The sequence below is a fragment of the Ictalurus furcatus genome, chromosome 21 (assembly GCF_023375685.1).
Source record: "Ictalurus furcatus strain D&B chromosome 21, Billie_1.0, whole genome shotgun sequence".
Taxonomy (NCBI): Eukaryota; Metazoa; Chordata; class Actinopteri; order Siluriformes; family Ictaluridae; genus Ictalurus; species Ictalurus furcatus.
In genome coordinates, this window is record NC_071275.1 from 2,091,704 (window position 1) to 2,163,792 (window position 72,089).

At 40.4% G+C, this 72,089-nt stretch overlaps 3 protein-coding genes across 3 annotated transcripts in view; all 3 read right to left on the reverse strand.

The window, feature by feature from the left end:
• Positions 1–2,474: 2,474 nt before the first annotated feature.
• On the reverse strand, positions 2,475–27,204 carry LOC128625015 (constitutive coactivator of PPAR-gamma-like protein 1 homolog). Its single transcript, XM_053653010.1, has 17 exons — positions 26,296–27,204; positions 22,924–23,170; positions 22,307–22,389; positions 20,987–21,115; positions 20,816–20,906; positions 18,801–18,898; positions 17,739–17,935; positions 15,948–16,029; positions 15,619–15,840; positions 15,264–15,435; positions 12,601–12,850; positions 11,224–11,338; positions 8,525–8,734; positions 7,506–7,695; positions 6,862–7,000; positions 6,141–6,237; positions 2,475–4,432 (listed from the first exon to the last, which is right to left on the reverse strand). The coding sequence occupies exons 1-17, from the start codon at positions 26,767–26,769 to the stop codon at positions 4,145–4,147; spliced, it is 3,084 nt and encodes a 1,027-aa protein (XP_053508985.1). The 5' UTR covers positions 26,770–27,204; the 3' UTR covers positions 2,475–4,144.
• A 6,517-nt stretch (positions 27,205–33,721) lies between these two features.
• Positions 33,722–47,713, reverse strand: cass4 (Cas scaffold protein family member 4). Its single transcript, XM_053652343.1, has 7 exons — positions 47,170–47,713; positions 38,275–38,619; positions 37,308–37,391; positions 37,060–37,146; positions 35,595–36,911; positions 35,367–35,453; positions 33,722–35,082 (listed from the first exon to the last, which is right to left on the reverse strand). Exons 1-7 carry the CDS (start codon positions 47,173–47,175, stop codon positions 34,672–34,674), a joined length of 2,337 nt encoding a protein of 778 aa, XP_053508318.1. The 5' UTR covers positions 47,176–47,713; the 3' UTR covers positions 33,722–34,671.
• Positions 47,714–66,387: 18,674 nt separating this feature from the next.
• cstf1 (cleavage stimulation factor, 3' pre-RNA, subunit 1) overlaps positions 66,388–72,089 on the reverse strand; it is an 8,522-nt gene continuing 2,820 nt past the window's right edge. Inside the window, exons 3-6 of the mRNA XM_053653482.1 lie at positions 71,837–72,089; positions 71,256–71,453; positions 70,425–70,815; positions 66,388–67,781 (exon numbers count right to left, since the gene is read on the reverse strand). The exon at positions 71,837–72,089 is cut by the window's right edge and continues 25 nt beyond it. Of these exons, the coding sequence (XP_053509457.1) occupies positions 67,522–67,781; positions 70,425–70,815; positions 71,256–71,453; positions 71,837–72,089 (1,102 nt within the window). The 3' untranslated portion in view covers positions 66,388–67,521. The remainder of the gene's footprint in view (positions 67,782–70,424; positions 70,816–71,255; positions 71,454–71,836) is intronic.

Here is a 72,089-nt window from a genome sequence, read left to right on the forward strand (position 1 = left end):
TCAAACGTCTGTGAAACGTGCCTCGGTTGTCGAATCTTTTTATGTTAAGAAATTTTCTGGAAATAATAGCAGTTGAATGTGAGAGGACGTTTCTTTTTTTGCTGAGTTTTATATATATATATATATATATATATATATATATATATATATATATATATATATATTAGTGCTGTGAAAAAGTATTCTGTTTCTTCTAATTTTGTGTATCTCATACTCAAATGTTTCATAAATTAAAAGAAAATCTAAGATAAAACAAAGGCAACCTGAGTAAACACAAAATGCAGTTTTTAAGTGATAATGTTATTTATTGACGTAAAAAATGTTATCCAATACCAGCTGGGCCTGTGTGAAAATGTATTTACCCCCGTAGTTACTAATTCCCCAAATCTATGAAACTGCATTCATAACGGGGTTCAGCTGGACTAGACACAACCAGACCTGATTACTGCAAACCCTGTTCAATCACATCAACACTTACATAGAACTTTTTCAACAGCATGAAGTTGGTTAAAAGGTCTTACCCAGTAACACACTATGGCAAAGCTGAAAGAAATTCCAGAAATGATGAGGAAGAAGGTGATTGAAATACATCAGTCTGGGAAGGGTTACAAAGATATTTCAAAAGCTCTGGGACTCCAAAGAACCACAGTGAGAGCCGTTATCTCCAAATGGAAAAACTCAGCACAGTAATGAACCTTCCCAGAAGTGGTACTTTTATATACACACCCCTGTTGAAAAAGCAGGCAAGTTTTTGTGTTGTAAAAAAAGAGAAAATTATGGAGGGGGAAAAAAGAAAAATAAGAAATGTACAATAACCTACTCGCATAAGTTTAAGTTTTACACACCCCTAAACTAATAGTTGAAGAACCTTTAGAGTTTATCATCACATTCAATCAGCTTGGCACATCTTGACTTAACAATACTTTGCCAATCTTCCTTGTAAAAGCATTCTTCCTTTGTCAGATTGGCATCTCCTGTGCATATCTGGTCACCACATAGAGTTTTGACTGGATTCAAATCTGGGCCGTTCAAAAACCTTAATCTTTTTTTTAGCGTCATTCCTTTCTTGATTTGTTGGTTTGCTTTGGGTCGTTATCATGCTGCAAAGGTGAAATTAGAAGGTAGAATTCCCATCGTAAGTGTTTTAACAGAAGCCTTAAGGTTTTGAAACAAAACTGACTGGTATATGGAGCTATTCCTTATTCCCTCCACCCTGATTAAAACCCTAGTCCCAGTTGAAGAAAAGCAGCCCCAGTGCATGATGCTGCCACCTGTATGCTTCTTTGGGTGATGTGCTGTTTTTAATTTTTACGCCAAACATATCTTTTAGTATTATGAAAAATTTAAGTTAAAATTTCGATCTCATCAGACAAGAACACATTATTCCACATGGTTTTGGGAGATTGGATGTATTTTTATTTTTTGCAAACTTGAGCCAGGCTTGGATTTTTGTCGTTGCTGTTAAAAAGGGTTCCGTCTTGCCAACCAACCCAGTACTCAGACATATGAAGAATTCAGGAGATTGTTGTCACATGTAGGGAGCAACCAGTACTTGCCAGAAATTGCTGCAATTCTTTTTAATGTTACTGGAGGCCTCTGGGCTGCCTCCCTGACCAAGAGGGATGTCCTGTTCTTAGTAATGTCACGGTTGTGCCACTTTTCTTTTCTTTTTTTCCCCATATAATCCAATGCCCTGGAATGTTTTTTTTAAACCCTCTCCTCATTGATATTTTGCAACAAGATCCAATACCTGCTTTGTAAGCTCTTTGCGGCCCATGGTTTTTCCAATTAGATGTTACCAAGATGATCCTAACAGGAACATCAACAGGAAAATCCTATAGGAACAGGTGTCCATCCATCCATCCATCTTCTACCGCTTACTCCTTCTTCAGGGTCACGGGGAACCTGGAGCCTATCCCAGGAAGCATCGGGCACAAGGCGGGGTACACCCTGGACAGGGTGCCAGTCCATCGCACGGCACAATCACATACACACTCACACACCCATTCATACACTACGGACACTTCAGACACGCCGATCAGCCTACCATGCATGTCTTTGGACTGGGGGAGGAATTGGAACAGGTGTGTTATTTGTTAATGCAGTCACTTTAACTGATGGCAGACGTACACTAATTAGTATTTAACAGGAGTTTGAACGTGATTGGTCGAGTCTGAACACTAACACATTCCCAATATGCAAGCTGTGTAATGCCCCCCCGCCTAACATTTCTGCTTGTTTGTGACTTGATTTTTATATGTTGCAATATCACAATAAAGGTGAAAAAGATTCTGACACGGTTTATTCCCAGGAAATGCTCCGACATCCAGAGCATATCCTGGGAATACCGAGTATGAGGCAACGATGTAATATGATATAACATTTTGACCGAAAAGTAGGATTTAACACAAATGGGTAAGCGTACGAAACGTTGACGTAAAAGGCGTGGGTGAAAAAATATCCACACACAAGAATTATCCTAAAAGAATAGACTTTTATTAAGCATTGTAAGTTGCATTCAATTTCCTTCAAATACATCACACCACAAGCCATCAACAATCACTCAAACCCAACAGTAGATCATTCTTTGACACCCCATGAGTAAGGAACAAACTCCGATCAACTTACATTAAGGTAGCCTATTTAGTCTTGCGGGCAGGGAAATACACCATATTTCTGATCACTAATGTGCAATGGAAAGCATCAGGAGGATTAGGTGGAAAACTTGAAGTAATGATTCTTATCCAGAAGTACAATAATCTCTGAAAACACTAAACAAAACACCAAAATGATTCAAAGATTAACTGCTTAGGCTAAACTCTCAAAATGGGAAGGTCATATAATTTCACTGCTTTGTTTTCCAGCTAAGAAAAAGGGAGGGAAAGGGAAGGGCTGGTCATTTGAAGACTGAAGCTTGTTTTCCCCCCAGAGATTTTTTTCTCTTTCTCCCCCTCCCTCCCCAGACATATGGTTGGCTAAATTGAATGCAGAAAACAGCAACAAAGTACAATAACAGATACAGAGATGGATGTGTATACCAGGGTTAACAATATTTAAAGTGGCTAGATAACATCTGATATTTTGGAGTAAATGCAACAGAGGGCAATAATCACAAAAATTTAAGGTTAGAGCAAATCAGTTACTGACTAACAATTAACACATTTTTAGGACTATTACGGTTTATTAGCCTTTTTAAGATTTTGCGAATGGGCACAGTACTTGTAGAGATGGAAGAAAAAGGACAACATGCATAATAACTACACACCATTTTTTTTTTTTTTTTAAAGTTGTGAACCATGCAAAAAGTTGCTGAAACCATCATACTAATGTTCTACAATTGATTCAAGAAACCACACTAATATCGATCATCGATGCATGGAAATTCCTGACAAAGAAAACACTGGCATGTCATTGGATCTTTTGCATCTGTTCTGCGATTTTTTATCTGTTTCTTGACACTTCTTACGATGCTAGTAGCATGACACTGAGATCATCAGAACTAAGCTGCAGTATTATTTTTTCTTTCCACTAGTTACTTAATTTCCAAAAAATTTCTCATTTTAGCTCAAGTAAACCCACAGCGATGACCCAGGTGAGAAATGTGTTCTTGCTTCTCTCTTTTTTTTTTCTCCTGTTGTTTCACTTCTTAAAAGAAAAAAAAAGAAAAAAAAAAAAAAAAAAGCATTTACTGTGACACAACACAAAATCTGTTACAATGGCAAATATATATGGTGCCTACTATTGGTAAAACGTCTCAACCTATGAGTATAAAAAGACCGCCAAAATGGTTTTTGGCTTCAGTAATTCAAGAGAATGTAAAATAAAGTCTGCGTAAGCAGTTTGAGACAGGTACGTAATTAGTGAGGAGGGAGTAGACCTAACTCCTTATATACTGGTAGTATTCTCTAAAAACTGGTATACTTTATATGTCTATGCTTTTCTTGAGAAACATTGCCTTTAACCTGTACTTGCTTGCTGACATCACAGAGGGAGTCCAAAAACATAAAAAATAAAATCATACAGTAAGTCCTCATTAATCGCTTTTCGGAGAGGAAAAAATGTACACCAACTGTAGGCTTTCCATCTTTCCAGATTTTCCTTAACCCTAAACCATCCATCCTTCACCCTCTCTATAAAAATAGGTTTACTCTTCTGTTTTTAAGACAGCAGCGCTCAGAGCGTCGTCTCTGTGGCACTCGCTGTCTGTATTTAGTGCATTTAAATGAGGATTCATATTGCACATTTTGGAGTCGTTGCTAAAGGCACTTTCTGGTTGGTTGGGAGCTACTTTGTTCCCATTAAGCTCCGCCTCTTTGCCCTCCACCCCGTTTTCAGCCACGTCGGAGCCTTCAGACGATGTTTTACACTCTGCCTTGGGCTTCTTCCGTTCTTTCCCTATGTCATTGGTGGAGTTAGCATACACAAGTTTACTCTGGGGAAAGGAAAAGAAAAGAAAAAAAAGGACCCCTTTATCACTTCATTTCAATAATTAAGAATGTCAATGACTATGTACACATCAAATAACTCACAACATGCCATGTTAATTAACTACAGACTTGACTGATGGGAGAAGTGAAGAAGAAATGAATTGTTATTCAGTTTATGATGCGACAATATGCCAGTATGATTATTATACCGTGATCAACAAATCTGAAATAGTCTTATTAACATCAAGTACGCTGGTATAAATAATGATGTCAAAATGCTATTTAATGTCATGTTCGCAGATAATTAGAACTGGTGGTGCGGGATAACGTAATACGATTCTCATAGTATTCCAGTCCTTAGACTAAAACGTGTGGTGCTCAGGGAAAACGCTTCACACAGTGAAATCTTGAGATTTTCTACTATGTATTGTTTTGAGAAGTACAGGTTTCCCTTTCGCGTGTATCTCAAGCACAATCAAAGTTCTTGCATTTTAAAGTCTGGTTAGCTCCAAAGTGAAATTAAAGCCTCCATTAAAGACCCCAATACACTGACTGTCTGAAAGCAACTGCTATTTATTCAAGTTTAATTAAAGATAAACTATAATAAATAAGATATACAAATGATAAATATGACGTTGCAGCCATGTACCCGTTTCATGCTTAACGTATTATATTTTATAAGGGATGCGCCGAAATGTTTGTACACTGTACTGCGCCGCGGGACGCAGCTCAAATCACTTAAATCATCGCGCGAGATAATATCACCACGACGCTACCAAGCGAAGAGTGATCACGTGAGCAGTGTGGAACTATTTAAAAGTTTCCGATAAGGACGTCAAAATAGCGATTTTCAGTGTTTGCTCAGCTGATGTTTCACGAAGGCGTACAATCGCCCAAGCACTTTTCTACAACAGGTCTGATACACCACCTGAAAGCACGACGTCCGATTCAATACGAGGAGCACACAGCAATAAAGGCAATAAAGGTTAACCGTATCCAAACTAGCACGCCGACACCATCTGTCACCAGAGGATTTGAAAAGGCAAAGATATTCAAAGAATTGTTTCATTGTTATTTTACTGCTGTTTATGACTTTTAATAAAAGTGCTGTTAATTTCATTGCCTTGCACTTTTTCAACTGATTTTCATTCAAACATAAGAAAACGATTAAAAAGCACAATATTTATACAATTATACTGAATGGCAGTTATTTTAAAATAAGGCTCTTTTGTTGTCGATGTCTATGTAATTTCCAGACAAAATGGTTCATTTCGGTGCGTCGCTATTTTTTATATAAAAACATGTTAACAGGTTAACATTATATTTCCATTATAAACTACTGCAAATATTAAATATATTGTAAGTTAGCTGAATTTCCCATATTTTAATTAGGTCATTCGAACATGTCAAAACTTTGTCCACGGCTATCTGTAAAGTGTGCATGTGCTTCTTTGTTTGATGATTATGTTAAGGCACAAATGCACCATGAACAACTGAAACGCCAATATGAACAAACCGAATAGATTAGGTGCACGTCCATTCCGCTATGGCATGTGACTACTCGATCACAGTGTGACATTTCCAGTGCAAAAGCCATTCTTGACGATTTGCCTGAATTCAGCTACAGCAATGTCAGACAGGCTTTCCAAGGCCAGCACAGGTTTGGTATGAAAAGCAAGGAACAGGAGAAAAATAATGATTAGTGTCACTAACCTGGTATGATCCCTGACTTTTGAAACCTCTGCCATGGTATCTGGCTCCCCGACCAAAGGTCCTTATAAGGGGGGTTGAAATCACACCTCTCGGTCGTCTACACAAAACACCGAAACAAGGTTTGAGTTCATGGAAACATTCTAGAGATATTCAAACATATTGTTGCTGTAAAGCAGGATGGCATGACCCCGGTCCTGCAGGGACAGAGTCCAGGATTTCCTTCTTGTAACACATATACTAGCACCGTAAAGGGATGGGATAACGGCTGGGGAAAAATATCGCCACTGAAACTGCTTTACCCGCAAACAATCTTGTGCACACAGGAGACATGATTAGTGTAGGACTGCAGAGTCAAAAACACACTTGAACAGCCAAAAGCACAGACATTGTTTATTAGACTGAAACAGGCAAGGAGTGAGAATGCAAGTGAAAAGCAGATACACATTTGTAGTCCAGCGCTTTGGAAAAAATAAGCTAACTCGGTCCCGAGTTTTGAGTACAATTTGCCAAAATATTGTTTATATTATTGCTAGGAAAACATGTGTGTGTAATATTGATATGCAGGAATTGTAGACATTTATCCATATCCCAAACACAGACTAAATAAAATAACTCATGTGTGAGATGAATCATGGAAATCAACAAATTTGGATATGAGCAATGGATATTTATCAATTTGTTTAAAATGAACCCATTTAAGTCAAACGTCACTGGGACTCACCCTCTGCCCGGTCCTCCAACTGACACCACCTGAAAAGGGAAGGAGCCCCGGCCCCTGCCACGCCGAGAGCCCGCCCACTGCCCCACCACCGTGCCAGCGATCTCAAGTTTGCCCCCTTGTGACGAGATGGTCTGGAGTCCTGATAATACACAAATGCAATCATTCAACAAACAGAAGCAGCAACAACAACAAACATGCAAGTTCAGACATCTCTCAAATACTCTCCATTTACACTGGTTCACTTAGCCTGTGAATTGTATTCTTGAACATTTAAAACTCAACAAACTTTCTCTAACTGCTCCGATCGAATTTTTATATCTATGTAATGCCACTGGTTTGAAGAGAAAGCCAACAACTCTTTGAAATAAATAAATAAATAAATAAAATTAATACATTAATGAATTTAGGTGAAATAAAAGCATTCTCGCGACATCTTTGCAGTGCTGCCTGTGCACACACACTTGGCACCTGGAGCACTCACAATCACGTCTAATTCCATAAATATTGCTAGTAACTAATTTGTAGACATAGTTTTCTGAATAAATTATACAATTGCATTAAAACACACACACACACGCACACAGTGGGCTTGAGTCAACAGGACAGCCATCATTAAGTAGTGAACAGGGTTAACATGCTCTTACCTGGCATGGCCCTGCTTCGCCCTGGTGGAGGGGGCAGAGGAGGCGGCGGATAGAAGGTGCTGTTGGGGGGGTAGAAGGGCATGGCGTGTGGCGGTGGAGGTGGGAATGGGAGGGGGTGAGGAGGCCGAGAGAAGTTCAGACCCTCCGTAATACTCTGCCGCATCTTCTCCAGTTTGGCAACCAGCTCAGCCTACACATAAGATGAGAAAATAAGCGGGCAGATTGAGCAGAATTTGTGTATGTGACCCCCCCCCACCCACCCCTTTACTTCAGGACAGTACACAATCACATGGCCCTGGATGTATTATGTAAGAATGTTACATATTTTCCTCCTATTTGATGTCAATTTTGAGATTCATTTATATATGGAAGTCATTTTATTTAATAATAATCACCACCACCATCATCATCATGATGAAATAAGGGATATTTAGTCAAACAGTGACATTAAATCGGGAATCATAATGGAAATACCTAATGTTTCATAATGGATGAAAACTTTTTTTTTTCTTTTTGGTTAAATATGTAACTACAGCAAGTAGGTTTTTTAAACCTCCCTTATGTTTGCTTTTTGGGATAACTCAAGTGAACTTCAGTTAAAAAATATTTTTTATAAATAAATAAATACATCATAATAAATAAAAAAAAAAGCTAATGGTCTTTTCTTACAATACTTTCATCTCTCTTCTATTTCTCTTCTTTACATCTGTGGCAGTGAGGGCGTGGTCAAGCGTCAGCTGTGGACAGAGAGGAGGCGGGGCCAACCAGCAGGTAACACGTGATGATTATCACCTGTGTCTTGTTACCACTAGCCTAATTATTTATGTCTCTCAATGCTTTCAGTGAGTCCCATTACGGCAAAAGAGAGAGAGAGAGAGAGAGAGAGAGAGAGGTACAACTGGTGGAGCTTGCGAGGTACTCCACATCCTTACACACCAGGTTCTACAACCTCCTTTCTAAAATATTTTTCAGAACACTACCAGGAATTTTAGGTAAGTGGTTGTGATTATTATTATTACCTGACCGTCACAGAGGTCGAGAAGTGGGACCTTTTCTCGCATGGCCCCGATCAGCTTGCTCTGCAGCAGCTTGCCATCAAAGTACATCCACGGGCAGCAGTGCTCCCAGGGAATTGGCTGACCGCACACGTCATTCGCCAGCAGAGCCATGTCTACGCCACACATGAAGAGCGCTGCCAGCTGTACACCTCGTGCATCCAAATTCTCAATCTGGAGACAAGAAATGGATTATTAGATCCGAGGAGAAAATGTCAAAAAAAAAAAAAAAAAAAAAAAAAAAAAAAAAAGGTGGTAAAAAATAGCCAGCTCCAAATCAAGCAGCAGCGAAGCACGAAGTGAGAGGCAAGAACCAAGCACGAGGGGGAAGGCACAGAGCCAGCACGGGCAGCCTACACAGCCAGCCAAGCGGCACAGAGCAAATACGGAGACATAAATTCAACACAGGCGCACGCACACACGCACGCACGCACGCACACACACGGCCTGTCATGATAACTACTTTTATTGGATGATATTTTGCCCCAGAAATAACTGCAATAAATGAAATCATTTAATGTCAATGATATAATGATAAATTAAACATTCGTTGCTATTTGAAAGGGTGAATTTGCATAATAATGCATAAACAATTTAATTAAGAATATCCAGACGTTAGAATTGGAATGTTTCTTTTAATTAAAATCGGTGCTAGTGCTTGCTCCACATCTTAAATTTGACTACACCGTTTTTGCATTCGAACGTGCGTTTTCCCCCTTAAATTCTATGAAGAATCAAAGTTTGAATTCAAATCCGAGCAGATGAGAGGACAGAAGTGGCATGAATGGCTAACATGTTGGTGACATTCATTCTTATAGAAACAAACACAATGGGCAATATCGAGGTCAGCAAAAATCATCGAGGCCATGTCCGTATAGCGTTTCGATAAGTCGATAATGTAATTATCATAACAAGCCTAACATATAAACATACACACACGCATATACACACACGCGCATATACACACACACGCATATACACACACACGCATATACACACACACTACCGGTCAACAGTTTGGAGACACTCGACTGAAATGTTTGTCTTTCTGATCTGAAGGTGTGTGATTAAATGTCTGAAATCGGTGTGGTAGACAAAAATATAATTGTGCCGACATATTCATTTCTTTCATTAGAAAACTAACATTTTATTTACACATAATATTTATTTTAAATGGATGACTTGGGAACGAGATATTCCGAAAAGCAGCCGATAAGAGTCCGGCGTAGGCAGGAACTTCTTTAATGCTGTTTAAAAAGCATCTCGGGGAAATTCCTCAAGAAATCGCTCGAGAAAATGCCAAGAGTACATTTCTGGAGATTCTAGGCGAAAAGGGTGTCTACTTTGAAGAGGCTAAAATATTAAATTATTTTGATTTATTTAGGCTTTTTTTATTACAACATAATTCCCATTGTTCCATTTGTGTTACTCCAGAGTTTTGATGACTTTATTATTATTCTAAAATGTGGGGAAAAAATAAAAATAAAGAATGAGTGTGTCTAAACCTTTGACTGGTAGTGCATATATACACATACATACATACACACACACACACACACACACATACATATATATATATATATACACACACACACACACACACACACACACGGGCTGGGAAATACGTAGAAAATAGGTATAACAACGTTCTTCTGTTTTCATTATTATAATAATAATCTAATTACATCGCCCCACGCTATATGTAAGTTACTTTGTAGCAGGGTTGTCGTGGTAACCTGCCATGTAACCTCTCATTGATCACATTGGTTTCCTACTCTCCCCCCCCTCCCCCCCCACAACTCCACAAGTTTCAAAAGCTACGCCTGAACAGAAAACATTACGTGCTTTTTCAGTCTAAACCTGGCAACCGAGACCGAGACCTAAACAACCCAGAAATGCAGTCAGATCACGTCATCCCCTGCTCATTAGGTTGCGACGATCGATGGTGATTAGTGTAAATACCCAGCTGAGAACAGAGACGACAACGAAGTAGAAGCGCATGAATAAGTTATTTTTATTTCACTGTATTTTCAGTTGAAATTACAGGACTTAAATATAAGAAAGTCTTTGTTCTGCTATTTGTTATAGCTAAATCCTTCAAAAACAAATGCTTATATAATAAAACCTCCTCCTTGTCTTGTTTTTTTTTCCTCATGCGTTTGTGATCATTTTAGGAGGAGTTTATCCATCATGCCTACTGAAGCTCCATTTGTATGTTACTCAATTTCCTAAGCTTTTTAACAGCAGGACTCTGTAGCTTTACTATCTGCTTTTATTCCCAAAACGAGCGATCATCATCCGCCAAGCGTTAGCCGATAACTATATTACTCTGACATATTGCCCAGCCCTTTTACACACGCTACAGATGAAAGAAACATACACAGACAAAAATTTCCCTATATACAAGGTCAATAAAAAAAAAAATGCAGCATCTTTTCCTACAAAGCCAGCTAATATATTAAAGCATGCTTTAACGTTGTGCACTTAGCACATTACTTTGGAATATGTGGAGCGTCCTGGGAAAGCTAACTTCTGCTCTGTGTTGGACGGGTAATTCCCTTTAAACCCAAAATAACCAGAGACTTTAAATGGCACTGAAAATAAGTCTCGGGTCAGCGTTTTTCCCCAGGACATTCCGCATACAACAGTCGCCACACAATCACCTTCAGTTCCTGCAGCTGGTCAGGCTCATAAAGTTTAGGAGAAAGTGCTTGGGCTAGGAAAGCGTCAAGTTCGTTACGACGTAAAATTCTTACTCCTGGCCATTGTAACATAAACCTGAAGCAAAACACAAAGGAGTGAAATACAACAACAAAATGTACAGGATCCAATTAGTTCTCCTGCTGCTACGGACTGGTTTTCTGGATGCAGAATTTTAAGTAATAAAATCGGCATAACTGTGCAGGTCATAAGAATATCTGAACCAGATGAGTAATCATAAATAATGACCCCAAACTTTCATTTAAAGCTGCAGAACTGAACTTTTGCCTATCGCCATCTCTGTCTGAAACATAAAACTGCAAGTTACATGCAGAGTTGATTTTAAGTTACATGGGTTGTGCTTCGGCACTGCTCCTCTCTGTGGATGAATCTGATGGTTTGAGGTATTCATATGTGGTGCGTATTAGCTACAATTCTTGACAATGGAGGTGGCGCGGATACAGTTTTCTTCGAGTAGAGGCGAGTTGCTCTCTCATAGCATGCAGAAAATAAGTGCAATTTACCACATTGACCATAGCAACAAAAACAAAAACATAGGAAACTCTATACGTAGCTGAATCAAGCGAGCAAGTGCGCTGATGTTAGCTAGCTCCCTATTGAGCCACTGAAATGTCTTACCTGTTCAGCAGGAAAAAGCCATCTCTGCTTCAGTCTTTAAACCCTTCAGTTCTCAGAGTTCACCTCTCAAAAGCCGTGCCCATAGTTTTTCTCATTTTAGCACGGGCTCTGTCGTGTTCCCTTTTTGAATGAAGGCTCTCCACAGTTCGAGACCTCTTGGTTTTGACAACAACCGATTCCCCAGATGTCAACGATGATTGCGTTTAGAACTATCCAGATTAAAGCAGCCATCTAGATGACCAAGTTTAAATGCTAAGCAACTGTTGTAAGAACAGGCTACAGACACTCCACCATCCTCGGCTCCAACACGCGATATAGACCTTCTTTCTACGCGAATGACGTTTCCCACGAAATCCGACTCGACAGCTCATATTATCAATCATTATTATAAGCTTACCATTGTGAATTGGGGTAATATAAGGAGAACACTGATATTTATTTATTTCTTTTTTTAACGTTCTTGCTCAATATTTCCTTTTTGTACATTTTTTACCAAAAAAAAAAAAAAAAAAGGTAGATACTGCAGCTTTAATATAAATAACACTGTAATTTTTGGGTGAAGTATTCATTTAATCTTCATCTAGAAAACCAGCCACTGAAAGTCTGTAAGTCTTGTGTGATTCTCAAAACATTCAAGTTGGGCTGGGATATAGGCCTGCAGCGGCGTGTGTTTGTGTATGTATGCGTGTGAATTCTCTCACCGCAGTACGCAGCAGAGCACCATGAGATGAGTGGGCACATTGGCGGGGTTCAGCATGGCTGGAGTATCAGACCTCATGCAGGCCAGGAAAGCCCTTATGCGCCGGTTCTTGTCCTCCACGGCCTTGCCCAACCACAGCTTCTTCAGGTTGGGGCAGGTCCACTCGCGGAAGGAAAGAGCCTCCACCAGCTCGGGGGTGTGTGGAGATTTACCCTTGTAGGCTGCCCACTCTTTTATAATAACAGGCTGATCTGTGATTAGATGGAACAGGCAACTAGAGACGGTTGGATTTCTGTGGCTGCTGGTGTATATTTACTGCAGTCATTTCTGCCTTGTGCAAGGTCGCTTTTATAAAATGGCTACAATCATGTTACACCTACAGAAGTAGAAAGGCACTAATGAATACAATTATAAATAGATTTATTTATAAAGCTTGTGCAAAACAAACCTGCACACTGATTTCTAGCCATCACAAACAATATCTTTTCAAATACTTTCAACACAATACCATTTGAACATAGCAGCACATTAAAAAAAAACTATAAGACAACCAGCTTTCCGTATTTAAGCATATGAAACTTGGGATGTTTAGTGGGATACATGAGGTCTTAGTGCAGTTTGTTTAATGTTTAATGAGGCTTTCTGCTAAGAGCAAGCAGGGCACCAGTGTCTCTTTGTTTATGTTGTTACAGTAGCCTAAAATACTGCCTTCTGAATGGCCAGAAGCACTCAAATGACATGGTTTCTGTCTTTTGTCAAATTAAATATTAAATGTATTTGCTGGTTTAAAAAAAGGGGGATTTGGTGTGGAATGCCTGCGCTTAGAGGACATGGTTAACAACTGTCATTGCTTTTTCCTTTACAGACAATCATTGTAATCCAGGAAAAGCCAGAGGAGGGCCAGCCTATGTTGAGGTCTGTGCTGTTTGACTATCATTATAAACGAGTACACGGGTACAATTCTTCCCAACCCTTATCCACCATTTCTGAGGTCACTACGATGGCACTGAGCTCTGTACAGTAACGGATTTCCCATCAGACTTACAAATGTATTTCTAAAACATTTTACTTAATATTATTAACGTTTATAACAATTTATAACAGACGCATAGTACAGCCAACCTACTCTGTGTAAAGATCTGTACATTTATTTACATTGTAGACAGCCACTTTAATAGGAACACCTGTATATCAGCTTTCATGCAGTTATCCAATCAGCCAATCATGTGGAAGCAGTGCGGTGCATAAAATCATGCAGATACAGGTTAGGAGCTTCAGATAAATGTTCACATCAAGCTTCAGAATGGGGGGGGGGAAAGTGTGATATGTGTGACGTTGATCGCTGCATGGTTGTTAGTACCAGAAGGGCCGGTTTGAGTATTTCAGAGACTGGTGATCTCCTGGGATTTTCACACACGACAGTCTCTAAAGTTCACACAGAATGGTGCGACAAACAAAAAAACATCCTGTGTGCCGAGGGTCTGCAGGCGGAAACTCCTTGATGATGAGAGAGATCAGAGGAGAATGACCAGACCGGTCTGAGCCGACAGGAATTCTGGGTCCGTCCAGGATTTTGTGATGGAAGAAATGAACGCAAAATCAAGCAAAACTCCACAATTTTTGGAGGCGGTTGCGATTTTTCAAAATGACTGCAGATTTTCTACAGATTTGGGCCAAGACGCGTCACGTGATGTCATCACAACGCGTGTTCAACCAAAGCCCTCTGAGTCACCTGCGTCAAACCTGAGCTAAATGGTCTCATTTACCAATAAACATCACTGTGGAAAAAACGTGCAATTCTATTACTTTTCCAAAAAAAAAAAAAAAAAAAAAAGCACAAAAAACCTCCACAAATTGCATTGCAAAATTCTGAAAAAACCTGCAGCTAAATCAAGCATTTTCGGCACCAACCATCACAAAACAAAACTCCTCAAAATCCTGTACAGACTGTATACACTAACTCAATCACTCTTAACAATGGTGGTCATTCGTAAAGCACCTCAGTATGCACATCAAACCGTGAGGTGGATGAGCTACAACGGCAGAAGACCACATCAGGTTCGACTCCTGTCGGCCAAGAACAACAATCTGAGGCCATCGTGGGCACAGACGCACTGAAACTGGACAGATGAAGAGCAGAAAAGTTGGTCCACCAGGTGATTACTTTTTTTTCTTTTCTTGCATGAATGAGCAGATGTATCCCAAGAGAGCAGCAGTTTCTGAAATACTCAAACCAGCCCAAACCCTTGACCTGTATGTATCTGTATATGCATTGCACTGCGGTCACATGACTGGCACACACACATATACATACACAGCTTAACATTCTCAATGAAAATGAGCAGTAGTAATTGGAGTATAGTTATGCAAATTGCTCTTAGCCTTCACTAGCTTTTCAGTGCAATGTAGAAGCAGCATTTTCTGTTTTTGTTTTTTTAATACTGTTAAAAAACTACAATTAACCTAACCATTTTCGTGCCATCATTCCTTCTATGCGTGTCTACAATACACCAAAATAAGTCTACAATATACCAGCACCGGTCTAAACCGGATCCGGGCAACGTCTGGGCTACATTAGAACATTGCTGACGAGAGCAAAGAAAGATGGGTAATTAATTCTATTTGCCTATGTTCACAATGTATGATTTTGTTCATGCTACTTACATTCAGGGAGGCGATTTCTCCTCATTGCAAGCCTCTCTGCTTTCTTCTTGGCCTCGGCCAGGCTGAAGAGCACACCATAAACATACTGGCGGACTGGCCGGTACAGCTGCACGGCGGATGGCAGCTCCTTATTAGCTTCATCTTCAATTGCAACTGACAACTTAATCTCTCCCTGCAGGTAGGGATGAAAAACCAAGCTGGCAATCACTTGTGAGAGAACTTGACAACAACCGTGTTTACAACTACATGAGGATTCATCAGTTTTTAATTCTCATAAAGCTCACAGCTATAAAATCTACACAAGCTACTGTATATATTTAAAGCTCATAGGTGATGTTACAGCCTGGAAACCAACCTTAGTGAGGATGTGGTAGATGTAAGGGTGCATGAGACCCTTCTTGTGTCTGTGTTCGGCTACTCGTAGCACCTCTGGTGCCACCGAAGGCAAAGGAGGCGTGGTGATATCCATGTGGTTTCTGGTTGGCATTGAGAGCAGTGACGGGATATGGGCATTGACTCCATGATGACCTCCGACCTCCGTGCTTTGACCCACAGGGGAAATCACAGAAGGGTCAGGCTGAATGGAGAGGATGAAAAGACCGTTATGTGAGAAGGAAATAACATTACCACATTATAAGCATCTCAACTATGGCGCATTTGCTACTGGGAGTGTACATCACCTACTTTATTTTGGTCCTCCAGGTCTCCTTCTGGCACGCTGTTCACCTCCCTTTTTTTATCCCATCCTTTATGGTCACTTACATGACTGAAAAAAAGATAAGAATCAAAACACTATCAAATCTGAAAAGAGTAGAAATAAAAATGTGGCGAGTTTTTTAAACTTCATAAATGGCCCCGTAGTCAGCAACGTAATCCACCTGGTGTGGTTTACAGTGTTGTGGAAAAAATTGGGGTTGGCACAAGAATAATGTTTATATCATGCCATGGGAAATCCCTCAGTTTTATTTGCAGGTGACAAAGAATTAGATTCAAACTAGTATAATAACAGGCAGGCAAATTACTCTCAAAAGGTCATCTAATATGTTTTGAACATTAGACATTTACAGACTTAATATTATTACTACTACTACTGTTATTCTATCTTTTCTTCTTCTTCTGGCTAGGGTGTCTATGGCAGCCCATAGAACTGTCTGGTAAAATGTTGTGAAATTTGGCACACTGATTGGAGAGGGTCTAAGGAACATTCTGACCAAATCTGGGTCAAGTACTGCCAACGCTCTAGCACCACCATCGGGTCAAATTTGGGCCTAATTTGAAAGCACGTTTATGGTCATAACTTTCGAACCGTGTCCAAAATTGAAAAGCCCTAGACTCCCTAGGTCGAGACGAGTCGACATCACTTTCCACCTAATTAGATTTTCCGCCATCTTGGAAAAAGTTTTTTCATTTCTCCTCCTACAAATTTTGTCCAATCACCACCAAATTTGGCACCCTTCATCTTCAGAGTAAGCTTCACAAAAGGTGCCAAAAGAATTTTGAATATTCCAAACGGTTTGGGCCAAAGAATCTGACTGCGCAGCCACCAAACAGGAAGTGAGGCCTATGGTTATGGCTCTCCTTTCCTGCGATTGCTTATGCAACAATTGTAGCATGCCTGTGAATGTGCGGCGCCCAGAATCTGGGTGCTTGGCCCCCGGAAAATGCTTCTTGCAGCTTTTATTATTATTATTTTCCTTCTGATAATATACTTGGTCCTTTCTGTAGATAAGTCATGAATGCAATACTGACACACTAGAGCTCTGGGATTTGTGTACTGGAGAGAAAAGTTAACTAAATGGTTTGTACCACAAGTGTGAATGCCTCTGCATTAACCATTAAAATCAGAAAATATGTTAATAAAAAAAATAAAAAAAAGTTAGGACAACAGCACTAATAGATGTATAAATGAGATTACTAGCCAAACAATGGCATTTATAGCATGTTTGATGATTTCAGATTGCATCATTTCATCACCCATTTATTTGTATGATGTTAAATGATCAAAGCAAGAGGAATACATTTGCCTTCTGATTTTGCTTTCCTCCCAGAAACATGCTATTTAAAGAGTACAAACAGTGACTGGATTGCCGGGCATTATGTTCGACCACGTTGTGCCAAAAAACACATTCGGCAGAAAAAGAGGGCTGGACTGTTTACTAAAGACTGAGAGCTTTTTCTTTCTGTGCAAAACATACTGTTTTAGGACGCCAAAAACAGTACTGTTCGATTTTAACAATGTACTGTTAGCAAATAGTATTTGATAAAAGCAGCAGGAGGTCAAGTAAACTAAAATAGATCTAGTATCGGTTTGAAGAACACTTCTGTTTTCACAGATGATCAAATTCTTACTGCTCCTTATCAGTTGGCACAATAATGAATTCCTATCTCTAAAGCAAAAGCACAAAATAACACCGTCTATGATATTCGCAGAAAGCTATTTGCAGTGGCGGGTTTCTCAGACATCTCACTACTCACTTGGCAGTGGGGCCCGTGTTCTCCTCGTTCTCGGACGACGAGGAAGTGGACGAGGCGTTGAAGAAGGCTGGCTCTGCATGGTTTGGAGAAGCCCTCTCGTACAGCGGCGTGTGCGGCTTGCCTTCGTGCGGAATGTTGCTGAAGCTATTCTGATCGGACGACCCTTTAGCCGCCAGCCCAGAGGAGTTCTGCTGGCTCTGAGAACGAAGAGGAGGGAAAAAAAAAAAAAAAAAAGACAGCAGCGTCATTCACTCTGGCAATTTGAAGGTTATTTTGAATAGCCCAAAGCTCTGTACTCGTTATAAATCGATGTTCAATGCTTCTCAATTAATAAAATCCTGTATCTTAGCTACAGCATGTGCAACAAGTGCAAGCCTGGGTTTACAACAACGGCAAATAGTCTCTCTGGACCTGGTAAAGACCCTGTCCTTTCTGAATTATGTGGAAGATTTGCTCCTTGCTTGTGGGTTCTCTGTTGAGCAGGAGCATGTCAAACGCATATTTAACGTGCACTTACTAAACTATTCCTTTGTCTCACCATCCAATAAGTTTAAACTTGGGACCAAAATACACTTGGTAATATTTTATCGTGGATTTTCTTTGAATCAATAACTCCCTAAGCTCCACTCCAAGAGAAAACTACTTTATTGACCATGTACTAGTAGGGAATCTCTCAATATCTGCATATGCCCTATTGTTTTTGCAATTCTAACCATTTACTGTGTTCCCAACACTCTTCATCATGAAAAGCAAGCCTGGCTTGTGTCCTGCCCCCAAAAGCCGCAAACATTAACTAACCAAGCATACCGTAGTCGTTACACAAAGTGCCATTTTTTGGAAAAGTGTCCAATTTCAAAAAGATAAGTGATGATTATGGTTTTATTATGGATGTTTGACACTGCCCTGTTGAGCAACTTTTGAGAAAAGAAGGAAAAAAAATTAGAACCATTAGTCTAACGATTGATTGTGCTGTCAAGAATGATGGCTGCTGTCTCCTGTGTGAACTCACACTCATCGCTTAGGATCAGATATATGTAGGTGGGGCATGAGCGTAGCACTCACCACAGGCTGCTGAGGGAGGGAGGGCTGCGGAATGTTGGGCATTGGTGGATGTGCATACGGTGGCACAGTTTCAGGGACTCCAAGCCACTTTGGTCTGGCTGCAGGAACACAGAAGAAAAATATGCAGTAGTATGTATTCAAATGCAAGACCTTATTCCCACTGCGAATTAGAGTGGTGCTTGAAAGTTTGTGAACCCTTTAGAAATTTTCTACATATTTGCATAAATATGACCTAAAACAACATCAGATTTTCACAGAAGACCTCGACGTGAACAAAGAGGACCCAATTAAACAAACGAGACAAAAAGGCTATACTAAAATGATCCAATATTACAACCGAGTGGCAAAAGTATGTGAACCTCTAGGATTAGCAGCTACTTTGAAGGTGAAATTAGCTTGAGTGAGTGAGTCAGGAATGAGTCAGGTGTTTTCAATCAATGGGACGACAATCAGGGGTGAGTGAGCGCCCTGTTTTCTTTAAAGAACGGGGATCTATCGAGGTCGGATCTTCACAACACGTTTGTGGAAGTGTATCATGGCACGCACAAAGGAGATTTCTGAGGACCTCAGAAAAAAAAAAAAAAAAAAAAGAGTTGTTGATGCTCATCTGGCTGGAAGCGGTTATAAAAAAAATTTAAAAAACTCTAAAGAGTTTGGACTCCACCAATCCAGTCAGACAGACTTTGTACAAATGGAGGAAATTCAAGACCATTGTTACCCTCCCCCAGGAGTCTGGACCAACAAAGATCACTCCAAGAGCAAGACGTGTAACAGACCACGAGGTCACAAAAGAACATTTTGGTTTAAATGAGAAGGGTTATGTTTGGACACAGGAAAACACCGCATTCCAGCATCCCATTTGTGAAACATGGTGGTGGTAGTCTCCTGGTTTGGGCTTGTTTTGATGCATCTGGGCCAGGACGGCTTGCCATCGTTGATGGAGCAGTGAATTCTGAATGATCAGGTTCTGAAACTGTATAATTCATCCTTTCAGAGCCAGGTCTACTTATTTAGAAAAAAGAATTCAGTTACCAATGTACCTCATAGTAAACACTAAAACTTGGCTCGTTCTATAGGTCATGTGCTGTTTACGATACGCCTGAGAGAGCAGTTACTTTACAGCATATAACTGATGCACGGGCACTGCCGCTTGAACAGACAGTCACTGTAAGAACAAACCAGGTGACAGCATCTAAAAGACAAAGCCTTTTCGAGACGTTTTGCCCTTGCATCTGGTACACAGTAACTGCGTGAGTCACAGATAAAGTTACTTTATTCTAATAACACTTTGGGATGCAGCCTCAATGTTTATTACTTGGCAAGAAAAGCCATGAGATTAATGTGTGCGGCACAGGACAGTGCAAAACAACACGTTATGAAATTCTACTACGAGCAGTACATTTTTTCATCAGAATTACAAAATGTTACACCCAACAGCTTTAAACAAAGATTTAGATTTGAGAATTATTAAGCATGTTATAAAATTTTTTTTTTTTTTAAAAATCAACACATACTAATATAATACATAAACATTGCAAAATTAAAAACCCAAATACATGCGAGATTTAAACAGTGCTGAGAACTTATCAGGGTCGTTCTACAACTTGCAACAGATTGCAATTTGGAAACCAAGATCAAATTAATATTATTTAATACATTCTTTAATGTCCCTTTATGAAGAAACTGCTCAAATTGTTTGTGTTCTCCGCTGCATATTTTTTCCTCCACACTAGCAACTTTGTTGCAAGAAGCCATTCTGAAGAGGCCTATTTGTATGCATGGGGCATAGCAGCCATTCCAAAGTGCACACAAGGTCTGGGGGCTAGTGGGAAAATTTCAAGCATTACTGAGAGGTCTGAGGCTGGAAGGCTGCTTAGAAAGACAGAGCCTGTCTGTCCAACCTGGACTCGAGCAAGCCACAAAAAAAAAAAAAAAAAAAAAACAACAAAAAACAAGACTGGAACAAGCACTGTGAGGAAAGAAATGGTCGGAAATTATAGTAAACACAAGCTTACCTATATAAGAGGAGGACTGCGGGGGCTTACTGGCAGCTGAGTAATACTCCACTGCCTTCTTGAAGCGTATAAGTTTGTCATCAGTCCTGGACTGGAAACAGCAAAGAAAAAAAGTTGATCAAAATGTTTAAAATTCCCAAAAAGAGATGCTAGATAAACAGGTGAGCTTACCTGGGAGTGCTTGAATATGTCTTTAGCGATGCCTTCCAGGTCATTGACATCCTGCAAGTTGCGCACATACTCTGCCACAGCCCTTATCACGACATCACAGGGAGGAAGTACCAGCTGATGGGCTCGGACCTAAGGCGAAACCAACCACCTGTCAGATCTCCAGACCGTTGTCTTGCCATGACGGCGACAGGGCAAAACATTCGAGTCTTGAATCATTCATCACTAGTCCTCATTCTCACTGAACCAGTAAAAGCATCAGCCAGGAGAGAGAACATTGAAGAAAACCACAGAAAAACATGACCAAAGGTTTAACTACTGCACATACACCGAATCCCTTACGCAATGGCTCACATACATATTCACCTCCGCTGACCTATATGTAGTATTATATCCAGGAACTGAAATGTACTTAATAGGGATTACAGCTCATCTGCCAAACCTTTGATTGATGAAAAAAAATCAACAGTTTGCAAAATTATTTAGGAATTTTTTTTTTAGAAAATAAAATCAATAAAACCTAAGTAGGAGTTGTGACTGCTTATGTTACCTCATTATAGTGAAACCCCTAAATGAGGGAATAATAAAGCCCCTAAATAATGCAATCAGTTAACATCAGAAGTCACATAATGCGTGTCGTACGATTTCGATAGAGATACACCAGTTCCTGGAAGAACCCTCAATCAGAACTGAGAAAACCAAGAAGCAATCAAAACAAAGTTCAGGAAAACTATCAGTTAGGGTTTGGCTATAAATAAACATCCCAAAGAATATGGCACGGCCATGAATCTGCTTAAAGGAGACTGTCCACCAAAAGTCAGGGACTGGGCAAGGAGAAGCAAATGAGACGCAAACAAGAGGCCATTTCAATCCTCTGGGCTATTTTGTGTTGATTCATGATACTTAATCTCAAGAAGTTCACTTCAGTTCCAGGTTGAAGCAATACAAAATGTAGAAAGGTTCAAGGGGGCAAATAGTTATGCAAGGCACTTAAAGACATTGTTTTTAAGATTAAAAGAGACACTAGGGTTTAGGGCTAAACAAGCAGATAAGGTTAAAGTGATTTCACACAGTCCTAAATTACTCGCCAGACCTCATTTCAACCTGGTTGCCAAGGAACCTGAGCTCGCTGCCGCAGGAATCTCAAGCAAGTACGAGTCTTACTTTCAAACACTTTTAAACTCTTACGGAAGCTCACTTGGCCTTTGATTGCATGCAGGGACCGTGCACGCAAAAATCGTTTATATTCACAGAATAAAACAGGAAACAAAAACAAGACCGTGAACAGACATACCCTTGTTTTTGAGCGGATGATTACAGTACCTTCAGGGATGCTAAAGGGTGCTCTGGGCCGAGTAAACTCCAATGAAAGGCAGCAAGATCCTCATCAGGCAAAATGTGATTCCCTGCAAACAAACAACACACGGGCACATTTTAAACGAGGGGCAGATGCCGAACGCTTTGTTCACAGAAATCACTCACGTCAAGTTTTCTTGTGCTCATGTAGTGACTTGCTATTGTCACTCGTGCGAGTACGTGGTCCAGGGGTTTAGCAATTCTAAGTTCCATATTTGTGCATCAAAAACTAACTACAGGTAGGAACTAAAGTTGGTTTTGCCAGGGGAACTGAAAAAAAAAAAAAATCGGACTAGATGTGCCAAGCAATCTGTCCAAGGAATCATTTGGATTTGTATACCTCATTTGCATAGAAAATTGAAGCCAAATATCACTTGTAACACTGGTGTCAATTTGTTGTTTACCGCGGTCACTGAAATCGTGGTGCCGTGTCACTCACGTATATAGAAAATAAACGGTCGCTTTGTCGCTGACTAGTGTGAACGTAGCGTAACATGAATAAACTGTTAGCCTCAGATCCCACTACAGCGAAAAAAAGTCAAACTCATTCCAACTAACTCTAATTTCACGAACATACGGCTTACCTAAGAGTGAAGCAAAAATGACAAAGCGATTTGGATTGAGATCCAGCTGCTTGGCAACTTCGTGCATCAGGTACTGGCTGGTGGTGAGGCTCTTGCCATTGCGGCTGAGTTTTAGGGCGTGGGCACTGAAGTAGTACGGGATGTTGCACAGAGCATAATCGGAATCATAGGCTACCAAGCCGTGGAACCCGTTCTCTCTATATAAGGCAATTACTTCCTGGTGATGATCCTCGACGCTCTGCACAACCTGGGGAAACAAACAAACACTACTAGAAATATTCTAACCTAGAATGTGGACATGTACTTTTACAATCCTAAAATCATTACTAGCATTACGTTCAGAAATTCACAGCAAATATGTCCAGAGAATTCCATTAACATCCCACAGTATCACACATCAACCAACATTAATATGTGAACAGATATTTCTTACTCCATTATATTGACCAAACGTAATAATTCAACAGTGAGCGCTATCTTCAGTGGCATCCAATATTTATTTCATAATTAAATTCCAGGTTGACTTATTAGCTTAAACTTTATTCATCGACATGTTACATTTATTCACTTAGCAGACGCTTTTATCCAAAGCGACTTACAAATGAGAAAGATACAAGCATTGACATGTTGGTCTAGTTTCACTTTGGTTAATGGTTTCCGGCAATACCCACAATGCCCTTCAACTACTCCCTGATAGAAATGACAGTGGGATTTAGCCCTCGCTTCATCTCGAACCGGAGAGAGAGATTCAGCAGTGCTTCAGACCTGTAGTTTGTCCAGCTCGCACCTTTTCCTCTGTACACTCTGCTCAAATAGATCAGCTTCCAAAGCTTCAACATTCGTGCTAATACTGCCATCATCACCTTCATGCTTATTGATCGCCAACTAGGCGAGCCAAGTCTCTGCTGTAGCTTAGAGCAACTGTTTTGTATAGCTATACTGCACTCGGGATCTTCGAACACAACATTAGATTTCTCTTTACTATGACACTGAAAAATGGTGAGGGACAAAAGAAGCTTGCACTTTTATTCTTAGGAGACACCGTGAAACCTGACCATTATCTCTTATGTCTGAGGTCGCTGAAATATTTTCTATTAAACACTTCTCACTGGAATATTAATAATAATAATAATAATAATAATACAGCATCAGCCAATAAATTAGCACAAGAATCACTAGCACACAACCAATTTCATTATAAACACTAAGCTTGTGCAACATAATGAATGAATCATCCCTACATGGCATTAAACTGCCTCTATATCCAGTGATGTTTGCCCTGATTATTTATATATAACATTACCAGACCTGCCGAACGTTTGCGTATGTATTTTGTGTAGGAGCTTGGCAATTTAACATCAGAGTACGCTAGTACGAGCTACCACTTAAAATATGCCAAAGAGCCGTCCTATTCTCCCCAAATAAAAACAGCAGACGAGCAAATCTACATACGACTCTGAAATGATCTGCGCTGGTGTTTTGTCTGCTTCAGTACTGACGGTACCTTTCCCCTAATCTCACGCTCCCTTGCTTTCGGTGATGGAAAACTGAGAACGTTTCGAGTTCATTAATGTGAAATAAAACCTATCAAGTAGGTTCGAATGACCTAAATTTAGACAATGGTAACTAAATGTATCCCAGGTAAGTATATTTATTAGGGAAGCCATAAAAAAATACGTTTTTGGGGGGCTGAAAGAGAAAAGATTACCCAGGCCTACAACAAAGTGTCAAATCGAACACTTAACTAACAAATAATATTAATAATGTAAAATGTACTGTAATGTTAACAATGTAAAAAAAATAATGCAAATCCACCACAGCTGCGATTTCACGATTAGTGGTGACTGCAAGCAGTTCCTGACCGTACAGCTGATTACACTACATCCTCCCCCACTCTCGCTTAAATGTGAAAGGGTGCAAATGCTCTGTTTTGCGGGCTTTTTAGGCTTTCGGGCAGTTAAATCTCTTATCACTAAATATATTTTTAACGGTACATCAAGAGCAGAGAAAAAGCAATATCTCACAAGCCTAACAAACACTTTGAATATGTTTCAAGATGGAAGTTTCCTTTAATACCCAAGCACTTTGATCATTACTAAATCATTACTAAATCTCACTAGATTCAAAGTGTAGTGTAAAGAAAGAGGACAGTGCTTGTTTATTTTTAAAGACAACAGCACGGTTGGGATTGTATGACTCCTCAACCATTTCAGGGAAAGGCTCACGAGCTCCATCAGGGCCTGTTTGCTGTGTGGCTCTGAAACACAGCTCATGTGATGTACATCTGCTTGACCTATCAGAGTGCAGGGTTTCCTATCGTGCTGACGTAAAAACTCCAGGGAGTAGCCTATCAGAGCACGACAGAGGCGGGGCAACCCAGACAGCCTAATGCTAAAATGACATCCCCACAATTTAGTCTGATTCATTTGGTCTCTCTGTGAAGCGACTTATCTCAGTTTGAAAGTACACGAAAAATAGTGACACGCCAACTATAAAACGCCTTTAAGTTAAGTTTAGAGACAAACTGACCAATTCTTTGAGGTAATTTGCAAATGGGAACAAATTTTTTTTATTATTATTTATTTATCTGGAAAGAGAAAAAGAAAGTAAAGTCAATAAATATTAAGTTGTAATTAAATAAACTGTCGTTTACTCTGAATGTCAAGGAGAACGTGAAAGCATTCATACACTTAGATATGTAACTTCAGCAGGCTAAACAAGGCCCGGAATGCTAGCATGTTCTGAGGCCAGGTTAACTTAGCCAGCTTATCATTTCAGCTAACTGACAGCTTGGACTTTTGACAGTTGTAATGATTTGGGAGGGTGAAGCACTCTCGAACTGGATTTACCGAACATTTATGAAACAGAATAATGAAGACCGTGCTTTTAAACGTTTAATAGTGTGCTTGAACGCAGCCTAAACGACAAGTTCAACAGCTGAAGAGCTACTAGCTAATATGTCCAATATATGAGCAGAGTAGAAGAGGCGGTTTAATTCGGAGTAAAATAAAAGCAGTTAGTGTGGTCTGTAACTGACTTGGCATTGCTCGAATTTGATTTTTCTCAGGGGAATAAATGTCATGTGTGTGCTGACAAGTTATCTGTCAGAAGACAATGTTGTGAAAACCTGTTAACAAGTTTGCTACTAGTAGCTTCTACCAGTACACGGCTATAGCTAGTTTGCTAACTAACCTGGGAGTTTATGAGGAGAACCTAGTAAAGCTGGATTAATGAACATTATGCGGTGTTTCTCAGTCAAATTCGATCAAATTCAAACTCGTTCGCTTCTCCAAGGGAAAACTGTACACAAAGGTACCATGTAAGTAAACCAGCTTTCCTCCGGTTAAGTGACGCTAATGGTAGCTAACTTACTTCAATCCGGAACCTGAGGAGCGCCAGGCGGATGCAGTGTGCCATACACACGGGCGGCAGGAACCAGACTTTGGGTGGCGGGGTGCCCTTGTTCTGGACGTGGCTGATAATCTGCTGCGCCGTCTGCCGCTCGTTCACCTGCCGCTTGACCCACTCGTGCAGGCGGCCCTTCTCGAGCGCGCCGTTGAAGCACACCTGCAGCTGGATGTTACCGCTGAAGCAGGCCTTGGCCAGCGCAGCCAGGTAGCCGAGCATGTGGTTCCACTGGCCGCCGCCGACCCAGTCGGTGTAGAAGCCGCCGTAGAGCCGGTGCACGCAGTTCTCCGCGTCCACTAGCAAGCGCAGCGGGCCCTGCGGCGGCCTCTGCCTGCCGCCTCCCACCAAACTCCCCCGCGCCAGCTTCTGCAGCTCCACCGGCACCACGGAGCTCGGGCAGTGCTTCTCGATGTACTCCTGAAAGCCTTGCACACCCATGACTGCTCTCTGTTGAGGGGGGATACTTAAAACTAGGGCTGTAAAGATGCAAGTTGGAAAAGCGAGGAGTTTCAAGCAGCCTCTGCTTCACTCTCGCCTACGCTGGGGGGTGGGAAAAAAAAACAACCCCAAAACAAATATTGCCAAGGCTGGAACTGATGAGTCCGAAATGAATCAAATCGTGTTTCTTAGAAATGCATTTGTTGTTATTTTTGGTGAGTTGTGGGGGTATTTTGGTTCATGGCCGTTGGCCGCCATGTGCAGTCCTATGGAGCCATGTCTGTGGTCTGGAGTGCAGTGAGCTGAGTGGAGAGACGGAGCGCGGTGACGCAACACGAGGGGGCGGGGTCTAATCCAATACGTCACGAGGGACCAATCTCAAACGGCGCCCTATTCCCTTTACCAGTACACTTTACATGCTATAAAATAATAGCTTCGTCCACACCCAATATAGTGCACTATGCGTCAAATTGGGAAATGCAAACTGAAAAAGCGGTCCTGAAACTTTCCCTGACTCCGGTACATGTGGCTCTTCCTTTCAGAAGAGAGTTCAGTTGTCAGTCTGTTAATGTAGTTCTTGCACAAGCATTATGTTATCAGTAGAAACGTCATTCTGCCTTGTACATTAGGCAGCGCCTGGGCTGTTAACAGGACACCAAGTGTATAAGCGTGCTTAATAACGCTGTTATCAATATTATTTATATATATATATATATATATACAGAAAGTGTTTTCAATGTGTGTTTTTCGTTATTTGTAAATATGTAAACTTGTTAGCTAGGACATTTTATTTATACGGAGAATTTCCAGACGTAGACAACTCTGGGAACGTGTAATAAACAAATTGTTATTTCTTGTGAATCGACAGATGGCGCCAAAGCTCTGTTTGGAAATCCCAGTTTACTGGGTTCTACACAGGTTCTGGAGCCGAGGCGGGGACACCCTGGACACGGTGCCAACCCATCGCAGGGCACAATCGCACACACATTCACACACCACGCACAATTTAGAGATGTCAATCATCAACACGTGTCTTTGGACCTGGGGAGGAAAGCCCCGAAGCACATGGAGAACATGCAAACTTCACACACACACACACACACACACACACACACACACACACACACACAGGGAGGAGGTGGGATTTGAACCCTCAACCCCAGCGGTGCTAGCAAATGTGCTAACCACTAAGCCGAGACCTGAAGTCTGTATTTGCTTCTGAACAATGCGGTGACTCCTCTATTCCTAAAACATGGCTACACACCACTGCACACTGATGATATATACTCACTTGGTCACTTTCAGTAACCATTCGCAGTGGATCCTGGGTCTATCCTGGGAAGACTGAGTATAATGTGGAAATACACCATGCATACACACACTCACATACTGTACAGTGCCCTCCACTAATATTGGCACCCTTGGTAAATATGAGCAAAGAAGGCTGTGAAAAATTGTCTTTATTGTTTAACCTTTTGATCTTTTGCTTAAAAAATTCACAAAATTTCTCTGCTTTCATGGATATCAAACTATTGCAAACACAACACAGGTTTATAATTTAAAAAAAAAAACTTTGTTAAATATAGGTGTGCAACAATTATTGGCACCCTTTTAGTCAGTAATTTGACTACCTCCCTTTGCCAAGATAACAGCTCTGAGTCTTCTCCTATAACGCCTGATGAGGTTGGAGAATACATGGCAAGGGATCTGAGACCGTTCCTCCATACAGAATCTCTTCAGATTTCGAGGTCCACGCTGGTGGACTCTCCTCTTCAGTTCACCCCACAGGTTTTCTATGGGGTTCAGGTCAGGGGACTGGGATGGTCATGGCAGGACCTTGATTTTGTGGTCAGTAAACCATTTTTGTGTTGATTTTGATGTACATTTTGGATAACTGTCCTGCTGGAAGAATCAACCACGGCCCATTTGAAGCTTTCTGGCAGAGGCAGTGATGCCATGATGCCATGTATCCTTATCCTAACAAAATATCCATCCCCAAAACATTAAAGATCCACCTCCATATTTAACCGTGGGCATGAGGTACTTTTCCATATGGCTACCTCTCTGTGTGCTCCAAAACCACCTCTGGTGTTTATTACCAAAAAGCTCTATTTTGGTTTCATCTGCCCACAGAACCCGATCCCATTTGAAGGTCCAGTAGTGTCTGCAAACTGAACACGCTCGAGTTTGTTTTTGGATGAGAGTAGAGGCTTTTTTTCTTGAAACCCTTCCAAACAACTTGTGGTGATGTAGGTGACTTCGGATTGTAGTTTTGGAGACTTTCTGACCCCAAGACACAACTAACATCTGCAGTTCTCCAGCTGTGATCCTTGGAGATTTTTTGGCCACTCGAACCGTCCTCTTCACAGTGTGTTGAGACGATATAGACACGCGTCCAATTCCAGGTTGATTCATAAAATTTCCAGTGGACTGGAACTTCTTAATTATTGCCCTGATGGTGGAAATGGGCATTTTCAATGCTTGTGCTATTTTCTCAGAGCCATTTCAAATTTTGTGAAGCTCAACAACCTTTTGCCACACAGCAGTAATAAGGGAATATTCCTTGGTCTTACCCATTGTTATGAATGACTAAGGGAATTTGGCCTGTGTGTTACCTCATATTTATACGCCTGTGAAGCAGGAAGTTATGGTTGAACAATATACTGTTCCTAGTCACCCAGGTGTTCTAAAAAATGTAAAACATCAATGGGAATATACTTCACATATATTTTTTCATATGCATTCATAGGGGTACCAATAATTGTTGCACACCTATATTTTAAAAAGGTTTTTTTAATAAAAACGTGTTGTGTTTGCAATTGTTTGATATCCATGAGAGCAGAGTATTTTTGTGAATTCTTTTAACAAAAGATCAAAAGAAACAATAATGACAATTTTTCACAGACTTCTTTGCTCATATTTACCAAGGGTGCCAATATTAGTGGAGGGCTCTGTACTCATTTACAACAAGGGGCAATTTATCTTAACCAGTCCACCTATTTGGCGTGTTTTTCGGAGGTTGGAGGAAACCATAAAACACAGAGGAAACCCACGCAGACACAAGGAGAACATGCACTAAACTCCACACAGACAGGACCCTGAGCTCAGGATCGAATCAGGAAGCCTGGAGCTGTGAGTTGGCACCGTAAACCCAAATCTGTTCATTCAAATTGAGACCATGCAGATGTGTGTTTTGATGTTTGACAGTATTTTTAGTCCAGTCCTCCTCTGATAATGATTATGAGCAATGTGTTTAGCAGTTACACAGGCTGACATCATTACAGATAAAGTCTGAAAACAAGTTAGTTTACTTTATTCTGTTCAAGTTACAGTTGAGTGCAAAAGTCTGCGCTTCCCATTTACCAGTGTCTGGGTAAATATATAGATAGATAGATAGATAGATAGATAGATACTTACAGTTGAGGTCACAAGTTTACATATGCCTTGCAGAATGTAAATACTACTACTACTACTACTACTACTACTAATAATAATAATAATAATGAAAGGGGATCATAAAAATTACATTTTGTTTAGCATTATTTTGTCTTCTGGGAATATCTTATGTAGCATCTGAGGGGCAGTAATAAATGAAAAAAAATAAGAGCTTCAAACAATATTACAACAGTTTACACCGATCATCCTGTTCAAAAGTTTACATCCCCCTGGCACTTAATGTAGTGTGTTGCCATCTTGAACATCAGTGAATGTTTGCACCTTTTGTAATAGTCGTGTAAGAGTTGTGTCACTTGTCCTCAGTATGAAAAGATGGGTCTCAACATCATATAGCCGCTGTTGGAAAGAGGTCAAATATGCAGAAGATGCTGGAAAAGCAAAGAATGTGCAGGACCTGGAGGATTTTTCTGAAGAACAGTGGGCAGTTTAACTGCTCAGGATGAACAAGGGACTCGTGAAGAACTCTCACAAAACATAAACACAGTCGCTGATCATCCAGGTAACGACGCACGGTATTAATAATCAAGCGTGTGTAAACTTTTGAACTGGTTCATTTGTATAAATTCAGTTATTATTGTGTTTTGTGGACTAGATGTAAACATCTGTTATGTGAAGCTAAGCCTGCACACTGAGGCTAAGTGTGGCAGTGTTTTGCTACTGTTCAAAACCATAGGGATTGTTCCTGTGATGCATTTTTTTTTGACCACACCATATATTTATTTAGCAAAACAGGTTATATTTAGTCAAGCAATACATTATTTGATAGCCAGAAATTTGGCTGAAATTATACATATATATATATATATATATATATATATATATATATATATATATATATATATATATATATATATATATATATATACACACACACACACATATATATATATATATATAAAATGTGAAACTTGACAATAAAATTTAAAGAAACATATTTACAACACAGTGCATAGAAAGAGGGGGAAGAGAGAAAGAGAGTGTGTGAAATGTCATAAAATGTACAAAAGTATAGTATAGTATATTTCCCTACAATATACAGTAGCTTCCAGAACCATTTGTACTCCTAATAAAAATAAGCAGTATAAATGTATAAATGTATATATGTATATATACATATATATATTTTTAAAAGAATAACCAATGCAATAAGTACTATTTTGTGCTCAAATATACATTGTATATGTTTCGTTAAAAAAATATTTTTTTTCTTTTTCAAATGAAATGTTTTTAAGGCGAGACACTGCAGGTGAATAGGTGAAAATGTTTAATATGAAGATATTATCATGAAACTTTACCAATAAATTATATACATTATTACAGCAATTTTTTTTTTTGCATGAAGTTTTCTGAAAAAATACGTTTAGATATGTAAATAAGATACTCTCATTAAATATGCACTTATTCACATACATTTAAAAAGCAAAAATCTAGTTATTGAAAACAGTTATATTAAAAAGATGTATATTTCATTTTAACAAATGTATTTTTTTTTTACTTGTACTTTCCTTGCTTATTGAATTATTTCCGTACTATGGATAGCTGCTTACATCTTTTTAATCCTCTCTGCATGGAATTTCGGCGTTTTCATCTCTGTGTTTTTACTGTGTTGAGGTCTCTGTTGTAAAGTAGCGGAGCATGCCACGTGACGCATTTCGGCGAATCACATCTCCAGAAGTAAACTTTAAACTTCCATAGCCAATGAAATTCTGTCTCTTGGTTTAGAACAGCCTGTAGTTTCTCAATATTGGTGAGCTCTAGAAAGGAAATGTCTTTTTTGCCTGCCGTGTCTCGCCTTAAGTGGTAATGTTTTTAACCACAAAACACCGGTTTCAAAATGACCAGCATCCTTAAAAACATTAATATTTTATGACGCTTGCCTTGGACAGAATAACACAAGACTGTCTTCCTATAATGTGTAAGAAAGGGTTATAAAAAGGTTGGAGGGATCATGCACCTCTCCTCTGTCTCTTTTGTGTTAGAAAATTGTTTCCAGGGTAACAGGCGACAAAAGGATTTTTCATGTAGGCAACCTCATATTTATACCCCAGGGAAACAGACCATGGCTACTGCGTTCACTGTGAAAGAGAGCATCTGAAAAAGAATAACAATTTGTTTGCATCTATTGAAAATATTTCTTAGGCTGTCGCTAATTTTGGTACATATAGTGCTGTGAAAAAGTATTTGCCCCCATCTTGATTTCTTCTGTTTGTATGTATATCTCATACTAAATAATTTTAGATCTTCAAACCAAATACAACATAAATCAAAGGCAACCCGAGTAAGCACATTACAGTTTTCATTTATTTATTATTTTTATTGAAGCAAAATAATCACCCATGTGAAAAACTAATTGCCCCATTAAACTTAAAATCTGGTTGTGCCACCTTTAGCAGTAATAACTGCAACCAAACGCTTCTGATAACTGGAGATCAGTCTTTCACTTACTTCTAGGACTAGGACTTACTCCAATACTTTGGATCGTTGTCTTGCTGCGTAATCCAGTTGCGCTTGAGTTTCAACTTACAGACTGAAGACCGGACATTCTCCTTTAGGATTTTCTGGTAGGGAGCAGAATTCATGTTTCCCTCAATCATTGCAAGTTGCCCAGGCCCTGAAGCAGTAAAGCATCCCCACACCATCACACTACCTCCACCATGCTTGACTGTAGTTATGATGATCTTTTTGTGAGATTCTGTATTTGATTTACGACAGATGTAACGGGACCCCTGTCTTCCAAACAGTTCCACTTTCAACTCATCAATACACAAGTCATTCTCCCAAAATATTTGAGAATCAGTAAGGTGTGTTTTGGCAGAATTCAGATGAGCCTTAATGTTCTTCTGGGTTAACAGTGGTTTTCACCTCACCATTTTTGCTCAGTGTCTTTCTGATAGTGGAGTCATGAACAGTGATTTTTATTGATGCAGGAGAGGCCTGTAGTTTTTCCTCGATGTTGTCCTTGTCTCTTTTGTGACTTCTTGGATGAGTCGTCACTGTGCTCTTGGAGGAATTTTGGAAGGTCGGCCACTTCTGGGAAGGTTCACTACTCTGCCGAGTTTTTCCATTTGGCAATAATGGCTCTCACTGTGGTTCTTTGGAGTCCCAGAGCCTTTGAAATAGCTTTGTGGGTGGCTATGGATCAGGTGGTAGAGCGGGTTGTCCACTAATCGTAGGGTCGGTGGTTCGATTCCCGGCCCACGTGACTCCACATGCCGAAGTGTCCTTGGGCAAGACACTGAACCCCAAGTTGCTCCCGGTGGCAAGTTAGCGCCTTGCATGGCAGCTCTGCTACCATTGGTGTGTGAGTGTGTGTGTGAATGGGTGAATGAGACACAGTGTAAAGCGCTTTGGAACCGCTAAGGTTAAAAAAGCGCTACATAAGTGCAGACCATTTACCATTACTTTGTAACCCTTCCCAGACTGATGTATTTCAATCATGTTCTTCCTCATCATTTATGGAATTACTTTCAATTCTGGCATAGTGTGTTAATGGGTATGAACTTTTAACCAACTTCATGCTGTTGAAAAAGTTCCATTTAAGTGTTGATTTGATTGGTTTGCAGTAATCAGACCTGGTTGCTGAACCCCATTATGAATGCAGTTTCATAGATTTGGGGAATTAGTAACTACGGGAGCAAATACATTTTCACACAGGCCCAGTTGGTAATGGATAAGTTTTTTGCTTCAATAAAAAAAAACATTATAATTTAAAAACTGCAGTTTGTGTTTACTCAGGTTGCCTTTGTTTTATCTTAGATTTTGTTTTAATTTCTGAAATAATTTAGTATGAGATAGACACCAAAAACAGAAGAAATCAGGACGGGGTAAATACTATTATTTAAAGAAAACAGTTCTACAGAGGGTGATTTTGGTTTGGACAATGATAAACAGCTTCTCCTATTGTTTACGTGGAAAAGCAGAATTATTGTGTGTAATGTGTATCCCCTACAGTCTTTATTTTTGCTCGTTTTGAGAAGGATGACCATAATTTTGAGGGGCACTGCTTATTATTCTCACTGAAATTCCGGCTACAACATCTGATGTCAAAAAAACGCGCACGTTCTGCTTAAGTGAAAAGAATAAACCCTACTATCTCAAGATGTAGTCAACTGTAGTCAATACATTTATTTATGCAATGGCACACTTGTACGCTGCTTGTGAAAGATGCTATAATCTTAATTTGAGACTAGTGCTAGTCTAACGATTTCTCCACCTAGTCTTGTATTTTATTGCTTTTTCCAGTGTTGCTTTAATAAATATGCATTATACATAGCTGAACGTGCCACATAATTGCACTAAATGCTTTACTTTTTGTTGCCTCACGTTGTTATTTTTTCTGACACACTTATAGAAGAACTGACAGAATAAAACAGATGTCACTAAAAAAGAGAAGACTGCCGGTATGAATCGGACTGAATGCACCACTGCTGTCCTTCCACAGACCCCTTAGCTGTCCAGAGATATGCGAAAATGGTGTGCCCTCTGAGCCAGCTCTTTGGCAAAGTCCTTTGCTTCCTGGATTGCCACTTTGTCAGGAAAGTGCAGCGCTGCTTTTTTGGTGGCTACTGCCAGTTGCTTGAGGAGAGCACACAAGTGGTTGCTTTTATACAGTAGTTCATGACTGTCCTGCATCTTCTGGGCTTCACAAAAAAGTGTGTCTATTAGCCTCTGGCCCGCCATGATAACCAGCTTACTGTGGGATATGAACTTCTCAGGGGGCTGTTGCTCCTCCAGGCTATTAACAAACACAGCAATGGCCTTCTTAATGGCCCCAAAATACAGACGGCAGTGGTCAGAAATAACGGGTCTAGGCGGTTGGCTTGTGCTGTCAGGGCATGTAGGCTCTGGTTTGGAGGCCTGAAAATTACAAGCATAAAGAAAACATTGAGACATTCCATTACAAAGTTGTGTGTGTGTGTGTGTGCGTGTGTGTGTGTGTGTGTGTGAGCACGCACACAGGATGGATGCAGTTGTAGTTAAGAAGGAAATAAGCAGTTGTGATGAAAGGGTTGACCTCCAACTTTAGCATCTACAGCAAATTTGTAAGCATTCAAGAATTACGTCCAGGGATCCTGCTGACTCTGATGTCTGTTCCTTTTCAGGACACAGAATTGGCACATATAAATGGATAAAATCATTACCTGTTCTCTCTCGTTTCCTCCATTTGTGTCCGATTTTATGTTGTTTTTTGCTTCACTTTGCTGTTGCTTTTCAAATTCTGTCTTGGCCTGTAAAAATGATGAGAGCAGACGAAATAAAAATATGCAAAGGTCAATGTCTAAGCATATAGAGCTGGATTTTTTAACTTGACAGACACCAGAGGTATTCATATCCAAACTCTTGAAACATTTTAGACAAGGCCTGTTTACCTGAAGTTTTACATAATCATCATCCCCCTCTGTATCCAGCAGTGGTTCGTTCTTGTCAAGGTTTTTTCTCACATGTGGTGGACTGGTGTTCTTTGGCATTTCTGGCTCTTTCGAGGAGTTTCTGAACAGAAGCTTGCTGTTGGCATTTATAATAGACACCAACCGTTTAATGTCTTCTGGCAAAGTGCGGGCCACCATGACAAAGCGCTCCAGCTGGTCTGAAGACTGCTGCTGCCCGAGATCCTGAGCCAGGGCATCCAGAGCCCAGCCCAAGCCACCAAGAGCATCCACAGATGTCTGCAGTATCAGTCCTGAGTCCTCCACGATAGAGAGCTGCTTCTGGAGCCTGGCCTGCAGGTTAGAGTCAGTGAGCCGCTGCGCATTACCTCGAATATCCAGAACAAAGTTGAGAAAGGACGTGACTGAGTTGGCCACATCCTCTGAGGCTGCACGGATCTCCTGGAGGTGCTGGTCCAGGTGCTCACGGCTTCTCCAGCGGCTACTTACGAAGTTCATGAGTTTGGGCACAGCCTGGCAAACTGTTTCCTGAAGTTGCAAAAGCCTTTGGGCTGTTTCCTCCGGGGACAGTGTGATCTCGCGCAGTGGCTCTGGTGAGGGGGAGGCCAGCAGCAGAGAGTCACAGGAGCTCCTGGAAGAGCTAGAGGTGGTGGAGGAGGTGGACACTGTGGAGTTCCGTTGGTTCTTGGAAAAAGGCACACCTCTGCCATTCTTCACCTCGTTTTCAATGGTTATTGCCCCCCTCTCCTGTAGTTCTCTGGACAAAATAATATTTCTGCCCCATAATGAACGTCCTCGAGGATGATCAGGCCTTGGTCCAGGTTTGCACCTGTATTCCAGAGGTTTAGAAACATTTTCAGAATCGCCTGGGTTTATAACTTTCTGATTTGGGAGTGTTAGTCCATTCAGAATGGGTTCTCTTTGCTTGAGGCTAGGTGGTACATCATAGATGCTTTCTTTCTCTGGTGGGGTGGAGTCTATCCTTTGTTGTGCTTTCTCACTACATTTTGGGAAGTCGTAGAGCAAGCCATCAGAGACTGCTGCGGGAAGAACACATTTTGGGGGCGTATCATAGAGCTCTTTTCCAGAATGTGCACCTTTGGACGAGATTGTGCCATAGAAACCACGTTCACTGATAGGTATTTCAGGCGCTACAGGCACATCATATATCTGCTCAAACTTCCGTGGGTTAGGCAAAGAGCTGTATTTGGAAAGCAACTTTAGGTGTTGCTCACTTTTGGAAGGAACAGGAATGTCATAATTGTGGTCTTTGGATGGTGTGGGTGGTACAGCATAAATCTGTAAAACATTAGGAGACTTTGTTACAATGGAAAGATTTTTGTATTACACTTGTAATATGCTACACGCGGTAAACCTTTGAGAAAACGTTGATTTTATTGCAGATATTTAAGACAAAATAGAACTGACTACTGTATTCTGCACATACATTTTTGCATGGTGTCCATATGCTGTTGTCCATGATTTCATATGTCTTCTGAATGTTAGTAGCTGGTGTAGGCCGTGTTGATAGTGGCTGTATTTATGGACAGATATAAATCGTTACTCATATTATTATTAGTCAATCATTAAGAGAAATAAAGTAGTGTATGAAAGTGTTTGTATAATAATATTGAATCATGTATTAACAGTAGTACACATTAACTTAATTGTTCCATTGAAAAAAGAGAGTCTTACTAGGCACAAAGTGCCTTTTCTCCCAAGGTTAGGAACAGCATACACATCTGCACTGGGACTGGAGCGATCACGAGCAATCAGCATCTTTAAAACACAAAACCAAATGTACATTTACATTTATGGCGTTCGACAGACGCTCTTATCCAGAGCCATTGACACAAGCGCTTTGAAGTCTCTACCAATAAATACATATTGATAGTGGTTCACTAGGTAACGGAGTAAGAATACCAGCAGTCTAAAAACCCTGTTTGGGAGGGAATACGGTAACAAAAGCACACAGAAACCACAATTAAAATAATACTAATAATAAATAAATAAAAGTGCTAATTTAAGTGTTTTCTCAAAATCAAATCTTTATGTCACCTTTGTACCATGGTATTTTTTTTCCCCTCAGGGAGCCATATTAGGACCTGTTTTTGAGCAGACATACTAAGCTCGGTATGTCTGCCGATTTAACCCAGTTCTCTAATTAAAAACACAAAGCACATTAACTGGAAGAGAACTACCGTAAAGGTAAAATTTCTCCCTGGAGCATGGAGGGAAATCAGCAATGTGGGCTTGCCAGCCTGACACCTCTCTATCCCCCTCTGTCCTTCTGCTGGTTGTAGTTAACGGTGTCTGAAGTCTGTCCTCTGGGTTATTTTATGGGCCCATAAAAATGCTCAGGCAGAGGCCGAGTCAGAGCATCTGCTAGTGCTTTATCCAGCAGGGGTCACCACATAACTGCCTATTAACCTGCAGTTGTATCGCTACCAGCTCTTTTCTTTTCTGTGGTGTAATCTTGATGTTTTGCGACTTAAACTGTACTAGTGAATCCTGTCAAGTTAATAACTGTTTACCTTTTCTCATTAAAAACCTGAAGGGTGCATATCTTTTTATCTTTTTTATCATATCTTTTTATCTCCACTACACCAACATGCACTCTTCTTCTTTTTTTTTTTTTTTTAAAAAAAAAAAGGATGTATACCTTGTTTAGAGAGCGGGTTCTCTCCAGCGTTGCAGATTTCCGTGGGGAAAGGACAGGATTGTGCACACTGTGTGTGGATGGCGCCCTGTAGACCTGTCCCATGGCCTCGTAAGTTGGGTTTGCATCTAATGATGGACGTGGGATTTGATAGATAGTCTCGGATGGCGAGAGGAGCCGCAGTCGATTGGCCGGCGCCAGGCCTTTCTGGCCATGCAGAGAGCATTTCCACCAGCCTACACTGCCCTCAACAGTTTGCTCTATCACCACAACAACATCACCCTTGTGGAAGGCCAGCTCATCTGGGCTTTCAGCTGTGTTGTCATAGAGTGCTTTGGCGAGGATGGTCTGGGGAGAAAACGTGACATCATTTATATTCACAATACAAAAACTCTGCACAGAGACAATGCACAGGCACAGGGGCTAACGGGGATGCTAGTGCCTTCCCGAAGTAATGATCAGAACAAACAAGGCCTTTGTGTGATGGTGATAATAGGCCCGGCCATAGCTAGGCACTACTAGGAATGTTAGTGACTTTATTCCTTAGATTGTGGCCTGAAACAGAGCCTCACAACATATGAAGTCATAGCCACGTAATCCAGTGTATAATCCTTCCTGGGACAACAGAATGTAAAATCAGGTCTGGTTTCACCCTCCTATTATGTTGGGGGAAAAAAGGGTACATCCATTATGTTATGGGTCAAAATGACTTCCACACTTTAAATACACACAAAAACAGCAAAGAACAGCTTAAAACAGTAAGCTTTTATTACGGCGTGTCTGAGACAAGCCATATGAAGAAATATGTGCATATAAGTTCATGAATGTATTTCAGAAAACTCTCAAGCTGACCCATAACATAATCGGAGGGTTAAAAGTCTCACTCCATTCTGAAATGTCTAATAACAGATTGTCGATGAATCATGGTTAGCATTCTGTTTTTATCTGTTGTCTGTCATCTTGTTCCTATGAAAGTCTGCTTGTCAAAAAAAGATAAACATATTTAGATAATTAGTCACTCATTAGTAATCCATCACAGTCCATTTAGCTGCAGTAGGATGGCAGTAGTTACAGGCAGGTGTAACTAGCTACAAAAGTTACTTCATGCGTCTGGCTTTTTGCTTCCTGTCACAGTTTCCGTTGGAGAAATAAAAGGAAGCTGTTTCCCCAGTACTTCTCCAAATAAAAGTTCCTGTATATCTCAGAAACCCCCAAAACGGCATGATATAGAAAGCAAAAGGCAAAACAGACCTGTCCAGTATATCAATCGCTAATATTACAATTCGAAGTATCGTTCCGCTGTTTATTCAGGAACTTATGTACAAGGTTTTGTAGGCATACACACCACCACCTGCAAATCCTAAATTCAGCACAAACATATGCTACGTCCAATATGCACAAACACACGTGCACATGGACATGCACACACACTTGTGCATGTGTCCCTTTAACCCGGGTCCCATGTGTTCAGAAATTCCTCAGCAGCAACAGTTACACACACTCATTAACTCTACGCTGTCTTCTCCATGGCCAGTGTAGGGTGGAGACACTGATAGATATATATATATATGTGTGTGTGTGTGTGTGTGTGTGTGTATATATGCATACAGAGCCCTCCACTAATATTGGCACCCTTGGTAAATATAAGCAAAGAAAGCTGTGAAAAATTGTTTTTATTGTTCAACCTTTTGATCTTTTGTTCAATAAAATCATAAAAATACTCTCCTCTCATGGATGTCAAACAATTGCAAACAAAACACAGGTTTATAAAAAAAAATTTTTTTTTAAATCTTTGCAACAATTATTGGCACCCTTTTAGTCAATACTTTGTGCTACCTCACTTTACCAAGATAACAGCTCTGAGTCTTCTCCTATAACGCCTGATGAGGTTGGAGGATACATGGCGAGGGATCTGAGACCGTTCCTCCATACAGAATCTCTCCAGATTTCAAGGTCCACGCTGGTGGACTCTCCTCTTCAGTTCACCCCACAGGTTTTCTATGGGTTTCAGGTCAGGGGACTGGGATGGTCATGGCAGGACCTTGATTTTGTGGTCAGTAAACCATTTTTGTGTTGATTTTGATGATGTTTTGGATCATTGTCCTGCTGGAAGATCCAACCACGGCTCATTTTATGCTTTCTGTCAGAGGCAGTCAGGTTTTCATTTTTTATTTTTCCATGTGGCTACCTCTCTGTGTGTGCCAAAACTGCCAATGCTCGTGCTATTTTCTTATAGACACTCCCCATTTTGTGAAGCTCGACAACCTTTTGCCGCACATCACAGCTATATTCCTTGCTCTTACCCATCGTTATGAATGACTAAGGGGATTTGGCCTGTGTGTTACCTCATATGTCACCCAGGTGTATGAAAAAGAGTAACATATCAATGGGGAATATACTTCAAATATATTTTTTTCATATGAATTCATAGGGGTGCCAATTATTGTTATATATTTAACAAGCTTTTTTTTCTTTCATAAACCTGTGTTGCGTTTGTAATTGTTTGAAATCCCTGAGAGCAGAGTATTTTTGTGAATTGTTTGAAGAAAAGATCAAAAGCTTCAACAATAAAAACAATTTTTCACAGCCTTCTCTGCTCATATTTACCAAGGGTGTCAATATTAGTGGAGGACACTGATATATATATATATATATATATATATATATATATATATATATATATATATATATATATATATTAGTCTTATATGTGTTCAGTGACAGACAAATGAAGCAGCTATGGAAACCATTTGGACTTTTCCTGTGAATCATAGTTTAAATGAATAAGAAGTGATGAAATATTAAGAGGAATTCAGCAGAGTTCTCAGTGCTGGCGTTCTCTACCCACTCTGTCTTATGTCATGAACTTCTCAGTGTGCTGTGAATTCCCCCCAGCTTCCGTTAAAATGCTATTTTCATGTACCCGATATGAGCATGTGCTTCTGACATTCGAATTCGAAGTGACCAATTACTCTGAGGGTGGACAGTACTGATCTGCAAGTTGTTCGGATCCCACGGCTCACCCTATCCTCACTCCCCACACGCGGCTGCCTTCCTTCCTCAGTCGTCAGCCTCCCGCTGATAAGTCCTACCAGCGACCTTAAATGGAGCTGGCCTCTTTTTGTAGATGAATCTTTGACAACAAAGGCTCTATTGAGTTCAGCAGGCTGACGTGACAAGCACCTGTTGTACTGCACTGCTTTTAGCGTACCAATCACAACAGCCATACAGCTACATTGTGACTCATGCGACACGTCCCAGGTGGTGGTCAACACATATCTGGCCAAAAAAACCACTATTACACACAAAGTGTCAGAATATGCGATGTATTTTAATTGTTAAAAAAACAAAAAAAACAAGTATGATCTCTGTTTCTGCTGTTGATTTAGACTCCAGTGTACTCTTTTTATGAGGCAATGCTTAGATGGTATGTGGAGGTGCCTTCGAGTGCGTGTGTGTGTGTGTGTGTGTGTGTGTGTGTGTGCGTGCACACTATACTGTTGCTGACTGAGAACATTTCCAAGTCTGTGTGCTGTGTGCGACGTGGTCACAGTCAGCTGTGAGGTGTTGGGATTTCTCCACGTGTGTTTGTGGGGATGAGGATGAGACAGCTGGCCGGAACTTTCTTTCTGCAGCTGTCTCTCTCTCTCTCTCTCTCTCTCTCTCTCTCTCTCTCTCTTTCTCTCTGAGTCATACGGACAAATAAGTATGTTACACTGAGGGTAACATGAAAACTATGATATCATGCTTTGACACTATACTAGTGTCTTTGCTCATCCTTCTTCTGGTCTAATTATGGCCTGCTTGCAGTTGTGTGTCAGAGGCTTCCTGAAGAAAGCTACAGTTCCAAAATACTCCATTTAGCAGTAAGCTGTTCTTTTTTTTCCTCAGTTAGGAATTACTATGAAAACACTGTGTGTTTGTGCGTGCATGTGTGTGTGTGTATGCAGGGTTGCCAGGTCTCATCAAAATTTCCAGCCCAAATGCATATCGAATCTGCAAAAAAAAAAAAAAAAAAAAAAAAAGACCTGAAACTAGCCTAAAACCATTGGGCATGAAAAAAGAGAGATGCCATTTTCTTCTTTTTCTCAGTTTTGCATGGGAAGCAGTGGTGCGTGTGTGTGTGTGTGTGTGTGTGTGTGTGTGTATTTGTTTGCAATATCTGCCATTTTTATCATCGCCTATTGCTCTCACTCACTTTCCGTAACCGTTTGCTCATTTTCAGGTTCGAGGTGGATGCAGGGTCTATCCTGGAAATACTGGGTGAGGCGGAAGTTCAGCCTGGATGAGATGCCAATCCACTGCAGGGCTGGAACAGCCATTATTCACTCCATAATCCCATTTTCCCTCTCCTAATCTTTGCAATACGTCTTATAATAGAAATGGTTCTGGACATTGTAGAGGCTGTCTGTAGGTGGGGTTTTTTTTTTTTTTTTTTTTTGGTGTTTCAGCCCCCAAAAACCACCACTTATTGATTTGCTTTTTCCACCCACAACTTTGTTCCATAACTAGCCAAATTTGGCATAAAAACTGACTGTACACTGACACACTGTGTATTGTACATGTGTCAGTTTGTGTGCTGTGTGAACTTGTACTAGCACATCCTGTGTGCTGCGTTATGACGACAATCAAAGTCCATTAACTGGCTCCAAAGGGGTAATTCCTATGGGAATTATGCACCCCTCCCCCACCCCCAATTCACTTTAACCTATGACCTTGGGAGTGAGAAATGTCTTGCGCCAGCTCCGCACCTCTCCACAAAATAAACACATAGTTATGGCAACCCCAGCAAAGGAATCTAGGTGTAAGGCAATAAGGATGCAATGCAAAGAATGACAAAGACATAAAGAGGATCCTCACTTTTATGAGAATAGTTTCAAGAGTTATGTGACCAGCGGTCATAGTGTGCACCCACGTCATCCAGGTCAGCCATCTTAGGAACGTAAATGGGGATACGGAGGGAGGATGCTGGGACTTATGGCCCCTTCAGGCCCCAGCTTGTCTGTGTTACTTGCCTTATTAGCTGCGCTGGTATTTCCTGTCTCTGAACTATGACAAATATCATACACAAACACCATGTTTCTCAGAGTCTGCTTTCCGGGCTCCGATGTTTTAATTTATTCAGCAGTAGGATGCTATTCCTCTGAATGATCGAACGCTGTTTAGATTTGGATAGTGAACGCTGAACATCGCTCAGCTGCAGGCTTCATTTACAGACTGGACTGTGGTGAAGAACACCTGCTGAGCCATAACAAACACAAGATTTATGACACATTTTCCATTTTCTTGACCACATGCTGCATAGAGAACAGAATAGAGATATGCAGAAGATATTAGACTTCCAGTGCAGACCAACACTTTGCTTGGTCTATGACAGATGCATTATTTCGCTGGTGGGATAGAGTCTCTCCTATACAGTAAATGCATGAATGCATGCACGTTATTCTAGAAGAAGCGATGCCTTGAGTGAGTGGGCCTTCTGCTGCCACATATGCTTATCAGTTCTTGAGGTTTAGCTTAAAGCTGACTTCCTGGACCCGCATGCCTTCTGTTTTTGCGCTGTCTTTACCCTCGCCACAGTTTTAACCTCTTCCTGCTACCATGCTTTCCACAGTGAGGTGACGCTGTGTGAACTACAACCTGAGCCACAAATATCGCTCTTTTCTTTGACCCATATATAACAAGGTTAGTTTTATTAGTGAAAAGTAAAACTAAAAAAAAAAAAAAAAAAGGTTTGTTCAGAACAATTCAGACAATTGATTCTTATTATTGTAGATTAAACAATGCATCATTTTCTACCAAGCAAGTTAGTCGTGTTTTCATATAATCAGCATTATCTAGTTAACTAGCAGCCAGTAGTGTATGTCTGTCATAGGTAATTAATAATACTGTATAACAGAAGAGCAATGTTCATTACAGACCACATTCTCAAGCTGGTTTTGACCAGATTGGCCAAATTAAAAGGGAGAAATCAGAAATATTTGCAAAAAAAAAGGAAAAGAAGAGGTTAATATGAGCAAGATTAATGAAACTGAGAAGCCACACGTGGTTTGCAGTCGGTTACATGAAGGCTAAAGATAAAGTTTCGCAGTATGAGAACTGGTGAGAAGAATGAAAAAAAAATATATATACTATGGCATTGAAGTAGCTATGTGATGTTTAGTGTTGGGTGGACTAGAAAGAAACGCACTGGTACTATAGGATAAGCGGTAAAGAAAATGGATGGATGGACTAGATGGATTGCAAGAAATCCCAGGCGATTGATGTTATGAGCATATTCAGTAGATTAAAAGTTTAAAATGATGATTCACAGATGCAATAAATGCAATCAAGCAATACATAAATAGTAAAGGGATGTTTCCTTGCTTCATGCCACCACATATTCGAATAGGCGTGTAGTCAGATTTACCATCGTATGACGGTGTGAAGCTTGGTGCACAATTTAAATATGGAGAACCCTTGTCCCATAGCAACTCATATTTAGATCAAATATCATAAATAATCTGATTATTTAGGTCTCAAAATTTGAACAGTAAACACAGCGAACTTTTCAGGGTCAATTTGAACCATATTTCAACACCAATACAGCACAACCAATTAACAAACAACCACAAAGCTGATAATACTGTACTGTATGTCTGAACTCATGACCATGAACCAGGTGAAGAAGAAAACCTGATCTGATTGAGCAGTTCACCCTGACTCCTGACTCTGAATCCAATCACTTGGATTCCACACAGCCTCACTAGTATTCCACACAGCTCCAGCTATAGTTTACACGATAGCCAACATGATGCTCACACAGTCAGAGACCGAGACAAACATCTGGAGACCCAGACGTCCATACAGGAATCGGTTTAGACACGAATCACGTCACCGGTTGAATCCGAAGTACGCATCGCGTTCTTGTTGTGCTTTTTTTCTTGTAAGATAGTTGCAACTGGAGGATGAATCATTGAACATCTCGCATGGTGGGAACAAGATGGGAAATGAAAGTATTTGCAAAAGTGCTCAGTAATTTAGTAATTTAGCTCACGAGGACTGAATAGAATGATTCATGATCTTTCGTGACAATTTATAGCAACAGTAACCTTTAAAATTCAAAGGGTCCAGTGAGATTTGCCAATTCATGGCAGATTTAATATCTCTTAATATATCCACGATGATTTTGCAAGCGTGACACAAAATTCGTAGTCAGAATGAACACTTCTCTTTCTCAGAATAGAAATTGTTTTGTACAGTGCTGTGCAACAGTCTTGTAAAGGCATGTGTAAAGTTGGTGTGACCTCACTCTGCAATTAAAACTACCTTGCGCAGTTTTTTTTTTTTTTTTTTTTTTTTTTTTAAATTGGCTGGTAAGTTTTAGAAGCTGTCACAATTCTCCAAAACACTTAAGCTGTTGCACTTGCTTCTTTTTCCTGCTCCTATACAAAACAATACAAGTCTTCATTATGTTTTTATCTAAAAAGTGCGGAAATGCCGAATGCTTAGAAACCTAAAATGAGCTCTTATCTGCTAAAGACATAAAACAAACATCTGGCAACAACAAGAAAAAAATCATCTGGGCAAGTGAAAATATTTGAATATAGTCAAATGTATCTATACGATCACAATAAATCAAATATAAGATCATTAAACTTATTTCTGGACATTTCAAGCTTGTAGTTTGTTTGTTTTTTTTTACTCTATTGGCAGATATATTTTTTTTTTACTTCTTTTTAGAAATAAATGCATAAAATTAGCTAAATTATCTGCCAGTAGAGCAAGACTATTTCAAGCTAGAAGTGAGTATACACGCCTTGAAGTAGGTTTAATAATCTTTGATTTGTTGTAATCGTATAATATACATTTGACTATGTTCTAGGTATTTCCACTCGCTAAGAGGTCAAGTTCTGCAGTGAAGACAAAAGTTATATAAAAATGTCCCGGATAGTGTCTGAGACTCTTACACAGTACTGTATGTCAAATCTGTGTCAGTGTGTTACAGCAGCCTCAGCACAACATTTGGCCCAGACTGCTGATTTCCACTCGTCTGCACGTTGATTTCACATATTCTAACGGAAAGCATCTAGTTAACGACACCCGTAAAATCCAGTCTCAGCACTCTCTCTGTCTCAGCCAGAGGATCATATTACACTGCACTGATACAGGACCTAAACAAGGCTGGGGGGGCTGGGGGGCTGGCGCGTTGAAAGGAGGTCAGTGGGGCGCATGGGCTCGCAGCACATCCTGAAGACCTATATACTGACAGCTGGAGGTCCAGGGACAAAATATGACGCTTATAAAGTCATGAGGTGAAAAAGTAGCCACATTTCTCCAGTCCTTTACAATGAGAATCCAGTTCATTTGCCAAGCAGATTAACATACTGCTATAGTGATTTGCTTGGCAAAGGGTTTTGAATGCAGTGCAAGAATACAGGTGAGTACTCGAGGGGAAAAGGTCCTGCAGTTGCTCACTGGTGGTTCAGGGATCTGAACACATAACCTTCCAGTCACTAGCATATTACAGCCAAACAGTGACCGGGCTGCTGCTCTCCATGATATATTAACAAGCAAACCAGTGTTATTCTTGAAATAAAAATGAATAATTTGAACGACTAACAGTTAGTCCTTCTTTCATCTATTCCGTAAGAGTGTTCATGAAGCATACTGTCCACAACTACAATTTATAATAGAACAAGCTACAGGTAATTATATCTGCAGTATACTGTACCCTGACTGTGTATATAGAAATAAATCATTGGCGTGTGCATAAACGTTTGCCTTTTATTTAGCAACTACATCATATGAACGGCTTCATAAACCTTTAAGCTTTATATGAAAAATATACACATTACAATGCAATTCATGTCTTATCCGAGAGAGACAAATCATTGAGTTTATATAAACAGTGCTTACCTCCATTTTTGATGAAGAGAAAAGTACAATTCCACCCAGAGGTCAATTCAGAGCTTAAACATGTCTGACAGATGAATTAAAGTCTGCTTCTCTGACTAAAAAAAAAAATCACCCTGTAGCTGTGCATCTGTCTCTCTCTCCCTCTATCACTCTCTCTCACACACACGCACACACACACACACACACTGTCTGAGACTCAGACTTCACAATAAGGGGCGGGGCAGAGAAGCATGCAGCGACATCATATACTCTGCCTAACAAACAGCTCCGCCAATCACACATTCCTCTACAGTTTTCCCAGCCCCATGTGCTATGTCACTCCCTCTACTTTTCAGAGAAAACATCAAGCCTGGGTTGTGAACTGGGGAAGAACGTACTTGCGGTCGTTTTTCCTTGGTGAAAAGAAGAAATCGGCTGGTCGATTCCTGAAAAGTTTAAGCAACATTTTACACTGAACTATTCGCACGGTACTCTTTGTTAAAATTTTCCATTCTGTGGGAACTTATCTTCTGCTTTTGTCTCTTTGCAGCTCGGCGTCTGGGTGATTTATTCTGAATGCTTTATTTAAAAGGCTGACATTCCCAGGCGTCTGAGCTTTGCTGTCAGGACACACACAATGAAGCAAAGCCTTAAGAATGACCTGCTGGGGGTTGGGAGGCATAGAGAAAGACATTAGAGGAGATTTTACACACTGACCTTGTATTTACTGACAGCAAGAGTGTGAGGCACACACTTAGTATTTACTGACCAAATTCTACCAGTTTAGTTGTGTGACAGAAACTAATCCAAGCACAGAGCTGAGCAGTGTGAAGGTGAAGGCCTGATGGCTTTCTTGGGATTTGAAAGTCATAACCTTTCGAGATTTAGTAGAGAATCTTAAATGCTGAGTGCAGAAGAGGAAAGAAAGCGCCGTGTACCAGACGTTCTGGCGAGAACACTAAGTAGGCATGAATAAGTGTTTGGAAGAGAGTACTTGTAGTTACGGACAAAAGTCTCGCAGAAAACTCTGAGCAAATCCTCAGCGATGCTGCAAATGAAGAAAACTCACACACAAAATCTCTCTGCAGTCCATCTGTGATTTCAATGGAATGTAGAATATTAAAGTGAACTAATAATGGTGGTTCTATGCTGGTTGTTTTCCAATAACAGCATGTCTCAAAGTGTCTTATTCCTCTTGTACCCACAGCAATTATATAACGTGTTATTTATGAAAGGAGGACATGTCAGGTTGTTCATCTAATGTCGTGGAACATCCACGAAAGAAATTCTTGTTATAGTTTCCTTTATAAACAGCTATAATCAGTCTTTCCGTAGTCTTATTAAGATAAAAACAGCAGCCTGTCACATAACTGAGAAACTAACGTCTTGAAGACTCTCACTGTGCCAGTGAACTTAAAGAAGCGACTTTTACTCAAAGCTGTGATAGTAACTGAAGTGTTCGCTCATGAATGTTAAATAAAAGTCTCCTTACAGGAAGCTTCCCCACAGCAGTGTTTACATATTTTTCGTTGCTAAAGTACACTTTTAAAAAAAGAATAAATAAATAAAAATGAATCCACTTATATACCCCTGTGTTTTTGCATTTTTTTCATTGATAAATTACATTTGAACAAAAAAAAAAAAAAATCCACTTATACATCTCTGAGTGTGAAACAGCTTGCTAGAGAGCTAACATGCTTAATTTACTGTGTATCGTTTTAACAAACCTACGTAGCTCACCTAAATTCTAGAAACTAGCCAGCTAACGGATAACCATATTACATTCTTACTGAGGAGTTGCCTATAATGGACACATTTAGCTTCTCGAACTCAGGAAAATGGGCCAAAATTTAAGATTTAACTAAGACTAAAAAGTCAAAAGTTGTAAAATGCCTGGAAGAGGAATGCAGCACACTACAGATTTCGAAACCTTTGAGGCGTGATCACCAGACAATCAAACGCTTTGATATGAATATGCATGGTCACAAAAAACGTGTGGAGTAGAAAAGGCGCAAGTTGACTGCAAACGCATTAGTCTCCAGTACCACCATATTTCAGAACTGCAACCTTCCAGGAGTGTCCGGATGTACAAGGTGTCAGGTGCTCAGACACATGGCTAAGGTAAAGAAGGCTGAAACATGACCACCACTGAATAAGTCTCACAAGCTTAAGTGTCATGACAGGGCCAAGAAATACCAGAAGAGCAATTTCTCAAAGGTTCTATGGACAGATGAAAGAACAGTGACTCTAGATGGCCCAGATGGGTGGGCCCGTGTGTGGATCACTAATGGACACAGAGTACCAGTTTGAGTGGAGGGGTACTGCTGTGGGCTGGTTATTATTAATGATGAGCTAGTTGGACCTTTTTGGGTCCAAAAAAAAAAAAAAAAATGGACTGAAAATCAACTCCCAAACCTACTGCAAGGTTCTAGAAGACAGTTTCTTTAAGATGTGGTACAGGAAGAAGTCAGCAACATTCAAGAAGGCCATGACCTTTATGCAGGACAATGCATGGAGGTACACCACGGCTTGGCTAGTCAGCCGAGGCATCAATGATGACCTGGTCTCCTACCTCACCTGACTTAAATCCTACTGAGACCTTCTGGGCCATTCTCAAACAGAAGATTTACAATGAGGGAAAACAATTCACCTCTTTGAACAGCATTTGGTAGGCTGTGGTGACTACCTTAGATCAAATTTATCATGAAAAAAACTGACAGATTGATTCAATGGGTAGAAGTCTCATGGTGGCTATATTCATCACTGAATAGTTTTGAAGGGTCAAAATTGTTTTTGTTAATTGTTATATGCTATTGTATGTTAGTTATTTGTCAAACAAGTGACAAAAATATTTGAAATGTAGTTGCCTGATAACTGTGCAGCTAATAATTTCAAATCTCCATTTTTCTTGGTTAAACATTCTATTTCACTGTGAAATAAACATTTAGGATCAACTGAGACCATTGTATTTGTTCACCAATAAAGTTAAGCTGAGAAATAGCATTTGCCATTTGCAAGCCAAAAGTCAGCAGTGAGCCAAATATGGTCCACTGCCTCGCTTCATTCAGACCACGTGAACCTGAAACTAAAAATAATGTTTGTATCGGCACCCTGTCCAGGGTGTACCCCGCCTTGTGCCCGATGCTTCCAGGGATAGGCTCCAGTCGCAACACATCACAAAAAGTTGGGACGGGGCAATGAAAGGCTGGAAAAGTAAGTGTTACTAAAAAGAAACAGCTGGAGGAATATTTTGCAACTAATTAGGTTAATTGGCAACAGGTCAGTAACGTGATTGGGTATAAAAAGAGGATCTTAGAGAAGCAGAGTTTCTCAGAAGTAAAGATGGGATGGAATCTGGATTTAAGCTTGCACATCTGTTTCTTTTTAGTAACACTTACTTTTGCCACCTTTTGTTGCTCCCGTCCCAGCTTCGAGACGTATTTCAGCCAGCAAATTCAAAATTACCTTATTTTCTCCTTAAAACGGTACATTTCCTCCATTTAAACGTTTGATGTCTTTTCTATGTTCCATTGTGAAGAACACATGCGTTTATAAGATTCGCAAATCATTGCATTCTGTTTTTATTGACATTTTATAGAGTGTCCCAACTTTTTTGGAATTGGGGTTGTACTTAATATAGTTTCTGTCAGCTCTTCTTTATCCTAGAAACATCTTATTCTAATTTTAGCGCCTAGGTTATTGGTGTTACTTAATAGAATATACATTAAATAAGTTAACAATGAAATAGCCTTAGAACTTCAGGTAGAAAACGTCCCTGAAACCCTTGACTTGGATAAAAAAAAAAAAAACCCAAACAAACAAATAGAATTTACATGTCAACCTGAATAGCTACAGAAACACTACCCCACTGTGGCTGTGCAGAAATGAAAAGTAAAATGACATTTAGTTCTTCATTATGATACAAATATTATATTTCGTTGTCTTGATTATAAACGATGCCCACCAGACATGTTGACTGCACCCAAGATCAAGACTCCCACACTACCAAAATAGTAAACCAAGAATATCTTTAGCCCACACAAGTTTCCTTTTCTTGAAAGATGATGATCTGCAACTACAGGAGACATCCTCTGAAGCAGTGGGGCCTTATTAATTATTACCATAAATATCATCATCATCATCATCATCATCATATGTTCATGTCAAGAAGATTATTTGTTCCAGTTTATGTAGGTCACCTGGTATGCATACTATTTCACCACACAGCACTCTCAGCACCTCTAACAGCCCACACTGCCCTGCAAAAAAATCAACTCTATAGTCAAGTGACAACGCAGGTGTATTGTGGTCTGCAGGACCATGCTGTTATATTAGTATCAGAATCAAAATCACCTTTATTGCCAAGGACTGTGGGTTTACATGTACAAGGAATTTGTCTTGGTGTACTAGTGCTTATCAATAACTGTAAAATACAAGAAATAAAATAATATTAATAAGATAAACAAGAGAGAAGAAATGAGAAGCATTAAAAAACTGATAAAGCTAAGAAAATGATCAGCATAAATGTAAATAATAAAGATTTAGGTTTAATAAAAATAAAGATATTAACTGTATATTAGTGCAGGATGTGCAAAAGTGGGCCAGTGCAAATGCTCAGAGTTTGAGTTGTGTGTGTTAATGTAATGCTTATGAAACAGTGTTGTGTGATTGTTTGTTAATGTAGTGTCCATAGAGGTGGATAAGAGACCATGGTGGGTCTTGAGTATTGTTGATGAGGACAGTTGCGGATGGATAGAGACTGTTTTTGTGGCGTGAGGTTTTGGTCTTGATGGACCGCAGCCTCCTGCCAGAGGGGAGTGCCTTGAAAAGTTTGTGTCCAGGGAGAGAGGGGTCAGCCACAATCTTAACTTCCCGCTTCAGGCAGATTGCAGCCAATCACCTTCTCAACAGAGTGAATGACAGGCTGAAGTCTGCCCTTGTCCTTGGCAATGGCAGCAGCGTACCAGCTGGTGATTGAGGAGGTGAGCATGGACTCAGTGATGAGGTGTAGAAGTGCACCATCGTTGTTTTTGGTAGGTTGAACTTCTCCAGCTGCAACAGACAGTACATCCTCTGGTGCGCTTTTTTAATCAGAGAGCTGATTATGTGTTAGGGGGCGCTATTCAGTCAGATCGGTGTGGAAAAAAGACGTGCAGCATCTTCATGAACCATGCCTTTAGGTAAGCTTCACATTTATATTTATTTATTGTATTGGACGGGGGTGTCTGTATATTTCTCTCCGGACACTGCTCTAAAGCCCCTTTGAGCTTCTAATGGAGTTTTTGAATTTCTCTTCACAAAGATGGAGGGTGCATATTGAATGGCATCAAAAACCGAGGATTCAGGTCCCCCAAATCCTACAGAAAACTAAAGTGATAAACACTCACATTGAAGATATAATGATGGGTTCTTTCTTGATATCTTCAAAGTTATAGTGTAAGCTATTTCTTCAGTTTTCATGGACACTTTTGGGCAGCCTGACTCGTCTTGAATTTTTTTAAAATCGGATTATAAACAATTAGTGCCCCGGTAGTAATAGTAGTCGTAGTAGTAGTGCACTAACTTTTGCAGTGAGCATACGTGTACGTCTCTTTTTGTTTACAAATACCAAAGGGATCTATTGTAAAAGTGATTATTATGTGATTATGTAATATAGCATATGAGTCCCGATGAATCAGCTGCTACTATAGAAACTATAAAATACTAGAATAAGTGCATTTAAGGTGCATTAAGCAAGATTTGTCACAATTTGGCAAGATTATGGATAAGTAGGCTAACGGTTAAGTAGGTGGAGTTAACAAGTACATAGTAGTTCTGTTCCCAGACACTCCACTGGTTCAATTAGAATTAGCATGCTATCTAGAGTTAGCATTAGTGAGAACTGTCATGACATCACTCCCAAGCATTTCACCGACATTCAGCTGAAAGCCAAATTACAACACTATAAGCAAAATTCATCTCATGATGATTTATGAGGATGTTCACATATGCCTTCACTGTGTGTTTTTCTTTGTAATAAAGCTCTACTCATGTAAAGCTGGCCATTCAAACAGTTCAAAAGGGTTTATACAGATTGCGTTTACAGACCTGCCCAGGAGCAATGTCGATAATCCTGTGTCCAGCTTTATCTCCTTCACCAATAATTGATTATTCCATCTTGTTAAAGTACTGCCAGTATTTATTCTGGTTTCACTGAATTTCTTTGCTAAGATCTTTTGAAGCACAGCATGGTTTTATGATCGCAGGAGAATTATCTGGCTGTACTGCATGATTGCCAATTTCAGCCTGAAATCCAGACCGTGGTTTAAACTGTTTTTGTTTTTGTCATGTTATCCATATTTTTTAATATGAAGAAAAAAATTGGCTATTACACCTTTACTATACAGGGACCATCCATAACATTAAAACTACTGATAGGTGACCTGAATAACACTGATTATCTCATTACAGTGTCACCTGTCAAGGGGTGGGGTATATTAGGCAGCAAGTGAACAGTCAGTTCTCAAAGTTATTATAGTTTATAATATTATAAAGATCTGAGCAGCTTTGACAAGGGCCAAATTGTGATGGACAACTGGGTCAGAGCATCTCCAAAATGGCAGGTCTTGTGGGATGTTCAAGGTATGCAGTGGTTAGTACCTACCAAAAGTGGTCCAAGGAAGGACAACCAGTGAACCGGTGACAGGGTCATGGGCGCCCAAGTCTCACTGATGGATGCCAGTGGAGCAAGTGTGATGCTCTGGGCAATGTTCTACTGGGAAACCTTGGGTCCTGGCAGTCATGTGGATATAACTTTGACATGTACCACCTACCTAAACACTGTTGCAGACTAAATACAACCCCTTCATTGCAACAGAATTTCCTAATATCAGTGGCCTTTTTCAGCAGGATAATGCTGCCACACTGCAAACATTTTTCAGGAATGGTTTGAGGAAGAGAAACATGATAAAGAGTTCAAGGTGTTGACTTGGGCTCCGAATTCCCCAGATCTCAATCCGATCGAGAGTCTGTGAGATGTGCGAGTCCGATCCATGGAGGCCTCACTCCACAACTTGCAGGACTTAAGGGATCTGCTGCTAACGTCTTGGTGCGAAGATACCACAGCACACCTTCAGAGGTCTTGTGGAGTCCATGCCTCAGTGGGGCATGACCTGTTTTGGTGGCACAAGCGGGAACTACACAATATTAGTTAGTTAGTTAGAGTTACATTTATATAGCGCTTTTCTAGACACTCAAGCGCTTTACATAGTATGAGGGCAGGGGAAATCTCCTCAACCACCACTAGCGTGTAGCGTCCACCTGTAACAGCAGCCATAGTGCGCCAGAACGTCCACCACACACCAGCTATGAGTGGAGAGGAGAGATTGATGTAGAGGTGGGGATTATTAGGGGGCCATGTCCTTTATCACTGGCCATGCTAGAGAAGGGCCAATGGGGCCAATTATACCCCTACTCTTTTACGAGAAGTGTCCTGGGATTTTTAATGACCACAGAGAGTCAGGACATCAGTTTAACGTCTCATCTAAAAGACCATGCTGTTTTTACACTGCAGTGTCCTCGTCACTATACTGGGGCATTAGGCCCCACCCAGAGCACCCCCTTCTGACCTCACCAAGACCACTTCCAGCAGCCCCCACGAGGTCTCCCATCCAGGTAATGGCCAGGCTAAAACCTGCTTAGCTTCAGAGGGAAACCAGGCAAGAACTGCAGGGAGATATGGCTTTGGCAGGAGGTTTCAATGTTATGGCTAATTGGTGTATCCTGTGATTTCCCTTGCAGTCAACACTACATCATATCTGTGCAGTTAAGAAAATACTATTTAGCAAAACTCTGGAGCCTTTTTTGAACACCATCAGCATGTTTGGAGACAAAAGGGGAAAGGGTTCAAATCTGGTGATGGATCATTAATATTGTATGGCTGCAGGCCTAGGGGTTATCATATAGTGCTGTGAAAAAGTATTTGCCCCATCCTGATTCTGTTTTTGTGTATATCTCATACTAAATTGTTACACAAATGAAAACAAAATCTAAGATAAAACAAAGGCAACCTGAGTAAACACAAAATACAGTTTTTAAATGATAATGTTATTTACTGAAGCAAAAAAGTTCTCCAATACCAACTGGGCCTGTGTGAAAATGTATTTGCCCCCATAGTCACTGATTCCCCAAGTCTATGAAACTGCATTCATAATGGGGTTCAGCTGGACTAAACACAACCAGACCTGATTACTGCAAACCCTGTTCAATCAAATCAACACTTAAACACTTAAGAACTTTTTCAACAGCATGACGTTGGTTAAAAGTTCTTACCCAGTAACACACTATGCCAAAATTAAAAGAAATTCCAGAACTGATGATGAAGAAAGTGATTTCAAAGGCTCTGGGACTCCAAAGAACCACAGACAGAGCCATTATCTCCAAAGAGAAAAAGTTGGCACAGTAATGAACCTTCCCAGAAGTGCGTGACCTTCCAACATTCCTCCAAGAGCACAGCAATGACTCATCCAGGAAGTCACAAAAGAGGCAAGGACAACATCAAAGGACCTACAGGCCTCTCTTGCATCAATAAAGGTCATTGTTCATGACCTCACTATCAGAAAGACACTGGGAAAAAAAAGGTTTTCATGGAAGAGAGGCGAGATGAAAACTAGGCAATAAACATCAAGGCTCATCTGAACTTTGCCAAAACACACCTTGATAATCCTCAAACCTTTTGGGAGAATGTCCTGTGGACTGATGAGTCGAAAGTGGAACTGTTTGGAAGACAGTGGTCCCGTTACATCTGGCGTAAACCAAACACAGAATTCCACAAAAAGAACATCATTATACGGTCAAGCATGGTGGAGGAAGTGTGATGGTGTGTTGTAATAATTGAGGAAAACATGAATTCTGCTCTCTACATAAAATCCTCAAGGAGAATGTCCGGTCTTCAGTCAGCAAGCTGAAACTCAAGCGTGACTGGATTATGTAGCAAGACAATGATCCAAAGTATAGGAGTAAGTCCTAGTCCTAGATTTTAAGTTTAAGGGTTCAATTAGTTTTTCACATTGGTGATAGGTTTGGACACCTTTTTTTTTTTGCTTCAATAAAATAAATAAATAAATAAACTGTATTGTGTGTTTACTCAGGTTGCCTTCATTTGAAGATCGAAAACTATTTAGTATGAGATATACACAAAAACAGAAGAAAATACTTTTCCCCAGAACTGTAATTTCGTAGCTTAAGATTTGCCCGTAGCTCTTTCAACAAGATAACGGCTGCAGATATCCATACAAGTCCAGTGACTGTTTGAAGAAATCAGTCAACGTGTGCAAACTTAAAAATATAACATATCTTCAAATCACAGAAACTCAGTGCTGTTATCTGATCTTATGCGAGGCTTCACCAAAAATGAATTGCCAAGAATATTGAAACGGTATATTGCAGAACTTTTGCACACTTTCGCTATTTGGAGGGAAAAAATATGTTAAAATGTGTTAAACTAACATCCCTATATGTTTAAGTGAAACTATCATTAATTGCCTGTGTTATTAACTTTTTATACAACAGTTAGTTCCAGTCCACTAATTTGACTGGTCGAGCAGCATTCCAGGAGTGCCTATATTATCAATAATCACACAGACATTTCACTGTGTATATCACTCCGCTTGTGTGTCTTCGTGATATTAAATTCCACTTCCTAGTTCCAAACAATTACTACAGTAGTTTTAGCAACATCAGCAGACATGGCAAACGATACTTTTCAGGAATATAACTTTCGGCTTAAAATATGGATCGGCACCCTGTCCAGGGTGTACCCTGCCTTGTGCCCGATGCTCCCTGGGATAGGCTCCAGGTTCCTCGTGACCCTGAAAAGGATGAAGCGGTATAGAAGATGGATGGATGGATGGCTTAAAATATGAATGCTCATAAATTGAAGATGAAATTAAGAAAGGACCAATGTTATCAGAAGGACTTTTAATGGGAATGTACAAATCAACGTGAGCTAGCTAGTAAGCTAGCCAGTGTGCTATAAAGTGAGTCTGGCTTCTTTGGGATCTATTTCCACTAGCGGAACAAAAATAAACAGAACCTTTGGCTAATTTCTTGTTTATAGAATTTTATAGAATATTGCATGAGCAAGAGTGCAGTTATACTGAATATCGGCACGGCTGTGAGCCCCCCGCCCCCCCCGGGCTCGATATTCAGTCCAACCACACTCTTGCTTATGTGATATTGCATAATTATACTGAATTATGCAAATGGTGGCAGTAATTAGGTATCTTACTCCATGAAGTGCTCCATGAGATCTTGACATACAGAGAGACTCCAGTTTCATCACTAAATCCGAATCAAGCTGTTGAAGACGCTACGTTTCTGAGAACACATTAGCATATATTATAGAGTAAAACTCAGTGGGCATTAAAGCAATCCAAAAAAAGAATAACAAATGAGGATCTAGAAACTATTATTAGGAAAGTTATTCCCATTATCTATGAATACATTTACAAGTATGCTATATTTTTTTTAAATTAAACCTGAAGGCAACAGACAGACAGACACACAGGCCAAAGACGTGAATGATATCAGATATTAACCAGTTCCCAGATATTTAGGATGCAGACCTGCATGATACAAAAGTTGTACATTTGCCAAAATGGTTTAGGATACACTAGATGGCCAAAATTTGTGGAAAACTGACCAATCACACCCATATGTGTTTGTTGTCTTCTCTTCTGCGAACATTTTCACGAGATTTTGATGAGGTCAGGCACTGATGGGTGAGGAGGCCTGGTGCACAGTCAGAGTTCCAGTTCATCCCAAAGGTGTTCAATGGGGTTGAGATCAGGGCTCTGTGTAGGTCACTCAAGTTCTTCCACTCCAACCTTAGCAAACCATGTCTTCTTGGACTTCATTTTGTGCACAGGGGCATCGTCATGTTGAAAAATGTTTTGGCTCCTTAGTTCCAGTGAAAGGAAACTGTAATCGTATAGCACACGAAGACATTTTATACAATGATGTACTTCCAACTTTGTGGAATCAGTTTGGGGAGAACCACATACAACTGTGAAGCTCCAAAATTATTGGAATGGCAAGGCCAATTATATTAATTTTGCTTTACACTGAAGAAATTTGGGCTCAAAAGATGAATATGAGTAAATAAATAAGAAGTTCAACTTTTATTTGCTGATACATCTAGATGTGTTAAACTACTTGGCACCTTTTGTTTTTTGAACCCACTGATTGGAACATGTGACTGACAGCTGCCCAGGTGTGCCATGTTCGACTGATTGCTTAAATAATGAATAGCTCTGAATGTCTACTCTTGGTTTTAGCACTTGATTCTGCCTTTGAAGACTGCATTTCTTCTTAAAAAAAAAGAATAAACCAACATGAAGACCAGAGAGCTGTCTATGGGAGGAAAGCAAGCCATTTTGAAGTTGAGAAAAGAGCAGAGATCTATCAGAGCCATTGCACAATCATTGGGCATAGCCAATACAACAATTTTGTAATGTCCTGAAGAAGAAAGAAACCACTGGTGTACTAACAACTAGACATCAAACAGGTCAGCCAAGGAAAATAACAGCAGTTTGTGAGAACTGTGAAGAAAAACCAAAAAAACAAAAGGCAGTGACAACACCAACAACCTCCACAGGGCAGGGGTGAAGGTATCACAATCCACCGTTCAAAGAAGACTTAGAGAGCAGAAATATCTAGAGTCCAGAACAGAAAATGCAAACCACACATGAGCAGAAAGGATCAAGAGGCCAGGTTCGAATTCGCAAAGAAATATAGGAATGAGTTACAGAAGTAATCTAGAGCCAAGATTCACATATACCAAAGTGATGGAAATGTGTGGAGAAAGAAAGGATTTGCTCATGTGAAGAAAAAAAAACAAGTACACTCCATGCAAACTTTTGGCTTTTTTGACAAACGTTTGATCCTCTTTAAAGTACTGCCTATTAATACACATTTAAATGACATAAAATTGACATTTTTAGTAATTTTCGCATTTAAATTAACAAAGAAAAAAACAGAGCAGTCACATGGAAAAAGTAAGTACACCCCTACATTTATCACACCTTCAAATCCATAAAATTAGTATCAGGTGTTCAAGATTGGATGCCAGTGATTAGAACCTGCTTAGGGAGAGCAGGTGGAATTGGTCTTATTTATACCCCTCTCATATCTAGTGTCTGGTGTTCCCTTTGTTATTGAGGTGTGTGGTGTCATCATGCCAAGATCTAAAGAGTTCTGTAAGGCCTTCAGAAAAAAGGTTGTGGATGCCTATGAGTCTGGCAAGGGATTTAAAAACATCTCCATATTATTTGAAATACATCATTTCACTGTAAGAAATATAATCTACAAATGGTGCAGATTTCAAACACCAATTGGTCCAGGACTCGTCGTCCCAGCGAATTCAGCCGAAGAGCTGTCTGATGCAAAAAGAAGTCTCCAAGAACCCCAAAATTTCATCACAGGATCTGCTAGTAAGTCTTGCTACTGTCAAAGTGCACGCTTCTACAATCAGAAAGAGATTGCACAGATTTGACCTGCATGGGAGGCGTGCCAGGAAAAAGCCTTTGCTGTCTAAAAAGAACATTAGAGCAAGACTAGGCCTTTTGGAATAATGTGCTCTGGACAGACAAATCAAAGATAGAGTTGTTTGGCCACAGTGACAGCAGACAGCTTTTCTGGAGAAGTGGTGGAAATGTTATGGTTTGGGGTTCCTTCGCTGCCTCAGGGACTGGACAGCTTGCATTCACTGATGCAGCTATGAATTCTGCATCATATCAAAGAGTGCTTTAAGATATTGCCATCTGTCCAAAAGCTGAAGTTGAACCAAAAGTTGGACTTTTCAACAGGATAATGATCCTAAGCACGCGAACAAATCCACCAAGGAACGGCTCAAAAAGAAGAAATGCAGGGTTATGGAATGGCCGAGTCAAAGCCCGGATTTGAATCTCACTGAAATGTTGTGGGGGGATTTGAAACGGGGGCAGAACATGCAAGAAGACCCTCAAACATCTCGCAACTGAAAGAATATCGCATGGAAGAGTGGTCAAAAATTCCAGCAAGCCTGGTGGACAATTATACAAAACGCCTACAAGAAGTTATTTCCACTAAAGGGGGCAATACTAGCTTCCGAGGCCAAGGGTGTACTAACTTCTTCCACAGAAGAAAATCACATCTATTTATATTTCTGTTGAATAAATGATTGAAAAAGCTCATCTTTCCTTGTTGTTTTGTTCAAGTACATCAACTTCATTAATTATTCACTGTTTCACAGAGGATCAAATGTTTGCTTGTCCGAAAAAAGCCAACAGTTTGGGGTGTACTTATTTTTTCACTTGACGGTACGAGCTCATCGGTCAAGCATGGTGGAGGTAGTGTCATGGCTTGGGCTTGCACGGCTGCTTCTGGAACAGGCTCACTAATCTTCATTGATGATCTAACTCATGATGTAACAGCAGAATGACTTCAGACATCTACAGAAACATTCTGTCTGCCAATTTACAGAGAAATAAACTTCATCAGGGGGGAAAAAGTGTTTTAAAAAAGGTTTTAGACTGGCCAAGCATGCATTTCACCTCCTGAAGAGGAGACTGAAGGGAGAAACCCCCCAAAACAAACAACAACTGGAAGATGCTGCTGTACAAGCCTGGAAAAACATCACTAATGAAGAATGCAACAGTGTGGTGATGTCAGTGGGACAACAGCTTGATGCCATTTTTGCAAGCAAGGGGATATGCAACCAAATATTAAGTGTTATTTACCTTAAGACTATCTGTTCCTATACTTTTGCTCACCTACAAATTGGGTGGTTTTGCCACCAAAGGTGCCACGTTCCAAGTTGTTTAACACATCTAGTAATAAGAAAGCTGAAATTCTGTTCTATCGTCTCATATTCATCTTTTGATCTCAAAAGCAAATGTCTTCACTGTAAAAGAGCACAAACAAGAACGGGTCTTGCTGTTCCAATAGTTTCAGAGGGGGATCTATATCACTCTCTCTGAGAACCTGTAAACCTTGTGGATTATTAATAGATCTTCCACCTTAGCGCTTTTGAATTTTTGAACCTGATTGGCCAGAAGGACAGTAGCAACTGCCTCTAATTCAAATTCACAGGTTTATATTAATGTGCTTGTTTGAATACATTATTGTTTTTATAGTAACACTTAATTCACAGGGACTTGTATGGCAGACATTCTACATAATCTAACGCTAATAATAAACAGATAAAAACTTTTGTTATGCAAAAGACATACAGTGCCCAAATATTGGCACCACTAATATTGGCACCCTTGGTAAATATGAGCATAGAAGGCTGTGAAAAATCGTCTCTATTGTTTAACCTTTTGATCTTTTGTTAAAAACATTAACAAAAATACTCTGCTCTCATGGATATCAAACAATTGAAAACAAAAATAGGGTTTATCCAAAAAAATATATTTGTTAAATATAAGTGTGCAACAATTATTGGCACCCTTTTAGTCAATACTTTGCGCTACCTCCCTTTGCCAAGATAACAGCTCTGAGTCTTCTCCTATAATGCCTGATGAGGTTGGAGAATACCTGGCGAGGGATCTGAGAGCGTTCCTCCATACAGAATCTCTCCAGATCCTTCAGAATTCGAGGTCCACGCTGGTGGACTCTCCTCTTCAGTTCACCCCACAGGTTTTCTATGGGTTCAGGTCAGGGGACTGGGATGGTCATGGCAGGACCTTGATTTTGTGGTCAGTAAACCATTTTTGTGTTGATTTTGATGTATGATTTGCATCGTTGTCCTGCTGGAAGATCTAACCACAGCACATTTTATGCTTTCTGGCAGAAAAACAGCCTCAAAACATTAAAGATCCCCCTCCATATTTAACCGTGAGCATGAGGTACTTTTCCATATGGCTACCTCTCTGTGTGCTCCAAAACCACCTCTGGTGTTTATTACCAAAAAGCTCTATTCTGGTTTCATCTGCCCACAGAACCCGATCCCATTTGAAGTTCCAGTAGTGTCTGACAAACTGAACACGCTCGAGTTTGTATTTGGATGAGAGTAGAGGCCTTTTTCTTGAAACCCTTCCAAACAACTTGTGGTGATGTAGGTGACTTCGGATTGTAGTTTTGGAGACTTTCTGACCCCAAGACACAACTAACTTCTGCAATTCTCCAGCTGTGATCCTTGGAGATTTTTATCCACTCGAACCGTCCTCTTCACAGTGCGTTAAGACAATATAGACACACGTCCAATTCCAGGTCGATTCATAACATTTCCAGTGGACTGGAACTTCTTAATTATTGCCCTGATGGTGGAAATGGACATTTTCAACGCTTGTGCTATTTTCTTATAGCCACGTCAAATTTTGTGAAGCTCAACAACCTTTTGCCGCACATCACAGCTATGGTCTTGGTCTTACCCATTGTTATGAATGACTAAGGGAATTTGGCCTATATCTTGCCTCATAATTATACCCCTGTGAAACAGGAAGTCATGGTTGTACAATTTCCTGTTCCTAGTCACCCAGGTGTACTAAAAAATGTAAAATATCAATTTGAATATATTCAAATATGTTTCTCATATGAATTCACAAGGGTGCCAATAATTGTTGCACACCTATATTTAATAAATATATTTTTGTTTGGATAAACCTGTGCTGAAACCGAAAGCGTTCTGTTAGATAGTTAACAATTATAAAATGAGTCACCGGTGTCACCACTCTGTAACAGTCAGTAAATTTTCCACCATGGGAAAGTCATCATGACAAAGGAGGTTGCAATTTCTGCTTTCTCAGTAACATGTCTCTTTAACTCCGACAGAGAGAAAAGAGATACTGGTCAGAGAGGAAATAACTGCTCATAGCTGCTATAATGTACGGAACTGGAGGTTACACAACATTAAATGGAACTACAAATGAAAAAAAGTGTGTCGTGTTTTAATAAATATACAATTGTAATTGTTGGTAAATTGCTGTGGCATGAAAGAATAAAATACCTTGGGACATGCTCTTATTGGAAAATAATCAACTCCAGGCAGGTAGCAGTGACAGCGCTTCGTGTATTTTCCTATAACAGCACACCCCATCTGTTTTTATTACATCTAGAATTATATTTCAGAAGCAGCAGAAAGATTTGTAACGATTTACCATTTTACAATGCTGAAATTTAGCATAAGTACTCCCTAAAACATCTGGATTACAAAGTTTATATATCGATATATTCTACTTCTGTGCAAGCTGTATTTACAGTATCTCACATAAGTGAGTACACCCCTCACATTTTTGTAAATATTTGATTATATCTTTTCATGTGACGACACTGAAGAAATGACACTTTGCTACAATGTAAAGTAGTGAGTGTACAGCTTGTGTAACAGTGTAAATTTGCTGTCCCTCAAAATAACTCAACACACAGCCATTAATGTCTAAACCGCTGGCAACAAAAGTGAGTACACCCCTAAGTGAAAATGTCCAAATTGGGCTCAAAGTGTCAATATTTTGTGTGGCCACCATTATTTTCCAGCACTGCCTTAACCCTCTTGGGCATGGAGTTCATCAGAGCTTCACAGGTTGCCACTGGAGTCCTCTTCCACTCCTCCATGACGACATCACGGAGCTGATGGATGTTAGAGACCTTGTGCTCCTCCACCTTCCATTTGAGGATGCCCCACAGATGCTCAATAGGGTTTAGGTCTGGAGACATGCTTGGCCAGTCCATCACCTTCACCCTCAGCTTCTTTAGCAAGGCAGTGGTCGTCTTGGAGGTGTGTTTGGGGTCGTTATCATGCTGTAATACTGCCCTGCGGCCCAGTCTCCGAAGGGAGGGGATCATGCTCTGCTTCAGTATGTCACAGTACATGTTGGCATTCATGGTTCCCTCAGTGAACTGTAGCTCCCCAGTGCCGGCAGCACTCATGCAGCCCCAGACCATGACACTCCCAGCACCATGCTTGACTGTAGGCAAGACACACTTGTCTTTGTGCTCCTCACCTGGTTGCCGCCGCACACGCTTGACACCATCTGAACCAAATAAGTTTATCTTGCTCTCATCAGACCACAGGACATGGTTCCAGTAATCCATGTCCTTAGTTCAACCTCTGCAGCAATGCTGGCAGCACTCATACGTCTATTTCCCAAAGACAACCTCTGGATATGATGCTGAGCACGTGCACTCAGCTTCTTTGGTGGACCATGGCGAGGCCTGTTCCGAGTGGAATCTGTCCTGTTAAACCTCTGTATGGTCTTGGCCACCGTGCTGCAGCTCAGTGTCAGGGTCTTGGCAATCTTCTTATAGCCTAGAACATCTTTATGTAGAGCAACGATTCTTTTTTTCAGATCCTCAGAGAGTTCTTTGCCATGAGATGCCATGTTGAACTTCCAGTGACCAGTATGAGGGAGTGTGAGAGCGATGACACCAAATTTAACACACCTGCTCCCCATTCACACCTGAGACCTTGTAACACTAACAAGTCACATGACACCGGGGAGGGATAATGGCTAATTGGGCCCAATTTGGACATTTTCACTTAGGGGTGTACTCACTTTTGTTGCCAGCGGTTTAGACATTAATGGCTGTGTGTTGAGTTATTTTGAGGGACAGCAAATTTACACTGTTACACAAGCTGTACACTCACTACTTTACATTGTAGCAAAGTGTCATTTCTTCAGTGTTGTCACATCAAAAGATATCATCAAATATTTACAAAAATGTGAGGGGTGTACTCACTTTTGTGACATACTGTGTGTATATATATTTTGACAGACCTACTTTCACCATACACTGCATTATAGGCACGCAGCTAACAAAATAATCTGTCTAATTTGAGTGGCTGCTGTTGAAAGTTCATACACCTTGTAAAGAGGCCAACCACATAGTATTCGTGCCATGGTTTTAGCTCATCAGAATGAATCAGAATGACCAAAACTGTTCCAAGCAATAGGCCGCACAGAGCAACAAGCCACAAACCATGTTGTTAGATATGCACGAAGCCTTGCGTGCTTAGTGAGAGAAGAATGGTATCAGCAAGAATGGTAAAAGTCAGTTTCATATTCCAGAATTCTTTTTTTTTTTTTTTTTTTAGGCCACAGACAAACCAAATAGCACATGCTTTTCATGTAATTACAACAAAAAGATGGTTTTAATTTGATCTTTGAGTCGACTGAAGTCGGCATGATATCCAGTTATTACAGCTTCCACAGCTGCAGATGGGAATTTCAAGGTAGATTCTAACTAACATGTTCACGGTAAATATTAAAACACCTCAACACTGGAGCTATGTCGATTCATGATGATGGCCATTCTCTCAATTTGACCATGAAATGATGCTCATATTCTGCCTAGGAAAATATTTTCACATTCATATGCAGTGGTGCTTGAATGCTCATGAACCCTTTAGAATTTTCTATATCTCTGCATAAATATGACCTAAAAGCATCGTCGTATTTTCACAGAAGTAAGAAGTCGTAAAGGTAGACAAAGAGAACCCAATTAAACAAACGAGACTAAAATATTATACTTGGTCATTTACTGATCAAGGAAAATAAATATTCCCAATGAATGTAATCCAATATTACATATTTGTGAGTGGCAAAAAAGTACGAGTGAGCATCTTGTTTTCTTTAAAGAACAGAGATCTATCAACGTCTGATCTTCAACACGTGTTAGAGGGAGTGTATCATGGCACAAACAAAGCAGATTTCTGAGGAACAATAGTAACAACTCTTTTTACAGAGTTGTTGATGCTCATCAGGCTGGAAAAGGTTACAAAACCATCTCTAAAGAGTTTGGACTCCACCAATCCACATTCAGACAGATTGTGTACAAATGGAGGAAATTTAAGACCATTATTAACCTCCTCAGGAGTGGAGACCAACAAACATCACTCCAAGAGCAAGATGTGTAATATTCCACGAGGTCACAATGGAACCCAGGGTAACTTCTAAGCAACTAACATCCTCTCTCACTTTGGCTAATGCTAATGTTCATGAGTCCACCATCAGAACAACACTGAAGAAGAATGGTGTGCATGGCAGGGTTGCTAGGAGAAAACCACGGCGCTCCAAAAAGAACATTGCTGCACGTCTGCATGAACAAAAGAACATTGCTGCAGTTCGCTAAAGATCACGTGGACGAACCAGAAGGCTGTTGGAAAAATGTTTTGTGGACGGAGGAGACCAAAATAGAACTTTTTGGTTTAAATGAGAAGCGTTATATTTGGAGAAAGGAAAACACTGCATTCCAGCATAAGAACCTTATGCCACCCGTGAAACATGGTGGTGGCAGTATCATGTTTTGCTGTATCTGTGCCAGGAAGGCTTTCCATCATTGATGGAACAATGAATTCTGAATTATACCAGCGAATTCTAAAGGAAAATGTCAGGACATCTGTCAATGATCTGAATCTCAAGAGAAAGTGGGTCATGCAGTAAGACAATAACCCTAAACACACGAGTCATTCTACAGAGAACGGTTAAAGAAGAATAAAGTGAATGTTTTGGAATGACCGAGTCAAAGTCCTGATCTTAATCCAATAGAAATGTTGTGGAAGAACCTGAAGCAAGCAGTTCATGTGAGGAAACACGCCAACATCCCAGAGTCAAAGCTGTTCCATATTGAGGAACGGGCTAAAATTGCTCATAGATGACGTGCAGAACTGATCAACAGTTACCTCAAACGTTTAGTTGCAGTTATTGCTGCACAAGGGGGTCACACCGGATACTGAAAGCAAAGGTTCACATACTTTTGCCACTCACAGATATGCAATACTGGATCATTTTCCTCAATAAATACATTAATAACCAAGTATAATATTCATCTCATTTGCTTAATATGGTTCTCTTCGTATACTTTTAGGACTTACGACCTAAAACATCATCAGATTTTCACATCAAGAAGAAATTTAGAAAATTCTATAACAAACAAATTTTCAAGCACCACTGCATTTCCACTAAAATTACCGTATATTGGTTTGGATGAACGCGTTACTGATATTATATAGTTTTATGTTTGCAAAATTCTTTAATCCCCTTTTGATTGATTTGCTTCACTAGAGGTTTGATTTACAATGGACACAATTTTTCTTTTATTAAAAAAAAAAAAAAATCAAATGTATCAAACGAACTGAAAAAGTAACAAATTCACTCGTCCCTCACAAAGAACTCATGTCATATCACACAGGAAACAACTTCATTAAAGCTCAGATATCGGACACGGACAGCTTAAAAATGCAAGAGTTCCGCTGCAAGTTCCTCGGAGAACAATAGCGCTCTCTAGAGGTGCAGTTCAGACACAACAACTACAGTTCTGATACCTCTGAGACCACATTATCTGCTCAACCACTTACAGTACATCTAAGCATTTTTTACACATAGACCTGAAACTCATGTGCAGCCCGACGGCGGCTCAGTCGGTGGTGGTCCGGCGGTACCAGAAGCGCGCGCGGAAGTCATCGCTGCACGTCATGAAGCCCGGGTTAGTGGGAGAGTGCACGATGCAACGCACAATATTATTATGGCCGAGTGAGAGCAGGTTCTTCCGCTCGGCTGTGCGCGAGTCCCAACAGCACAGACTGACCGTTCGCTCATCTGGCAACAGCACATAGTCCTCAGTGTGGTTAAAGACACCCTGCGTGCGGTGTGTCTGACGGCCACTCAGTCCTGCTCCTGTAACACACACACACACACACACACACCACAAGAAACGTGAGTATACTACTATTAGAATAAATGTCTTGGTAGGAAAGCAAGGTCTCTGGGTTTGTAGTAGGACCTGGTGATATGAGGACGTTGTTAATATTGTGATATTTACATCACGATACACCTTTCTCAGATATCACAGGAATTGTCAGTATTTTTATAATACAGATTGACTGTTAATACAGCAACAAAAAAAAAAAACTTTTTTTGGGTGCACCACTGATTTGCAGGCATTATGTTCGCAAACCTAAATATTGTAGTAGCGTATATTGCATATGATGAAGATTTTCAGTATTATGATGAGTGATATTTGATTTTTTGACATATACCCAGAATAACCATTTTCTTCCTAATTTGGTCAGGCTAACTGCTCTCAACACACTCATGAGCTCACCGACACCCACACTTGGCTAGTGTCACTGTGATTGACAGGAGGGGGGGGGGAGAGAGAGAGATAAAGAGGGGGAGGGAGGGAGAGAGAGAGAGAGAGAGAGAGAGAATGTATGCAATTCTTCCCACCCAGAGAGCATGGACAGTTTTGCTATCTTGGACTCCCAGCTACAGGTCGGTGCAGCATTACCGGGATTCAAACTCATGATCTCTGGACTATACGGCAGCATAAACGTCAAGACGCTTCACAACTCAGTCCTCTGAAGACCAAAATCATAACACAAGTCTAGTCCTGTACATTCACTACTGCTAGAGATTCACATTAACTGACAGGTTTTGAAACCATAAAGGAACAAGAAGTGAATATACACTTTAAATGTCTGTGTTGAATACATATCTGATTTCTACATCATCTACAGTCCCATCTGGAAGTACTCGAGCAGCAAGGCCAATTCTATTGTTTTCACGGTACAATGAAGTCATTTGGGGTTGAGATCAAAAGATGAGATGACCCATCAACCTTCATTTCTTGATATCTACATCTAAATGTGTTAAACAACATAAAACATTGAACCCTTTGTATCAGACCACCCAATTTTTAGGTGAGCAAAAGTATAGGAACAGATAGTCTTAAAGTACATTATACAACACTTAATATTTGGTTGCATATCCCTTGCGTGCAATAACTGCATCATGAGCTGGTGACCCACTGACATCACCAAACCATTGTGTTTTTCTTTTGTGATGCTTTTCCAGGCGTTTACTGCAGCTTGTTTCAATTGTTGTGTGTTTCGGGGTGGTTTCCCCCTTCACATGCTCAACTTGGTTAAGGTCTGGTGATTGATTTGGCCAGTCTAAAACCTGCCATTTACCCCCATTTAATTTTTAAATGCATTTCTCTGTAAATTGGCAGACAGAATGTTTCTGTAAACTTCTGAATTCATTCTGCTGTTACATCATGAGGTACATCATCAATAAAGATTAGTGAGCCCGTTCCAGAAGCAGTCGTGCAAGCCCAAACCATGACACTACCTCCACCATGCTTGACTAATAACCTTCTATGTTTTGGATCATGAGCAGATCCTTTCTTTCTCCACACTTCAGCCTTTCGTTCACTTTGTTGGAGGTTAATCCTGGTTCCAGAACTTTTGCGGCTCATCTCTGTATTTCTTTGTGAATTCCAATCTGGCTTTCTGATTTTTGCTGCTGATGAGTGGTCTGCATCTTGTGGTATGGCCTTTATATTTCTGCACTTGTAGTCTTATTTGAATGGTGGATTGCGATACCTTTAAACCTGCCCTGTGAAGCTGCTGGTGATGTCACTAACTGCTGTTTTGGGGTTTTTCTTCACAGCTCTTAAAATGACTACGTTTACACACACATCGATTTCCATTTAAGGTTGCAGCCATATTCCGAATACGATGTTTATATGCGTACTTGCATCTGAATTTTCCTGTGTACGTGGTTGTTGTAAGTATGCCTGAGTTGGCATTCCTAAACACCTAACCTACAGCTAAGCATCTGTTAGCACTCCCAATTCCTTATGGACTGAGCATGTGCATATATCTCCTTTCAATGGATTTCACAGGTGTACAAATTTCCGATTAAAACAGGCATATTCCAGGGGTGGGAATCAGAATTTGGGGGATCAGAAAATTATTAAATTAAATTTTCCATCTTCTCTAAGCTTCGTGTCTTGCGTTTCTCCCATACACAGCTCTCTCGTCTTCATATTGGTTTATCCTTTATAACAACAAATGGAGTCTTCAGGCGAAACCTATATCTCAAAACAAGAGTCAAACCATTCAGTGCAATTAATTCTTTAAAGAATCAATTTAACAGGGCTCACCTGGGCAGCAAGAAGCACCAATCGCGTTCCAATATTTTTTGATCAGTTGACAAAATGGGTGGGTTCAAACAAAAGGTGCCATGTTTTAAGCTCGTTAACACATCTAGATGTAAATACGAGGAAATGATAGCTGAAATTCTCATCTGTTGTGTCTCATTCATCTTTTGATCACAAACCCAAATGTCTTCAGTGTATAGCGAAAACAATAGAATCGGCCTTGCTGTTCCAATACTTTCAGAGCAGTTTCTGTTCAGCAACTTTTTGTTGTTTTTTTTATTTTTCATAAAGTCCAACTTCTTGATCACTATTCCTCAAAAAAAGTCTGACAATACTACAGTGCTGACACATGCTGTAATCGATCGAAATCTTACCGGTGTATTTGACCAGTGTGCGACCAGTGGAGATCTCCCACAGCTTGGCCACAGAGTCCTTGCCACTGGAAAGAATGTACTTTGAGTTTTTGGAGAAGACTGCCGAGCAGACCTCAGCCCCATCATGTGCCTTATCGAATGTGGACACGCATCGGTTGGAGACGCCGTCCCACAGCTTGATGCTGCCGTCCTTGCTGCACGTGACATAGGTGTTGGCTCCTGGGTTGTAGCTCACGCTGCAGATGGCATCCGTGTGCTGATCCAGAGGGTTGCAAGACACAAAACACTGGAATGTATTGACGTCGTAAAGGCGCAGTGTTGGATGCTGTGTGCCCACCAGCAAGTAATCTCCTGATGGGTGGAAGGAGATGGAGCGCAGCATTTCTGCTTCCTGTTGAGGAAAAAGAAGTTACAAACCTCCACCCAACAAGAACACTTAGAGGTTTATTTTCCCGTTTATTTATACATTACTTTTAGTGCTTTACGATCACGTACAGTTTGCTCAGTACCATTGTGTTCAAGTTGATCTTGACCTCATTTTAATGACCCGTACTGTTCTGAGTGAATGAGTGTGTGAGAGAGAGAGAGAGAGAGAGAGAGTGTATTCTTTCCTAAGGTATTCATGCTAAAAGATTTTTGATCAGCTCTTGGCAAAATATAGCCCAGAATACACCTGTGGTGAAAAAAAAACATCAAGGAAAAGCTCTAATGTACTCTCCTAATCTGCCCGGAAACCTAAATTGACTAAAAAAAAAAAAGATGGGGTTAGTGTTGTTGATATTGTCCACCCCTGATACATACATACATATTGTAACTCCTAGAAAGCAGTACCTGGATGTGTTTGAAAGCTCTTTTTGCTGAGGGCTTGGAGTAGTCAAACAGTTTGAGTGTGTAATCGCGGGATCCCGAGGCCAGGATCTGCTCGGTGGGGTGGAAGGCCAGGCATGTGACCTCATCAACATGGTCATACAGGGTTCGGATAACCGGGTGATTCTCCATGTTCTGCTGTGCTGTCTCGTTCATCATCACCTGAAAAGGTCAGAGTTACAAGCCTGAAATGACTCCTCCTCTTTAGCATTTTGACACAGAGGTGGAAGCCTGAAAAGGAGCTAATAAAACACTTCATTTAGATGTACGTTGTTGCTGCCGTTCAAACAAACGTATACACGTAGAAATATTACAAATCACAGTCGCACTGATCATCACATCTTGAGATTTGCTATGGCAATTTCTGTGTTAAGACATGCACAGTACTGCCAGTGGACATCATAATAAGTCAAAACAATTTTCCTCCGATAACAATAATTCATCACAATAATTCCAAACAATCTTCTCAGCACTTTCTGTAGACTAAAAAAAATGCCATTTCCCAGATTGCTTAATCATTTGTGTTGAACATCGTTTGTGCTCACCTCCAGGGGCATTGCGCTCTTGGCCAGCATACGTTCTGTGTCCAGGATTTTAATGGAGGCGTCTGCAGAGCCGGTGGCAATGAGCTGTCCGTCTCGGCTGTACGTGGCCACGCGACACGGCCCTTTGTGTGAGGTCACATAACACGTCTCGTACTCCGAGGCCTCCGGAGACATGGTCTGCACGTCAGCATCGAACTCCAGGTCGATGCCCACACCGGGAGCCACCGTGTCTGAGCGTCCGATAGCATACTGC

Excerpts from the sequence above, each read along its gene's own strand:
- cass4 (XM_053652343.1), bottom strand. Across the intron at positions 35,454-35,594 it reads ATGATTATGTAAAACTTCAG|GCCAAGACAGAATTTGAAAA; the intron begins GTAAACAGGCCT and ends TCATTTTTACAG. Across the intron at positions 35,083-35,366 it reads GAGGAAACGAGAGAGAACAG|GCCTCCAAACCAGAGCCTAC; the intron begins GTAATGATTTTA and ends TGTAATTTTCAG.
- LOC128625015 (XM_053653010.1), bottom strand. The coding sequence starts at position 26,769 with ATGGGTGTGCAAGGCTTTCAGGAGTACATCGAGAAGCACTGCCCGAGC. Across the intron at positions 17,936-18,800 it reads CCCTCCCTCAGCAGCCTGTG|AGCCAGCAGAACTCCTCTGG; the intron begins GTGAGTGCTACG and ends CTTCGTTCTCAG. Across the intron at positions 7,696-8,524 it reads TCGACCTCTGTGACGGTCAG|GCTGAGCTGGTTGCCAAACT; the intron begins GTAATAATAATA and ends TCTTATGTGTAG.